Genomic DNA, 72,089 nt, shown 5'->3' with positions numbered 1-72,089 from the left:
ATATGGGGTGTATCTAGATACACCCATATTACACCTATCCTCCGCGAGCTGCACTGGCTTCCTATTGGTCTCCAGACGCGCTTCAAGGTGCTAATCATTACTTTTAAAGCCCTACATGGTTAAGGACCTGGCTACCTGAGAAACCGCCTCCTGCCACTTACCTCCCAACAACCAATAAGATCGCACAGGTTGGGCCTCCTCCGGGTGCCGTCAACCGGACAATGCCGGTTGGTGGCCCCCCGGGGGAGGGCCTTCTCTGTTGCTGCGCCGGCCCTGTGGAATGATCTACCTGCAGAGATCCGGACCCTTACCACTCTCCCGGCCTTCCGTAAAGCCGTCAAGACCTGGCTGTTCTGGGAGGCCTGGGGCTGTTGATTGATATCCAGCCCTGCTTAGATGGAATGGGTGATGTGAATTTTAATACTGTATTTTTTTATTTCAATTTTTTTTAATTTTAAATGTTTCTCTGTTTGTTGTGAGCCGCCCAGAGTCCCAATGGGAGTGGGCGGCATACAAATTCTATTAAACTTGGAAACTTGGAAACTGGATGCAATGCAATCTGTAAATGAAGGGTTACAGGGTTAATCTGTCCCATGTGTACTAGTCCATTTAGCCACCTCTTTAGCTACCATACTTCTCCATGTTTCAAATTCTAGACCAGGAGTCAGAACTCTTTGGAGATCTGTTCCATTATTCATGTAGTTTTGCATTTCAAAACCCACAATTCACATTTTGCAAGATCTCACAATCTCATGCAGGAACCATAAGATCTTATGTCTGCTCTTGCTGGATTCCAGCATTTTCCTACAAAATTGCTGAAGTCTTCTGAGATTTAACCATCTCATGAGATATCCGCCTTTTGCATTTTAAAATTATTTTATTTTAAATAAGTCTTGGAGAGCCGTAGGCATGTTTCAGCAATGCAACAGATACTTTGCTGCTTACAGCTGAAAAATCTGGCTCCATTAAACTTTTCGTAGAATGAAACTATTTCTGTGGGGAGGCGGATTATGATTTCAGGCTTATCAGCTCAAAGACTTGGCACACAAAAAAGGGATGGGGAAGACATCGCATTAAGATATCAGTTCTTATGAAAATAGTACAGACAGTATGGTGTAAGGACTGCCGCCAGGTGACAATCAACAAAGGCCTGAGGCATTTGGTTTCTCAGTAGATCTTTGATTTCTCTTCTCCTTCAGCTGCACAGCATGTGGAAAGAAACCAGCAGTTCTGTGTTAGGAAATAGTTTCTAAAACAATCTCGGTGGTAACTCTGCTCTTATCATTAGTCACTGCTTAGCTTGTAAATGCAACTAGTATCTAGGTTGCCTTTTTTTTACTATTTACTATTCCTTTTGGAATAAAGGGACGTGGTGTCTCGGTGGCTAAGACACTGAGCTTGTCGATCAGAAAGATCGGCAGTTTAGTGGTTCAAATCTCTAGCGTCATGTAACAGAGTGGGGTCCCATTACTTGTCCCAGCTTTTGCCAACCTAGCAGTTCAAAAGCATGTAAAAATGCAATTAAAAAAATATGAACCACCTTTGGTGGGAAGGTAACAGCGTTCGGTGTGCCTTCGGTGTTTAATCATGCCAGCCATATAACCACAGAGACATCTTTGGACAGCGCTGGCTCTTCGGCTTTGAAACAGAGAGGAGCACCACCCCCTAGAGTTGGGAACGACTAGTACATATGTTCGAGGGGAACCTTTACCTTTATTCCTTTTGGATTAATAAGAATTAGACTGGGCCATCTGTCCATTAACTGTTGGACAAAGTTGACTTTACTTTTCAAATATAAATCAAACAAATTCTCAAATTCTTCTTGTTGCTATTCTGCACCTCCATGTCACAGCGTAGCACATAATAGTTCACAGAAAAATGCACTTCCAGTCATCCACACCTGTACAACAAAACATCCTGACAGATGCATCATATCAGAAATTATTGTAGGGGGAAAATGTTATTATACAGGATATAGTCAAATAAAGGAGGGATAAGAATAACAACATATGTGTGTATGTATGTATGTATGTATGTATGTATGTATGTATGTATGTATATATTTGGTTATTCGGGTTTTCTCCCGCGTAAAATTGGAAATGTCTTGGCAACGTTTCAACGAAGTCTCATTCGTCATCTTCAGGCTTCGTGCTTCCACGAGCAATGTGAGATCTCGGCTGTTTCTTCCTTTTAACTGCCAGTGGGGGTTTGAGCTGATTGGGTGGGAGCTTGGCTGTGTTCTGATTGGGTGGAGGTGTGTTCTGATTGGTTGGGGGTTTGTGTTTCATGTAAGGATAGGAGAGGTTTAAAGTAGCTACTGGTGCAGGCCTGGTGTCATTCCTCATGCTAGGAACTCATTTATCAATAAGGGCAGGCTTCCAAATGGCTGGCAGGCGGGAGGTATCGTCCCGCCTGTTCATGCTGTGTGGGCGTTTTTCTATCTCGATGGCTCCTCTGATTATTCTGTTGTTAAAATGTTCAGCCTTGGCAATAGTTCTGGTCTTTTAAAGTCAATTTTAAGTCCTGTGGCTTTAAGGTGTTGGACCAGGGAAGAAGTTGGTTCCTCTTTTCTGACTGCGTTTTTGTGTTCTTCAATGCGTGCACTTATTCTTCTGTTGGTTTGTCCGATGTATGTGGTGGTGCAGGTGGTGCATGGGATTTCATATACTCCTTGATTTTCTAATTCAATTTTGTCTTTGGGGTATATTGGGTCAAGGAGTATATTTTGGTATATTTTATGATGAAGGACGCTTAAACAATTATAGTCAAATGAAAATGGAGATATGATGGTGACATGTATAAATATTTGAGTTAAAATGCTTGAGTTAATATGAATTATGTTTGTTGACTGTGGAAGAGATGCATGAAAGTCTTTTTGTAACCAACTGATATACTTTCTACAGCATGTAAAGAAGGATGTTGTGTTTGTTTTAAATTAAAAATAAAAACAATATTTAAAAAAAAAGAAATTATTGTTCAAGGACAACAAAACCCTACCATTTTTTCCTGATATACTCATCAATCAATATATTCCAAGAGTTTCCAGATTGCAATGATTCCCTAAATGTGGATCAATGAATACTTTCTAATAGTTAATTTGTGCCACTTTCAATGCTACCAAAAGATTTTGAATAGCAATTCTACTAGATATTGCAGCATGAAGAGTGCAGCCTCCTAACATGATCCAGCCAATTTCCTCCATTCCATACTTATTACACCTTCAATTTTCTAATTCCAACAAACAGAAACAAACAGCAAACCTAGGCCTTAAAAATTTGTCCTGGATTCATTCATTCATCACATTTCTACACAACCTACCTCACCTTTCCATCCCACCAAAAATGTTTTGAACTTCTGAAAATAAGATTCCTATTCTCACTTCACTGCATTGGAAGTTGCCACACACTAAATAAGTTGGGAGTGAATAGCATTATAATCGCTAGAAAATGATTCCTGCTTAGACAAGGATTGGGTTTAGATATTCTGTCACTAAGCCATTATATGGCCTCCCACCGCCGCCACTACCGGTTAACCCGATCTGGCAGAAACCCACCTCTGCAGTTGACATCAAAGAGAAAGCAAAAGGGGGAAGACAATCTTGACATGTGGATGGATTGAGGCCTGTAAAATCTTGAACCTGCAGTTGCTTCCCTGGGCCATATCGAAGTGCCTAGTTCCAGAAACAAATTATTACTAAAATTTGATAAAAACAATTTAAAATGGAATTTGATAAAATACAATTTAAAATGAATTTGGAATAAAATACAATTTAAAATGGAATTGGAATAAAATACAGTCTAAAATGAATTTGGAATACAATGCAATAATGTAAGATATAGTTAAAATGTGACAAAATTATATTTCAGTGTCACCCCTGCAATCTACCCAAATCAGTTCCACATATGCAGATCTCAATCGAACCATTTTGCTTAAGTCCTGTGCTGTGTTAAATGTTATTTTCAGGTTCTGGCCACACATAAGGTAACTTATTTTGATATGGGCATCCCAATGGGTCATTTGTTTGTTATATGGACCAAGGTACCTGTCTCCCTTATACAAGCAACAATCAAATAGGCTTTGAGCCAGGTCTCACACCGCAAATGCAGAGATGCTCATTGTAGGGTATAGAATGGAACAGTGGTGGGTTCCGGATCCCGTTGCAACCAATACGGTTGTAATTTTATTTGCTCTAGTAGACATAACTTGGGGAGTATAACAGTCTCCATTTCATTGATTTTGCACCAATAGGTATATGCTCTAATTTTGGATAGTGAATGAATTGTATGAATTCCCAATTCAGCTCTAACTGCTGCAGCAGATGTTCTTGGATCTACACCCAAAATACAACTCAGGTGCTGGGATTATGTTTGTTCTAGGATTGTGGTTGAGTATAGACCCCAAACCTCTGCTCCATACAAAAGCATAGTGGTAACCTTAACTTTATAAACCTTAATTAATGGGGCTAGGGAGCCTGGGTAATTATGATTATTTAGTTTAAGCAGTGAATTCAAATGGGCTTTTTGCTCTAAATGTACTCCACTGATGATGGCAAGCCCAAGATCCAGTCTGGAAAAAAGTAACACCTAAATATACAAAGTTGTTAACCTGTTCAATTGGTTCACCATCTAATTGCCACCTATGTCTCTGATGGTGTTTTCCAAACGCCATTATTTTTTTATTAAGATTTACTGATGATTAGGAAGTTTTCCTGGCAATAAGACCTGAATCTTCTTTTTTTTTCCCAATCTATTTTTTATTTTTAAACATAAAAATAAAAAAACAATATTAAAAAATATGATCTCATCCATTACATACAGCATGTCGTTTGGTTACAAGTGTTTTTGCATCCATATTCTCAAATACATTTACAATCACAGATTTTTCATCTAGTATAACTAAATACCTCAATTTCATTGTACAATGTATATTCAATTACAATTAATATTATTTTTTTCCAATAAACCTAATTCCCTTACATTCTTGATTGTCTATTTAATAACAGTATACCTTTATATAATCACAGATCCCAATATGAGATTTACCAACCATTTATATTTTTATATCACTGTTTTCAATTATGTATAATTCCACCAATCAACTGTCGAGTATGCTTATGTTCATTATTGTCCTTGTACATCATACATTCAAACAAAGATGTTATTCCTTCATTTTTCAACAAGGTATTCTAAATAGTCACTTCATATATATACCAATTTTTAATTACTTCCTTTTTAAAATTATTTATCAACAACAAGATATCTTTGTAATATATTCTTAGGGTTATACATTATATCACCAATCCTCTATCAAGTCTACATAAATTCATTGTTATCCTTATCCATTTTAAAACAAAAAGTTCTAAAGTATTCAATTCATATATCTATCAGTTTTTCATTTTCCCAAGATCCAGTCTGGGAAAAAGTAACACCTAAATATACAAAGGTGTTAACCTGTTCAATTGGTTCACCATCTAATTGCCACCTATGTCTCTCATGGTGTTTTCCAAATGCCATTCGTTTTTATTAAGATTTACTGATGATTAGGAAGTTATCCTGGCAATAAGACCTGAATCTTCTTAACAGCCTACATAATCCTTCGTGTGAAAATGATAATAAAATCACATCATGAGCATAAAACAAGCTGTTACAGTAAGTCTTTAGGATCATCAGCATGTGTACCATAGGATCCTTCATTAACCCTGGCAAGTCGTTGATATATAAAGTAAATAATAATGGGACCAGAATACACCCTTAGCTTACCCCTTTATTTGTGTTAATCCTGTTAGTCAGAGCCCCCTTAACCCCATACCATACCCTTAAACAGGAACTTGTGTAAAGGGCTTTAATCAAAGCCAGGAGTCTAGGTTCTATTTTAAGAGATGTCAATTTACCCCATAGTACTTCTCTTTTTACCATATCATAGGCTGTAAGGCCTATGAAACCGGCAAAGAGGGGTCTCCTCTTATATGCATATTTGGCAATTAGATGGTTCAAGACAACGCAGTTATCAATAGTAGATCGGCTTTGTCTAAAAACTGCTTGTTCTTCTGTGAGGATACTGTTTTCCTCTACCCCATGGGTCCTCAAACTACAGCCTTTGGGCCACATGTGTCCCGTCAAGCAGGACATCTGGTCACCTTACTTTATGAGTGTTCATATTTTTGGAAGGAAGACAAGGCCCTTCTCTAGTTTCATTTTCTGTATTAGCCTTCCTGTCAGCCTCTGCTTTGCTGCTGCTTCGGCTGACATTGAAACGGGGAGGGGGGGGCATGGTATTTGGGAGAGGAATCATTATGAGCTGGAGGAAGATTCTAGATGCTGGCCTGACCATCTCATTGTGCATGTGGAGGAAGGGAGTTTCCTGCCAAGGTTAACTGTCCAGCATTCCACCCTGGTGATGTTTTTTGAAGATATCTCCCACCTGACAGTTGGGTGAATTATAATTGGACTATGGACTGGGGTGCCAAGGGGAGGGGACTGATATTCTTTGCTTTCACGCCTAATTAACCAGATTCAGCTTAGCTTTGCTACTATTCGTTTGTAATTAGTAAAAGTACACTTAATTTCAAACAAATGGAGTTGAGTGGTTTCTTTCCTGATTATTAAATGAAGCAGCACCTGACAATTCCGATATCTACCTGTGGTTGTCCTCCCAAGACCTTCTGCAATATTTGGGTGGCTCCTAACAAACTTTGCAAAAGATTATTTCAGGCAGTCAACCTTATTTATGACAGTTGGTAAAAGTTCATAGATTGAGTTTACAGTTTGAGTTGTAAGCGAACATTGACTAGAGAAGAAATCTGTCACATTTCCCCCCTTTAAATTTATTATACATCTCCCTCCTGTGCAAGGAAGGCTGCTGCTGAGTTTCAAGGAGGGGAACTATTCTCTGAGCGGGAGGAGGAGAGTTCTACATGCTGTTTGCTTTCAAGTTTGGTTTGAAAGTCCCATTCCAATGAGTCATATAAATTAAATTTATCTGATAAGGTGACTGCAGATGAGTTACTTACTGGAACAGACTGTCTGTTTGCAGTATAATCTTCCATTTTCTGCTGCTTCAATCGCTTAGATGTATAATGTATTAATACAGATTCGGAAACAGAATTAGTTAAAGATTGTATGATAAAATGGGCTCAAAATATTGAGGAACCAATAATGTTGGATACATGGGAAAGAATTTGGGTAAGAAATGTGAAATTTACACAAGCTCAAAATCTGAGAGAAAATTTTTACAAGATGTTCTATAGATGGCATTTAGATCCTAAAAAGTTGGCTTCTATGTATCCGAATGTACAGCCTAAATGTTGGAGGTGTGGTTCTCTCGATGCTACATATTATCATATATGGTGGACCTGCCAAAAGGTTAAGGCATTTTGGATAAAAATATGGTGGGTCATGCAAAATGTTTTTAAAAGAAGGATAAAGTTTAGTCCTCAGTTATTTTTACTAGGTATATGTACTGACTTTACAGTGGTAGAGACCAATTTGATTCTGCACCTGATAACTGCAGCAAGACTGTTGGTGGCGCAATATTGGAAGAAGGAAGACTTGCCTACAATCCAAGAATGGACATTGAAAGTAACAAACTTAGCTGAAATGGCTAAAATATCGGCATATCTCAAAGATCATTCAAATGAGAGATATAAACGAGACTGGAAAAAATGGATTGACTATATACAAAATAAATACGGGACTAAGAAATTCCAGTTAGCCTATGCTTAAGATCAGAAATGATTTAAACTGTTAAAAGTCAGTTCAGTAAGAAGAAGCTAAGGTCAATCTAGAATGTCATTAATTTCTTTATTTCTTTTTTCTCAATAGATTTTAGACTGTGTTAGTTAAAAATCCATACCGGGTACGGGTTCTGGGAAGTCGGGGGGGGGGAGGAGGAAGGGGGGTGGGGGGGTGGAGGGAGGGAGGGGTACACACAACAAAAAAAAATTGTACTTCAATGTCTTAATGATTGACAAATGATGACATATTTGTGTTTTTTTTTTAAAGAAAAATAAAAAAGTTCTGTTTTAAAAAAATGGCTTAGATGAATTCTCTGCTGCAGAGTGCTGTCTCTTTCTCCTTTTCCCCATTCTTAAAAATCCTGGCTGGTAGTATTGTTAAAATGTATCTGAAACAAATGGTAGCCATACTATGTGTGCTTTTGTAAAAGTCCGCTATAGATTAAAATAGATTAAAAATGAGTTAAAAATATAAAAATACTTATAACTAGATTCAAAATAGATTCAAAATTAGAAAAAGAAACAGACATTGTGATCTCTGGAACTTTAAGATTTATTTCTCACTTAGCTTTTTTTTAATGAGAATTTTAAAAAACAAACTTTTACAAATATTTACTTCCCTCCCCCCCAACCCCCCCCAAACTCCCCCCCCCCGACTTCCCAGAACCAATATAAGGTATAAATCTTTAACAAAAACATTCTAAAATAAGCTTAAAAAGAAAAAAAGTTAATAACACTTTCACTTGAGCTTTAACTCCTCCTTGCTAGGCTAACTCTAAACAATTTATATCATTCCTGGTTTCTTTAGTCATAAGCTATCTGAAATTTCTTAGTCCCATATTTATTTTGAGTGTAATCAGTCCATCTTTTCCACTCCAGTTTATATCTCTCGTTTGAATGGTCCTTAAGATATGCAGATATTTTAGCCATCTCAGCTAGGTTTGTTACTTTCAATGTCCATTCTTGAATAGTAGGCAAATCTTCCTTCTTCCAGTATTGCACCACAAACAATCTAGCTGCAGTTATTAAATGCAAAATCAAATTTATCTCTACAAATGTACAATCAGTAATTATACCTAACAAAAATAACTGAGGGGTAAACTTTATCCTTTTTTAAAGAACATTTTGCATAATCCACCATATTTTTATCCAAAATGCTTTAACCTTTTTGCAAGTCCACCATATGTGAAAATATGTAGCATCCACACAATCACATCTCCAGCATTTAGGTTGTAAATTCTGATACATAGAAGCCAATTTTTTAGGATCTAAATGCCATCTATAAAACATCTTATAAAAGTTTTCTCTCAAATTTTGGGCTTGTGTAAATTTTACATTTCTTCCCCAAATCTTTTCCCATGTATCCAACATTATTAGTTCTTCAAAATTTTGAGCCCACTTTATCATACAGTCTTTAACTAATTCTGTTTCCAAGTCCATTTCTATTAGTACATTATATAATCTCTTTATATGCATTGGACTTTGATCTCTAATTTGTTTGAGTAAATTATCCTCGACTTGCATAAAACCAATTTTTTGATCTATTTTCCATCTGGCCTGTAACTGCCCATATTGAAACCATGTTTGAATTGCCTTTTCCTCTTTTAATACATCCAAGGGTTTTAATTGTAGTACAACTCTTTCTAAGGTAAGAAGCTGTCTGTAAGTAATTACATCGTTTTTGTACTATGTTCATATTTTCTATTGCGTGTCTAGGAATTGCTCACATGGATATTTGTCATTTAATTTGTATTGATATTTTTTCCAGGCCCGCAGTAGAGCATTCCTTAAAATATGACTTTTGAAATTCTTATCCACCTTTTTGTTGTATAGCAGATAAGCATGCCAACCATATACCAAATCATGCCCTTCAATATTAAGTATTCTATCATCTGTTAAATTAATCCAGTCACTAATTACAGATAAAACTACTGCTTCATAATATAGTTTTAAATTGGGTAATTTCAAGCCTCCTCTCTCACGCACATCTTGCATTATTTTTAGTTTTACTCTCGGCTTCTTCCCTGCCCATACAAATTTATTAATGCCCTTCTGCCATTCTAGCAAACTCACATCTTTTTTTGAGTATTGGTAATGTTTGAAAAAGAAATAAAAATTTAGGTAGAATATTCATTTTTACTGCTGCTATTCTTCCCAGCAAAGATAACTGTAATTTCTCCCATTTTTTCATCTCTGTCTGTATGCTATGCCATAGTGGTTCATGATTATACTTGTATAACTTCCCATTTGGGGTTGAGATATAAACTCCTAAATATTTGACCTTTTAAACTATTTCACATCCTGTCATTCCTTCTAGTTCTTCCCTTTGTTTAGTGTTCATATTTGTAACTAGTATCTTTGTTTTCCCTAAATTTATTTTAAATCCTGACACTTGGCCATATTGGATTAATCATATTCATTAAAACTTTACTAGATTCCTATGGTTGGGTTAATGTTATAACCAAGTCATCTGCAAAAGCATGTACTCTATATTCTTGTTGCCTAATCTTGATTCCCTGTAAGTCCTCTGAACCCCGTATTTTATTCAACAATAGTTCCAAAGTTATGATAAACAATAATGGGGATAAGGGACAACCCTGCTTTGTACCTTTCTCAATTTTAAATGAATCTGTTAGATTTCCATTAACTATGATTTGGGCTGTTTGTTCCTGATATATTGCTTTAATTGATTGTAAAAAGTGGTCTCCTATTTGCATTTTTTGCAATATTTTCAGCAGGAATTGCTAATTCATTAATCAAAGGTTTTCTCAGCATCTAAAAATATAAGCACAGCAGGGATTTGGTTATTCTTTCCCAAGTATTCTAATGTATTAACAATTAGTCTTACATTACTTCTCATTTGTCTCCCTTGAATAAAACCTGTTTGGTCATTATGAATCAATTGCTGAATAACCAACATTAACCTATTCACTAGTATTTTAGTAAAAATTTTATAATCTATATTGAGTAATGATATAGGTCTATAATTTTTTGGTTGAGTAAGATCTTGATCTTCTTTAAGTATCAGGGATATGAAGTCTTCCAAGATGTGGGGGTACCTTCCCTTCCACTTGGATCTTATTAAATAATTCCTTAAGAGGTTCTACCATTTCTAATTGTAAATTTTTGTAATAAGCCGCCATCAAGCCATCTGTACCCGGTGCTTTCCCTGCGTTTAGCTGTTTAATTACCTGGAGAATTTCCCCCAAAGTTATTGGTTGATTCAGTCTTTCCCCCTGCTCGTCTTTAACTATGGGTATTTTTTTCTTTGTCCAGGTATCTATCTATATCTAAGCATTGAATTTTATCATTCGTGTACAATCCTATAAAGAATTCATGAAAGACCTTTTGAATCTCATCCTGTTGGTGCACTTCCTTCCCTTTATAATGTAATTTTGATATATTACGAGATTTGTTTTTTCCTAATCAAATATGCTAACCATCTACCAAATTTATTTGCATTACAGAAGGTGTTATGTTTTGCATATAGCAAATTGGTAGCTACCTGGTCTGACATCAGCATATTAAATTGCTCTCTTAATAAGGTAATTGCTTCTTTAATCTTTTTGTCTCCTGTTTTTAAAATTAACTCCTGTTCTCTCTTCCTAATTTCATCTTCAAGTTCAATTCTCTTTTCCCCCTGTTTGTGTCTATGTAGTCTATTTAAATTTATCAAAACTCCTCTCATATATGCTTTACTTGCATCCCATACCATTTCCATAGATGTACCCTTATTCATATTGAAAACAAAGTATTCTCTTAACAATTTTTTACATTCATTATATTTTTCTCATATCTAAATAAATTTTCATTCAGTCTCCAAGTCCTTCTTGCTTGCATCCCAACTCCGAACTCCATCCAAACCAGGTTATGATCTGATAAGACTCTGGAACATATCTTCGTCTTTTTTACCCTAGAAAGCAAATCATTGGTTGTTAGTATAAAGTCAATCCTAGAAAAGGATTGGTGTCTATCAGAAAAAAAAAGTGAAGTCGTATTCTTCTGCATTCCTTTCTCGCCAGATATCTCTCAATTCAAAATCATCTATCATGTCGAAAAAGGTAGTTTCGCTCGCATTTGGATATTTTGCCGGAAAGCCTTCTTATCTTTCTTGGTATCCATAACACCATTCCAATCACCCAGTAATATGCAGGATCTATAGTCCCAATGTACTAACTTAGCATGAAGTATTTTATAAAATTTGTCTTGTTGTTGATTGGGAGCATATATTCCCAATAGCAGTATCCTTTTCCCTTCTAATACTAGATCTATTGCAATGTATCTTCCTTGGGAATCTGCTTCAATTAATTCAGCTTTCATGTCCTTTCTTAAGTAGATAACTATACCATTTTTCTTCTCTGGAGCAGAAGCTATAAAGTGTTGTCCAAGTCTTGTATTAATCAAGTATTTTTTATCAGTTGAGCTAATATGAGTCTCTTGCAAGCAAATTATGTCATTCTTGAATTGTTTAAGATAGTGATTTATTTTCTTCCTTTTCTGTGGGGAATTTAAACCATTAACATTCCATGTTAGGAACTTAGTTGTCATCTTTATCTCCCTGAAGCTTTTTAAGAGCCATCTGGACATCCTGAAATTTAATCTTCAGCCTAGCTTCTTCCACTGCTGAGACCTATAGCTTCTTGAACGATGGCATGTGTTTGTTGTGATTGTTGCTTTTTTAATTCTTGTTCCATTTATCTGGTAATCACATGGGTTTGTCTTTGTTCCTTGGCTCCTTGTACCTCTGAGAGAGGAAGTTGATCCAACCTTGTTGATACTTGAGTGGTTTGCTGTCTAGCCTGTCCTTCTTGTTCTCTTTCTCTGGGTCCAGGAGGGGGGGGATGTCCAGCCTTCAATATGTTATTGTAGAAATCTCGAGCCTTCCATACTGAATTAAGACGGTATCTTTGTCCCTGATAGGTGAGTGCAAGTCCGGATAGCGCCTCCCATCTGAACTGTAACTGACGATTTTTAAGCTCTTCAACTAAAAAAGCATAGTCTTTTCTTGATCTCAACATTTTAGGTGATATCTCCTTCAAAACAGTCACCTCCTGACCCCCAATTTGAAGCTTAGTTTTGTAAGACTCTTGCAGTATCGTGTTCCTCATGTCTCTAGTAGCAAAGTACACCACAATGTCTCTTGGTAGTTGCTTTTGTCTGGCAAGCCAGGAGTTGACATGATAAACCTTTTCAATTTGCCATTCATAATTCCCTCTTGGCCTTCCCATCAATTGATCAAAGGCTTCTGAGAGGATCTGCTTCAAATTTTCTTGATTTTTCTCTTGAAGGCCTCTTATCCTTAAGGCAAATTCCATTTGTCTATACTGTAACATTAGAATTTCATTTTCTACATCGCCAATGTTTTGTTGAACCACATCCATTTTCGTTGCCAGATTAATATTAGAGTCACTAAGATCTTCTAATCTGTCTTTAATTCCCAAGACGTAGCCCGAAAGGCAGTTAAAAGCCACCAGAATATCGTCTCTAATTCCCTGGTTCCGAGTCATAAGCTCTTCAGACAGTTCTTTGTGAGCAGCAGATATCTCTTCCTTAATTTTAACTTCCATCGCATCTGCATGATTTTTTAAAGCTTCAACTAATTCTTTTTGCAAAATTTCACTGGTCAGGGGCTTCCCTGCAGAAGTAGGGGGGGGAGTAGTGACTGTAATTTAGTAGTGGGTGCAGGTGAACTTCCTGCACTTTTGGACGTGTTAGGGGTGGGGGAACTTTGCTTAGAAGCCATTCCAGGTTTAATCTTCTTTAGCCAATTAGTAAGTCCAGGCAAGCCGATTATACAGCAATTGCTATTTAGTTTGATAATAAATCACTTCCTGGTCTTTAAATGTTCTGAGCTCCGTGAAAATGTTGTCAAAGCCCGACCCCTCCTACAAAGTTGCTCGGCACCATTTTGTGTGTCTTTCTAGCAAGTAATTGTCAGAAGGAATTCTTTAAAAATGAAGCTAAAGATTTATACAGACAATTAGGAGTTCACAAGTATTAGTTCTGTCCGTTTTGGAATCAGCAATAAATCAATCTTTGTGCTGCGGGTGGCAAAGTCCTTCATTCTGCAGGAAAAAGCAGGAGAAATTCTTGACGCGGAGATTTACTATGCTGCCGGGTGGCCCCCCCCTCCCGTCCCAGATTTATAGTCTGGTGGGGTTAGTTGGAGCGCTGCCCAAACATAGTTTACTCACCTTCTTCTTCTAAGCCCGAAGAAGAGGTAATCAAACTGCCAAACAGTTGATGGATGCTGTTTAGACAGTTTAACGCAGTCAAGATTCCAGAGCTGTTAAAAACAACAAACTCCCAGAGGCCCCACCCAACTGGAAGTCCAACTGCTAACATCGTCAGAGTGTTAACGTCTTTAAAGAGATATGAGCCTTATACAATGTTAATCAATTTGGCCATTATGTGCATGCTAGGCTCATCCAACTGCCTCCCAACTGTAATTAAGGATTAAGGGAGGAAGGAATGTTAATTACAGTATATATAATATATACCGTAGTAATATATACATATAGATAGATAGATAGATATTAAAAAAAAGAAAAACCTAATTTACTTTTGGAAGAGCTCTTAACAGCCATTGCTGCCTGTCCTCCATCTTAGCTCCCCCCAATCCACTTGATGAATTCTAGGACCTTAATAGATAATCATATGGCCCTTCAACACAAAGAGGGATTCAAAATGGCAACCACATGGCAGTAGCCATACAGGGGTCTGCCTTTGGACAATTCAGAAGATTTTTTTTTCATTTAACATAGTGCCTGTGCTGCCTAAATAGGGGGTGTACTAGGCATGATAGATGATAGATAGATGATAGATAGATGATAGATAGATAGATAGATAGATAGATAGATAGATAGATAGATAGATAGATAGATAGATAGATAGACAGACAGACAACAGACAGACATTCAAATGCATGCGCGCACATACATACACACATATGATCTTTTTTTAAAAAAATGTGGTTTGAATTGCTCACAAGCTGGTTCAATAATAAAGGGATAACTGAAGTTGGTTAGGAATAATTGTTATAATGTATATCTAGGCTGTTTTTAGCTAGGAGGCCAGAGCAAAATCTTTAAGGAATGGGAAACAAGATTTTAGCTGTTGTACCATCCCGATCTTGCAACCTTCAGACACCCCAGCAGTGAACTATGAGGTTCACCTTGTGGTATGTGTCTGAGATATTGCTTGCATAAACCAGTTCAATCATCAATCACCTTTGTGCAATTTTGAAAGCTGCATATTGCAACTCAGACAAATCAAGTTTCCCTTTTTCCTCTGCTCCTATACCAGACATGTTCTTGACAATCTGCCCATTATAAAATTTCATTTCCAAATTGCCCAGTGAGAAAATAAAGGAGAAGAATTCTAAGCAGATTAATGTTAAGAGGAATAAAGGCATGCCCATCAAAAAGTCTGTAATTTGCAGTTTCCCTGAAAAAAAAACTACCCATTCCCTGCCTAGGGACTGGAGCTGCCATGTAGGTTTCTTTATCAGTTTGTTTAATTAAAATAGATCAATGCCTTTTTAGTGTGAATGATCCTTTGAGTGATCCCAGCCAGTTGTGTTAATTCGGTAAAATAGTGGGAAGCAACCAGTGGTGGGTTTCCATTTATTTTACTATCAGTTCACTTGTGCATGCGCAGAAGCGTCCAGGTGGGAGGGCTGAGCCTCCAGCCACCGCCACTACCGGTTCGCCCAATCCAGGGTGAACCAGCAGAAACCCACTTCTGGAAGCAACTAACTGCATTTGTCAAAATAAGCAAACTGATTCCCATCGTGGCTTCTTTAACTACACATGGCTTTTAGAAAAGCAAAACTTTTTCTGAACCAGGAATTTTGGGTAACATCTAGTCTGCAAGTATTCAAAATGAATGGACATCTCATACCAAGAAAATTCTCTTAAGGTGTGTAAATTGTTGGGTGAAGATTGGTGATTAGCATTTTAAAGAAATTTATCTTGTAAATAGGCATACAGGAAGTCCACAGCTTACTACAGTGTAATCATGATGATCATTGTTAAATATTCAGAGCAAAGCAGTAGGCTTCCCTCAGGTCCACCATTCTGGTGGGAAACTAGTTCGAATGTGATTGGTCGAGCCACCTGGCAGCTCCCTATAAAAGGGCGAGCTGTCAGATAGGCCAGTTACTGGGTTGTTCATAGTTATCTAATAAAGAGCTGTTTGTTGCTGATCATCGAGTTCTGCCTCTTCCGTTTGCCCTATCAAACAGTCATTAAGCAAATCATTATGTGATCACACCCAATTTTATGATCTTTTTAGTGGTGGTCATTAAGTGAACCTTTTTTTGCTATGAGGTGGTTGTTTTTTTTGTGAGAAACCAGAAGCAAATACCAGTTTCCAGCAAAAATGTCACAAAATGCGTTCATGTGCCTACAGGATATTAAAAATGATTGTAAATGCAGGCTGGTTATCCAGTGCTCAAAATTCAGTCACATGACCACAGGGAGGGGGATCATCAGAACTTCAAATTGGGGTAATAAGTGCTTTCGGGAGGGTCCATCGTGACTTCAAATGATTGCTCAGTGACCAGTCATACAACGAGAAATACCTGTAATCAGAATACAGGTAGTCTCGACTTACAACAGTTCATTTGGTCACTGTTAATAGTTACAATGGCATTGAAAAAAGTGACTTGTGACCGTTTTTTCACATTACAACCGTTGCAGCATCTTCGTGGTTACCTTGTCAAAATTCAGATACTTAACAACTGACTCGTATTTATGACAGTTGCAGTTTCCTGGGATCATGAGATTACCTTTTGTGACCTTCTGACAAGCTAAGTGAATGGGGCAGCCCGATTCACTTAACAACCATGTAACCTAACAACTTAACAACTGCAGTGATTCACTTAACAACTGTGGTAAGAAATGTCATAACATGGGGCAATACTCACTTAACAAATGTCTCACTTAACAACAGAAATGTTGGCCTCAGCTGTGGTCATAAGTCGAGGACTACCTATACAGAACCAGTGAATACCTACATTTTCTCCCTCTTTTATGCAGTGAATAACTACAGTTCTTATATTATGAGCAGATACCTATAAATCCAAATACTGAAGTGTCTCCACTGCAGATTGATGCAATTCAGAACTGAAATGGAATGAAATTGCAACCATTGGATTTCTGAGAGCTTTAATTTTTTTTTTAGTTCAAATTTTACATTTATATCAGAGTTATTAGTTAGTTGTAAGCTTTTTTTTTTAAATAGCCCTCAAGGGATTTTGTTTTTTGACTGAATAAATAAAACTTCTCTAATTTGATTTACGTGCCAGATTCTGACTGCTGCTACCTGTTAGTTCAGTTCCCATGATCACGTCCAAATAACTTTCTTGGCAACAATAACAATGTAGCTTGTCCTTGCCTTTTGAGAAACTTTAAAAAATGTCTATATCCAAGACCAAGCCATAGCCTGATTATTTACTAATAGCCTCTCATTCAAATACTGTTGGACCTTGCGGGTCAAGTGGGCTTGTTGTTAATGTACCTGCCTCCCAACAGCGTGACAGCCCTCCCCTCGCTTCTTGAGTCAGTAGCTGAGCTGGCAGTTGAGTTCCCCAGACTTATGATCCTGGGGGACTTCAATCTGCCTTCTCTCGGTGAGCACTCTGATGGAGCGCAGGAGTTCATAGCTTCCATGACAGCCATGGGCTTGACTCAAGTAATTCAGGGCCCGACTCACTCAGCAGGTCATACGCTCGACCTCGTATTTCTCTCGGAGCAGTGGAGTTGTGATCTTGGTTTGAGGGGTAGTGAGATCTTGCCCCTGTCATGGTCAGACCACTTCCTATTGAGGCTCGACTTTCGGAGACCAATCCCCCACTGTAGGGAGGAGGAGCCGATTAGGTGGTTCCACCCCAGGCGTCTTATGGATCCTCAGGGTTTCCAGACGGCGCTTGGTGTTGTGCCTGATACTCTCGCCCACAGTCCGGTGGAGACCTTAGTTGCTGCTTGGAACTCAGCAGCGTCTGAGGCTCTCTACCAGATTGCGCCTTTACGGCCGATCTGAGGCAGTGGATCCAGGAGGGCTCCTTGGTTCACCGAGGACCTTCGGGAGATGAAGCGCCAAAAGAGATGCCTAGAGCACCGCTGGAGGTCCAGTAAATCCGAGTCAGACCAAGCACTATTAAAAGCTTGCATCGGAGCATACCTTCTGGCAATCCGGACAGCTAAGAACACCTATATTGCCGCTCTGATTGTGTTCGCTGAGTCGCGCCCAGCTGCCTTGTTTAGGGTAACCCGCTCCCTCCTGAATGGGAGGGTTGCGGATAATCCCTTACGAGGTAGAGCGAAGGAGTTTGTCCAGTTCCTCGCAGACAAAGTTGCTCGGCTTTGGACAGACCTGGACTCCAATTGCGCAGAGCCAGCCGAGGTACCGGGGGAGGGTCTTAAGCAACATCTCTGGATTGATTTTCAACTTGTTACTCTTGATGAAGTGGACAAGGCCATGGGAGCGGTGAGTGCCGCCACGTGTGCACTGGACCCGTGCCCCTCCTGGCTGGTCGCGAACAGCAAGGAGGTGACACGGGGCTGGATCCAGGCAATGGTGAATGCCTCTCTTCAGGAGGGCTTCTTCCCACCAGCATTGAAGATAGCGGTGGTGAGACCCCTCCTGAAGAAATCATCTTTGGATCCAGCCGTTCTAAACAACTATCGTCCAGTCTCCAACCTCCCCTTTGTGGGGAAGGTTGTTGAGAAGGTGGTGGCCTTTCAGCTCCAGCGGTCCTTGGAGGAAACCAGTTATCTAGATCCCTTCCAGTTGGGCTTCAGGCCTGGCTACAGCACGGAAACTGCTTTTGTCGCACTGATCGATGATCTCTGGAGAGCCAGGGACGGAGGTCATGCCTCCGTCCTAGTGCTTCTTGACCTCTCAGCGGCCTTCGATACCATCGACCATGGTATCCTTCTGCGGCGGTTACGGGAGGTGGGGGTGGGAGGCACCGTCCTTCGGTGGTTCTCCTCCTACCTCTCGGACAGGTCGCAGTCAGTGTTGGTTGGGGGGCAGAGGTTGATCCCTAGGCCCCTGAAATATGGGGTTCTGCAGGGTTCAGTCCTATCCCCCCTCCTGTTTAACATCTACATGAAGCCGTTGGGCGAGATCATTCAGCAGCACGGGATAAAATACCACCAGTATGCGGACGATACCCAGTTGTATCTGTCTGCCCCATGCCAACTCAGTGAAGCGGTTGACATGATGTGCCAGTGCCTGGAGGCTGTCAGGGTCTGGATGGGGGTAAACAAGCTTGCGCTCAATCCAGACAAGACCGGGTGCCTGCTGTGTTTCCCTCCCAAAAATTGGCTAAGCATTCCATCACTCAGGCTGGGGGGTGAAATTTTATGCCCATGCGCAAAGAACAATTTACATTGAACAGCGCACGCATGCACGAGTTGTAAAACCAGCAGCAACCCACCCCTGCTAAATATAACAATATAAATATTTTTCAGATGCTTTCATGTACACACATATACACACACTCAGATGCTTTCATGTACACACATATACAAACACACAGAAGCAAATACACACCACGGAATTCAGTGGAATGTACACAGAGCAGTGGTGGGTACGGCTGGTACACCCCGGTACAGGCGTACTGGTACCTGTTGGGAGCACCAAGTACCGTTCTAGTACGGTGCTCCGGAGGGCCTGCCCACCCTCCTTACCTGTATTTGATCCAACCTGGCCATTTGCACATGTGCATGGAGTGTACGGTGTCTGCGCAATGCTCTGCTGAGCAGCTGGAGCATCGCGGGTGGTGGGTGCGCATGCACATGCAGTGCACATGGTGGATACCCAGCCCCTTTGCAGCGTATCAGTTGCAATGGGATCCGGAACCCACCACTGACTCAGAGGTAAATATTTATCTGAAATCCCACCATGTAGTCTACTGCATTGTTACTCAGAAATAAGTGTTGAATGAAAACTAATCCCAAGTAAGAGAGTCAGTGTGATAAATGGTTACGGTGATGGACTGAGAACAGCCAGGCCTAGTTAGGCATAGAGACCAGTTGGGTGGCTTTGCACCAGTCACTCTTTCAACCTTGGACTGGGAAGTAGAAAAAATAAATCTCCAAGATAATGGTAACCAACTTCTGGAGAGTTGCCCAGGAAATGGCATGGAGCTCTCCATAAAGATGCCAGGTGTTGGGTTTGACTTGCAGCACACACACAGACACACAGACACACACACACACACACACACACACACACACACACACACACACACTATTCCCAGTACACACAGAGATGATTGCAGTGGGAATTTTTTGTTTTTGTTTTGGATTGTTGAATTGCTTCACATGATGCAAGAGTGGGATGATATTAGGCCACTTCCAACACAATTTCTGCTGTGGAGTGGGTTTTTAAAAATGATCTCATAAGTGCTGGATGTTTGACAACCTTATTAAGGTTGCCAGAATGTTATTGAAATTATTAATATTTTATTGATCTCTGTCTCTGGAGTGTGGATTAATTTAGTGGGTTATTTAAGGGGCTCCATATTCACTCTGGACAGCTTAAAAAACAACAATAATAGCAATAGCACTTAGACTTATATATCACTTTACAGTGCTTTTCAGCCCTCTCTAAGCAGTTTACAGAGTCAGCATATTGTCCACAACAATCTGGGTCCTCATTTTACCCACCTCGGAAGGATGGAAGGCTGAGTCTGGGGAGATTCGAACTGCCAAATTACAGGCAGCTGGAAGGCAGCAGAAGTAGCCTGCAGTACTGCAATCTAACCACTGTGCCTCCATGGCTTATAAAAAGGAATGAGAGTGACTGCTTAATAATATCCCACCCACAAAACACCCAGACCCGGGGAAACAACCATGTTATTAAAGACCTCCATAACCTCAATTGGGTAGAAACCAATAACAATTTCTGGTGTGATACTGTTCAGACACTGTGAAAGAGAAGGCATGCTTTCGATGTCTTCATTGGTGGCATTGATTGATAGAAGGGACCTGAAGCAAACCAACTCCACCTGATCTTACTGGAGAGGCAGAAAGCGTATGAAATTGAGTGTCTGCAACAGATGCCTACAATGCCTGCAATGGGACACAGCAGTTCCCTGGGGTGGGAGGTGGTCAGAGGCCCACCTGCCCACCCCATGGCCAGTTTGGGCCCCACTTGAAGGGACCACTGCCTAAAAGCCCTGGTAGACCCAGGCTGAGCCTCTTGTGGGAGCAGCGGGTCAGGTTTCCCAGAAGGGGAGACTTCCCACAGCTCTGGGATGGCTCAGTGAAGCCTCCTGAGGCCCTTCTCAGGAAAGCGGCGAGCGAGCGAGCGGGCAGGCAGGCAGTAGCGAGTGGTAAGCGATCCCCAGGTTGGTATCCCTGCCTCCTTCCTCCGAGAGCCATCCTCCTCCTCCACTGCACCCTTCCCTCACCATCCATGTGGAGCCTCTGCCTTGTTTGCAAAGCAGCTCTCAAAGAGAACGAAGTGGGCATGGCAAACCCAGAGCTGCCGCTTCTTCGCAACAACTGAAGACCTCTTCCGCTTGGAGCTCCAAGCTGTGGGGAGGGGGCCCTGCAATGGTGGCAGCTTCATGGGGGCTCCTTCCCTCAGTAGTTTGTTTTCTTACCTCTAGGCGGCTATGCCGACTTTGTCCTTAAAAGCTCTTCCATACCTTTTGATCTTTCTCGGGCACAGAGAAAAGGGACTGAGTCTGATGCTGAACTTGAAAGCCGAGAGACTTCTTTTCCACTCAGACACTGCTGCAGGGTGCCAAAAAGACTTCCGGTCGCTGCAATCATCTTCATTCATACACAGATTTCTTCTCACCAGCTGGAGGACTTTTCGGCACCCTGCAGTGGAAAAGAAGCCTCCGATCCTCCAGCACTCAAAGAGGCAGCTGGGAGGCTTCTTTGCCAGCAGCAGCTTCCCAGCTCTGGTCAGCTTGCCATCCGATGGACGTGAGCAGCGACAGGGAACTGGTTCAGGGGCATGGCCAGCCTGCTGGTCCTACCGATTCGGAGAGCCAGGCCTGAACCAGTAGGAACCCACCTCTAATGGAGTTATAAGAGCATGCCCAACAATGCCTATACCACTGAATTTTGGGCCAGCTTTTACTTCCAAATGGTCTTCAAGGACATATAGAGGAGATTGCAAGAATCCAATGTGTAGTGATTACAGCATGAGTGATTGTCTAAAGGGCCTCGCAATTGAACAATAGGTGCAATTAGTACACAGGATGAAGATAGGCCCTATTGGCCACATGGTCTTCAAGCAGGAGTTGCAAATCCAAGTTTACCCTCCGATCATCTTCCTCACAAGCTAGAGCAACTTATATAGAACAAGATTTCCCACTAGGTTTTTTTCTTCTTGTTGTGGTTCCTCCTTGGATACATTTCTCTGGCTCATTTCCATTATTTAGTGCTTAACTTGAAGGAAGTATTCATTATTCCCAAATGACAAACAAGCATGTCTTAGCTGATTGCACTTCCATTTAGCCTTTACTTGAGGTGTGTATGGCAGGACAGACTGATGTCAAAATTCAAAATGCCTTAAGGCACACCCAGCAATATTATTCAGAAAGATGATCCACTGCAATCACAACCAATCCCACTTCCTTGGCAATCTATATAAGAGAAGAAACCTTAAAACCTAGAGCTCACAACTACACCTGCCTCTGCTTCACAGACTGTGTCTCCTCTTTCTCCCTGTAACTCTTTCTGCATCTTTGTTCTTCAGCTCATCACGAACTACAATGTCTCACCGAGCCAACGTCAGAATTCAGAGAAGAGGCTTCAGCAACTCATCTGCCATTTTACCTAACTTGGGTCGCAACAACTGGAGCTCACAAAGTGTGGGCAGAGGTGGAAGCTGTGGTGCTGGAAGTGCTGGCTGGGGCCAAGCCGGTGGGGCTGGTTGTGGCAGCCGAAGCCTTTACAATCTTGGTGGACCCAGGAGAATCGCAGTTGGAGGCAGTTATGGCAGTGGCTTCGGTGGAGGCTACGGGTATGGTGGTGGAGTTTATAATGGCTATGCTGTTGGTGGTGGTATTGGTGGAGGCTATGGGCTAGGTGGAGCTGGTTTTGGCGGAGGAAGGGGGGATGCTGGCTTCCCAGTTTGCCCACCAGGTGGAATCCAAAAAGTAACTATCAATTCCCACCTGTTGGCGCCTCTGAAACTGGAGTTTGACCCCATCATAGAGAAGGTCCGCAAAGAAGAAAGAGAGCAGATGAAGACACTCAACAACAAGTTTGCCTCCTTCATAGATAAGGTGAGAATAATTAAATGCTTTCTTTTATTATTTCAGGTTGCCATGATTTGGGGAAAGAACTCAAGAGCCTTCCTCCAGCTCCTCTTTCAATTTTCACTGATTTATCACTGGCTGGCACCAGCCAGATGAGATTACAGTGCTGCACATTTTTTTCCCTAGTCTTTCTGCTGCACTTGCAGTAGCAACCTAATTGGAGTTATGCTTATAGGGATTTCTTTGCCTGTTGCAGAAAGAGAGACTGGAAACATTTCTAAAGTTAAGATTATATTTTCTTGGACACAAATCTCAGTAGGTCAATAGAGGTTTTCACTATACATTAATAATGGGGAAATGAGGTCTAATCAGACAAAATTTATTTGTTTATTTATTTATTGGTCTCATTTGGCCATCTATCTCTAACAGTGAAAAGAAAAAGTACTCTCCCCCCAGTGCCAGACAATCATCCTCACTGCTCCACACACACCCATCCCAGTCCAATGAGTGGGGAAAGAGCCAGGTCTTCATGACCTTCCAGAAGGTCAAAATGGGTAGGGATCAGTGGTGGGATTCAAAAAAATTTACTACCTGTTTTGTGCGTTTGGCTTGGTGGGCGTGGTGGGGCGTGGTGGGCGTGGCAGGGGAAGGATACCGTAAAATCTCCATTCCCTCCCAATCAGCTGGACCTCAGGAGGCAGAGAATAGATGGGGACAAAGAGGTGGTATATTTACCGATTCTCCGAACTAGTCAAAATTTCCACTACCGGTTCTCCAGAACTGGTCAGAACCTGCTGAATACCACCTCTGGTAGGGATCCCTCAGATCTCAGTTGGGAGCCTGTTCCAAAAGGTTGGGGTGGCCATTGAGAAGGCACAACCCTGAGGTGGAATTTGGAGCCACATAATCTTTTTTTCTTGACTAGTAACCATGAATCAAACTGCTTTGAAACACATGACTGTGACCCTTTAGCCTAGAAATATAAAACATGCAAATATGATGTAGTTCTTGCTCAGAAAAAAAAAGGCTTTTGCAGAGTTGAAGAAAGAATTAAGTCATGATGAGTAATGTGAGATATGGTAGAGGCAAATGTCACACTCAAAGAGTGTGCAAGATGATGCCTGAGTAGGCTTAGAATTCATTCATTCATTCCTGCATTGACTCATTTATCTACAATTGCAATTTGCCTCCTTTCAAAGTGTTTATTAGAAATATTTATGCAATAATGGGGTAGTTTTTGAGAGGAGTATTGCAGCATTGGTGAGGTACAGCATTGCACTGGTAGCTACACTCCCATACACAAACTAGCCTAGAGGAATATTTACTTATTTGTATACCGTCTTTATTATTTTTATAACTCAAATAACTCAAGACAGCGAACATATCCTACACATCTTTCTCCTTCTATTTTCTCAAGAAAACCCTGTGAGATGAGTTGGACTGGGAGACAGAGACTGACCCAAGGTTATGCAGTGAACTCATAGCTAGGGGGCACTAGATACAGGAAGGCTAACTATTGGGGAAGGAAGGAAGGGAGGGAAGGGAAGGGAAGGGAAGGGAAGGGAAGGGAAGGAAGGAAGGAAGGAAGGAAGGAAGGAAGGAAGGAAGGAAGGAAGGAAGGAAATTAAAGCAAGAAAAAAGTAGGTGTTTTGTCTGCTCAAAAATACATCAAAACAATTTGAGAACTATGGCAGGAATTACAAAAGGATTTGCCTCTTTAATCCTCCAACCCCCAAATCCGTGTCTTTCTGCCTCCAGGTGCGTTTCCTTGAGCAAGAGAATAAAGTGCTGGAAACAAAATGGGCTCTGCTGCAGGAACATGACCAGAAAACTGTGAAGAGTAACATTGAGCCACTTTTTAACGCTTACATCAACAATCTTAGGACACAGCTGAATGATCTGGAGAAGGAGAGAGTAAGGCTGGATGGAGAGCTACGTAACACCCAAAACCTTGTGGAGGACTACAAGAGCAAGTAAGACTTTTAAACCTTTAGCTTCAGCTTGGTCCAAGGTTCATCTTACTCCCACTTTTATGCATGTGTATTCCAGCAAGTCAGGCTTTTTTTTTTAATGCCAGGCGATGGCCTGCGATGGCCCCTGTGGTTTTCTTGGCAAGGTTTTCCACAAGTGGTTTGCCATTTCCTACTTCCTAGAGCTGAGAGTAACTGGCCCAAAGTCACTGAGCTGTGTTTGTACCTAAGATGGGACTTAAAAGTCACACTCTCTCAGTTACGAGTCTGGTGCTTTAACTACTACCCCAAAGTGGCTCTTAAATTTTTGCTCGCTCATTTACACTTTTGCTGATATTGCATCTAAGGATCTCACAATAGGTTCTGTTAAAAACAAAAGTGCCAAAGTAGTTTACCAGCTAGGTGTGAGGGAATAAAAGAACCACAGATTGGTTCTTGGCCATCAGGTGTTCTTCATGTACTTGGATTTCAACTCCCTGGGGTCTCAGTATAGTTAATATTCCCGGGTTGCACAAATTCAGATAACCATCAGATTGCAAAGAGAATACAGGATTGCTAACTCTTTGCTGTCGAAGCATGATTGTTCAGCCTTGTCTAGTCCAGGTATGACGGACCTAAGCCATCCTCAACTGCTGTTGTCAGGGAATGAAATTGTGTAGAAATGCTCAAAACTTTGTCCATCTTTCTATCTGTCTGTCCTTCAGGCCTTGTAAGTCTACAGTTGAGTAACAAAGCAAATTTTCTCAGACTGTTTTGTGATAATTAACCAGCCACATCTGAGAATCATCTTTGGGATATTGTCAGGACCCTTTTAAAAACGTTTAAGAATGGCAGCAGCTTTACTAGATTTCTTTAAGTAGGTGTTATTTTTTTCTCCTCCCCAAATAGGTATGAATATGAGATCAATAAGCGTACAGAAGCAGAGAATGACTTTGTAATCCTCAAGAAGGTGAGAGTCTGTTGGCAGGGTAGCTACTTTGCAAAAAGGCAGCCCTTGCTGTGATGTTAAAAGGTGGGACTATTCCAGAAACAAGTACAATTAATATATATGTATGTGTGTTTGTATTTTAATGCCAAATAATAATCAGGAAATAATAATCCATTAATAAACAGTCCTTTAACTTTTCACCATTAAATTCAGTGTTTCCTTTTAAGGAAGTGGGACTATCCCAGAAACAAGTACATTTACATACATGCATACATACATACTGTACATATAGCTATACATATTTTAATATTGAATAATACGCAGGAAATAATAATGGATTAATAACTCTGTAGTTCTTCAACTTCTTGCCCTTAAATCCAGTGTTTTCTTTTTAGGAAGTGGATGTTGCCTACATGATCAAACCAGAACTAGAAACTAAATTACAATTTTTAGTTGAGGAGATTGATTTCCTCAGAGTCCTGCATGAAATGGTAAGCCTCAATAGTATTTTCTTTGAACTGTGCTCTATTATGCAATAATACATCCTGCCAAAGAGATAGCTACTGTATTCATTTACTTTCCAGAAATAGTTTCACAGTGAGAAGTTGTCCCTCCCTCACCCCTCAATAAACAAGAAATTTAAACTCTAAATTTTGAATTAGGTACTTGCCAAGGCCTAATCTTTTTGTGTATATTTTCTGAGTGAACTATTTCTATCACACGTACAGGAACTGGAAGAGCTACAGAGGACAATCTCTGACACTTCTGTGATTTTGTCCATGGACAACAATCGCTATCTGGACCTCGACAGCATCATTGCTGAAGTCAAAGCCCAGTATGAAGACATTGCAAAGAAAAGCAGGGCGGAGGCTGAAGCTTGGTACCAAAGCAAGGTAAATAATCAGCCAGAAAGTTGGGTGGTGAACTGTTGCTGCCTTACAATGAATAAGCTGTGGGGAGAGGCCAAATGTTTTCTTCCAAAATTGGAATTAGCAAAGCCAAGCCAGTTGGAGGGACGTTGCCTCTTCTTCTTTCTCATTGTCCCACCAACCACTTCTTGTAAATCTATTAGCAGTCAGAGAAACTGCATGCCACTTTGGCCTCTCGTAGAGTACAAGGGTTGAAAATCTAATTCCTCCCTATTTCCTTTTGAATTTGCTCCAGTTGCACTTTTAGAAAGATACTTTCTCCAAAGGAGATTGTGATAGATGTGTATACTGCAGCTTTCCCAGCCAGGTGTCTTCAGGTACAATCTTCCTACTTCTCAGCTAGAATTCCCAGTTTGGGAAATGTAATAATCCAACTTTAATACCATTTTAGGATTTTTTGCCCTTTGATGATTAATTGTCATCTCTCTATATATAAAAGTGAAATACCACTCATACATCATCATGAAATCTCCAGAATCATAAAGCCTACAAACTTGAAATTTGCCACGTATGTTCCTCTTGGCTTCTAAGTGCTTGCTAAGAAAGGATTTTTCAAAATGACCATCAGATCATTAGTATTTCTTATACAGTATTTATATTTCAATTTGTGTGTGTGTGTGTGTGTGTGTGTGTGTGTGTGTGTGTGTGTGTGTAGAGAAATAGAAAAACACCCCCACAACATGAATAAACATGATGATACCTCCCACCTGGAAACCAGCCCTAGTCAATAAATGAGCCCCACCCACCACCCAGGCCGTTACAACACAAAACAACAACGGACACACAGCCAGCACTAATCAGCACCAATCTACCAATCATGATACAACCACACAGCCAATCAATCCACTTATTGAAACAAAACCAAGATTTATAGAAAGACAGCACCTCCGACCACTCTCTAAGCCGAAAACACCAGTCTGAAGATGGCGAGTGAGACCTCGCCAAAACGATACATATGCTCTGATGCTAAGGAGGCAGACATTCTATTCCCACCTGAAAAGAACTCTGTTCCAACTGCCAATTACCTCACATTCCATTATCTCAGTTCAAACTGGCACTCCTTCCCTCAGGAGCAGCCTGTGGCCTTACAGTACTAAATGTACTAAACCTCACCAAAATGTCTACACCTTCCACCTATGGAAATGCTTCCAGACTCAAGGCAGCAGGAACAATATTCCCTTATGTGTTTAAATTATCAATCACCACTGAGACAACGGATTGTGAACTGAATTTCTCCTGCATAGCCCAATCACATAGTTTCATCGCAAAGCACATCTAGTTGTTCTATAATTTTAAAATGTTTGACCCTAATTTAGTTTTTAAATTTAGTGTTAATTAATGTTGTATTTATTGGTTATATTATATTGTACACCACCAGAGCCCATCTTTGAGGGAGATGGGTAGTTTAGACTTATGAACTATAAATAAACAAATAAATAAATGTAAGATTTGCGATGCAAAATACCCTGAGGCACCAGATAGCAGGAGGTCACTAGACAAAGAGATATACACACTCTCACAAATGAATCAATCTGACTCACTCAATTTAATAAACTACAGTAGCTGCCTTCCACCTTTTTTTTAGTACGAGGAACTCCAAGATACTGCTGGAAGGCACACTGATGATCTTCGCAACGCCAAGCATGAGATTTCAGAACTTACCCGACATGTCCAGAGACTGAAGGCTGAAATCGAAGGTGTGAAAAAGCAGGTAGGTTACTGCCTTCTCCCAGAGTTGTGATCATACAGTGATTCTGCTCAGCCACATTTCTGGCTTGAAAGAACATCATAATATGTCATCATATTACTTCCCTAATCAATTATTCCCAGGTTGAAATGCTTTCTTTTTTTATCTTAATATAGTGCTACATTTTTGCACATATTTAACTTCAAAATTAGCAATATTTGTGCATGAAATACAGAGGAAGTGCTCACGGACAATTACTACTTTACTATGATGTCCATCCTCATAACTTTCACAAAAGCAATTATTCTTTTATAAATAGCTAGAAGTCTAATTCATTCATTAATAATTATTAATTGTTAAAATTATTAATCATTAGGGCTGTTATTTGGAACCCTGACATAATTGTCACTTAATTGGTATTGTAAATGACTAAACTCACCTGGCCAGCATACAAAGGCAAGTATCCATCTTCTCCCTGGATGTCTTTTTTTCTTCCAACTTTCCATTTATACTACACTCCATCCTGCCTAAGCAAAAAGCAACCACAACATGGTTGATCCTATTAGTGCACTAACTAGAAAAGGTTGGTGGGGAAAAGGAAATCCTATCCCTTGTTACAATGCAACAGACCAATTGCTGCTTACAGGATGCTGGAAATGTCCCATTTCATTGCAAGCTTACGTACTCCCTTCCCAGAAGTATTTGTGGGTGCTTGATTACTGGAGGTTTTCAAGAAAAGATCAGACAACCATTTGTCCAAGATGGTATAAGGACTCCTGACTTGGGCAGGAGATTCGACTAGAAGACTTCCAAGGTCCCTTCCAGCCCTATCATTGTATGATTCTATACTCAAAAGGGCTCTTCCAAAGTTGGAATACTTTGCACATAGTCATATTATTTTATTAGTACCATGCATGCTTGCAATGTCTGGAGCAGGAATCCCTCGACATTTTGGAGCGTCCTTGGAGATCCTACAAAAGCCCAAGGATGGGTCTTGGGCCAATATAGGTTTACCATATCTGTTTATGGGATAACATAACTTAAGATATTTTACTCTGTTCTGAAGAGATGATCTTCTATGCTAATTTCTCTTTCCTCCCTTCCTTAAGTGTGCTAACCTAAAGGCAAAGATTGCTGAAGCAGAAGACCGAGGTGAACTGGCACTCAAAGACGCAAGGCAGAAATTGGCTGAACTGGAGGATGCCCTTCAGAAAGCCAAGCAAGAGATGGCCAGGCAACTCAAGGAATACCAAGAGCTACTGACTGTGAAGATCGCCCTGGATATTGAGATTGCTACCTACAGGGCGCTCCTGGAAGGAGAAGAATATCGGTCAGTGATAGTCCATCTAAGTAGAATCTTTACAGATCTGTACAAACCTTTGTACTAAAAGTCTACTTTTTTATTATTATTACTTGAATAACAAAATAACATGTAAGACTTGGGTTCAGTCCACAATCTCCCCTCCCTCAATTCCATTCCTATTAGCATCTAGTTGTGTGGGTTCAGTGACCCTCTTTCTCTTTAAATTCATTCTTCAGTGTCCTTAAGGACTTGATGACTTTGCAACAATAGTCATACAACATTGGTTTTCTTTCAGTTAATTATATATGCTCAGAATACATTTGAATTATTTTATTTTATTTATTTATTTATTTTGTCAAGTATGTATAAGGTAACAGATATAAGTATAAACATGATTATGAACACAGGAAATGTGTTAATTGGGGACAATAGGATAGGGACAGTAGGCACATTGGTGCGGTTATGCATGCCCCTTACAGACCTCTTAGGAATGGGGTGAGGTCAACAGTAGACAGTTAAAGTTGTGGAGGTTTGGGGATGAAACCACAGAGTCAGGCAGTGCATTCCAGGCATTGACCACTCTGTTTCTGAAGTTGTATTTTCTGCAATCGAGTTTGAAGTGGTTTACCTTAAATTTGTATCTATTATGTGCTCATGTGGTTGAAGCTGAAGTAATCATTGACAGGTAGGACATTGTAGCAGATAATTTTGTGTATTATGGTCAGGTCAGACTGAAGGTGACGTAGTTCTAAATTGTCTAAACCCAATATTTCAAGCCTGGTGGTGTAAAGTATTCTGTTGTGAGCAGAGGAATAGAGGATCTTCTCGTGAAATATCTTTGGACTTGTTCAATTTTATTAATGTGTGATATGCACTGTGGGTTCCAGACAGATGAGTTGTATTCGAGAATAGGTCTAGCAAAGGTTTTACATGCCCTAGTTTGCAATACAGTGTTACCAGAGAAGAAGCTTTGCAAAATTAAGTTAACAACTCTTAATGCCTTTTTGGCATTCTTATGAATTCTTACCTATGCTTCCCTTCTGTTTTGTTTCCTACAGATTGGCAAACGATTCCACAGATGCAGTGAACATCTGTAAGTATGCTGAAGAATATTCACATTATAAAACTTTTGCTGCACAGTGGTGATTAAGAGGCTCATTGCCTCTATTTAGATAGAGAGAACTGTACTTTGTGCTGTCCCTCAGCCCTCCTGTCCTGCCTCTTCCTCTGCAATTGGTTTTGCTATTACAACTGCAACAATTACACTAGCAGCAACACAGCAAAGTTCTTGGTGTGTTATGCCAATATAGTACCAATATAGTGGGCTGAAAATCTGCATTTATCTACATTTTAAACACCCTGTAGATAGGACAAATTTTTCAGGCCTCTCAAAGCAAGAAGCAAATTTGCAGGAACTCTGATCACCACCAAATCTCGCAATGTATTAGTAATTTCATCCTCAGATCTCATATGAGCTTGGAATTCCTGCATTTGATCTCAAGTGAGATCATCATACTCTTTCATTTGATCTTCGGAACCATTGAAAAATAAAATAAAATAAAGAGGTTTCAAAATCATTTCATTTTGGGGAAATATTTGAAAGTCCCATTTTAGGAAGGATGGACTTGACAGAGTCCATAGTGATGACCTTTCATATTATTTCTACAAGGTAGCTGCCTTTCTAAGAACAGAAAATGCTCAGAGTCTTCTCTGTCTCTTCTTTTCGCAGCTGTTACCACTTCACGTGTTTTAGGAGGATCTGCTGCTGGCAGCGGTCTTGGCTATGGATGTGGGCACAGCCTAGGTGGAGGTAGTTGCTTTGTAGGAGGAGGAGGAGGCGGTGGCAGCAATATTGTAGACCTTGGAAATGGCAGCTGTTCTAGCATGAAATTTGTTTCCTGTCCTCCGACAAGTTACATAAGCTAAAGGTCCAATTCCTTGTACCTTTAAAAATGAAACATGTGGACCCTGTCTTCCCTGGACCACTCCATGGGGTATTCATACATGTGTTCTTTGCTCCATGTTCACATTTTGTAAGACATGCCACTTCTTTGATTGTATGTAGGCAGCACTCTGCTTTTCAAATGAGTCAAACTGCATAGAGGAGAGGCTTGTTATTTTCCTCCTTTCATCCAAGTCAGATTTCTACATTTTTCAAGGTTTGTGTAAACTAGATAATTTTCTGTGTTGTTTTTTATGCTTGAAATCTGTACTTTGAAATATGGCTTTACTTTTCGGTGTGCATATCCAATAAAAACGTGATTGTGAGGCGATTCATTTAAAATTAGTCTCAGCATCGTTGTAGTAAGCCAGAATCGTGATACTGCAAATGGGCGATTTGGACACCTATGATCTTCAAGGGAATTTGTTTTGGGAAGATCTGAACAAAGGTCAACCCAATTCTTGCACGTTAAACTTTTCCTTTTTTTATTTTATTTCAAGTCCATGGCAACTGGCAACTGCCTGGAGGCATCCCTGCCCTTTTTTTGTGGTAAGATTTGAGAAGAGATTTGCCAGTGCCCACTTCCTAGGGCTGAGAAAAGGTGACTGGCACAACATGATCACAAAATTGGATTTATATCTAAGGCATGACTAGAACTCACAAACTGGTGTCTTAACACAACACCAAAGTGGCTTTTAGAAGACCGAAGTTGCTGGTTTTTCATCAGAAAAATTTAGTGCAGTTGTTTATCTAGAACAGGGGTGTCAAACTCAAGGTCCATAGGCCCAATCTGGTCCACAGGGTGCTCTGGAAACAGCGGATTGACACACGGTGCCTCTGCCAGCAAAAACGGAGCTTGGGAGGGCCGTGCATGGCCCTCCCAAGCTCCATTTTCAGCTGCAATTGCCTCCTGCAGCCCTGCAATCTTCTGCAACCCTTTGCTAGCAAAAACAGAGCTCAGGAGGGCTCCATGTGGCCCTCCCGAGCTCCATTTTTCCTGGTAGAGTGCTCGGGCCACCATAGGTGCCCCCAACATGAGTGATATTGAGCTGGCCAACCCTAGACACGCCCACTAGCCCCCCCCCCCCCCGAGGTCAAACAGAACTCAATAAAATCGAGTTTGACACCCCTGATCTAGAATAAATTAGTTTGTATTATATAATAGATATATGACTTACTGAAACCACATAAGAAACCGAAGGAAGCAAGTTTCTCCCCATAATAAACCACTTACACTCTAAGAAGCTTCTGCTACTTCTTGCAAATCTATCAGAAGACATATATCATTCTGCAGCATGAAATAAATACGTCAGATAAGTGAATGTACTATGTTCTCTGTTGGAAGAATGCATATGTTGGTGATATATTAAGTTGTTTTTTGTACACTGGGTAACCTTGTTAGACAAACTCTTCCAGATTCTCCATGGAGGAAACTTATAAATAAGGTTTTAAATAGTGTAATGTCAATATTGGTTATAATAAGCATAATATGTGTTCTGACCCCCCTCGTTCCACACCAAAGCACACTCCGAGCCAGAGATAAATTACGGCATTTAATTAACAGACAAACAGGTCCTTGGCAGCAACCCAGCATAGACAAGCTTGGGCAGCAATAAACACAGATAAGGCTTGGCAGCAATCCAGCCTGCCAAGCTCATACAAAGTTCTCCGGCATTCGATTCTGTGTTGACTTCTGCAAAGAGGGGCGCGTGCACAAGTAGCTTTTTATAGTCTGGAGAGGAGCCTAATGACCACCAGCTGAGTGCAATCACCTCCTGCAATTGCGTAATTGTTCCTGAGGCCTATTAGCTCTTTGATGGCGTGCATCCAGGAACAACTCACTACTAGCTTCCAGCTCACTCTCCCTTGTCTCCTTCCCACTGGTCCAAGGCTCGGGTGCCTCCTGGTGGCCAACCAGCCTCTCTGCGCCCTGCTCGGAGTCAGAACCCTGTCCAGGGTCCTCCACATCCTCCAGAGCCGACTCATAGGGCCTCTCGCTGTCAGAGTCTGGTGGCAGCTCCAACGGCTCCTGCTGGGCCACAACAATATGTGATATGGATTCAGCTTTCTTTTCTCACACTAGCTGATCAACTTCCTCTGGGAAGCCTGCAGAGCATAAATATTTTCCAGCAAAAATGAATTGGCTCTAATTTGGAACTAATTTACCACTACTAATAACAACCAATACCTTTGTCCTATATGTACAAAATATGTTCCACTTTTAAAAGTCCAGGAATATCAAACTTGATTTCATTGAAGGCTGCATCAGGGTGTGTTTGACCTTGGAGGGGCCAGGGGGCATGGCCAACTCAACATCATGTAAGGGGCTCCTGTAGTGGCCTGAGTGCTCTGCCAGTGAAAATGGGCTCCCGAGCTCCGTTTTCGGCTATGACAGCCCCCTATGTCCCCCCGAGCTCTGTTTTCTCTGGCAGAGGCACTGCAAGCCAGTCCTTTGTTGTTTCCAGAGGGACTCCATGAGCCAGATCTAAGCATCCCATGGGGTGGATCAGCCCACAGGCCTTGAGTTTGACACCCCTGGTATAAAGGATTTTATGACATACTTTTATTCTGTTTGAAAAAATTCCAGAATGAGTGATTTTTTTTTCTTTCTCATCTGTTTACTCCACATAACACATAAGTAGATAACTTTCTTGCCTTCAAAGTAGAAAACTTCCACAAGTCAATAAAATATCTCACATTGCTCTAGAGACCTTTGATAATTGTGATTGTTGTTTTTTCTATCTCGTCCATCACTACCACATCTCTCTTGATGTTTTGTAGGCAATCATTTATAATCTATACTTTTGTGAGGAACAATAGCAATAGCAATAGCAGTTAGACTTATATACCGCTTCATAGGGCTTTCAGCCCTCTCTAAGCGGTTTACAGAGTCAGCATATTGCCCCCAACAACAATCCGGGTTCTCATTTTACCCACCTCGAAAGGATGGAAGGCTGAGTCAACCCTGAGCCGGTGAAATTTGAACAGCCGAACTGCAGAACTGCAGTCAGCTGAAGTAGCCTGCAGTGCTGCATTTAACCACGACGCCACCTCGGAACAAATGATACAAGAAAAGAAAAGTATTGTAGGGCAACCATTTGTAACAACTCTATGCAAGACTGTCAGTGGTGGGATTCAAATAATTTAACAACCGGTTCTCTACCCTAATGACCATCTGGGTAGGTGGAGCTCGGTGGTCATGTGACTGGGTGGGCATGGCCAACTCAAGGTCACTCAGGTTGACGGGTGCTTCGCCTTAGTTGTTACAATGTAATAAGGGTTAACCGGAGAGGCAGTTTCTGTAAGCAGCTCAATAAAGATTAGGCTAGAAACAACACTAGAATGTTTCCTTCCTGCCTTCCTTACAGGATTAGCCCTGTAAAGTGGGAAAAAAAACAAAAGGAGATTTCCTCCAACAATCGGTTCTCTGAACTACTTAGAAAGTTACCAACCGGTTCTCCCGAATAGGTGCGAACTGGCTGAATCCCACCACTGAAGACTGTTAAAGATGGTAGTTTTTTACACCTTTTCTTCCCCTGATTCCATTCCGTTGTTCAACATCATAAGCATTGATGAGAGAGATGAAAGCACCATTATCTATTAAAGGTAACCCTCAACTTAACAGTTTGCTTAGCAACCGTTCGAAGTTAACAACAGCACTGAACAAAGTGACTCATGACCATTTTCCACACTTACGACATTGCAGCATCCCCATGGTCACGTGATTTAAGTTCGGATGGTTGGCAAGTGGTTCACATTTATGATAGTTGCAATGTCCCAGGGTCACATGATCATCTTTTGCAACCTTCTGAGAAGCAAAGTCCATGGGGAAACCAGTTTCATTTAACAACCGTGTCACTAATCTAACAACTGTGGTGATTCGCTTAACAAATGTGGCAAGAAAAGTCATAAAATGGGGCAAAACTCATTTAACAAACGTCTTTCTTAGCAACATAAATTTTGAGCTCAATTGTGGTCATAAATTGAGAACTACCTGTACTAAAGTTTTGGGCCCTAATAGACTGGTAAGAAAAGAATTGGGCTCTAATGGACTCTGGTAGAAAAATTATTCTAGTCTTATTTTTGCATGAAAAGCCATAGTTTGAGAAGTGAATGAGCTGGGGACTGAGAATTATGCACTATTGTCCTGGAAGCAATACACATCTAAATGTTGTATCCTCACCAATCCATAGCCTAAGGCAGTGATGGCAAACCTTTTAGACACCGAGTGCCCAAACTGTGAGCATGCATGCCCAAACTGAAAGGTGTGCGCGTGCACAGAGATGTGCAAACATGAGAGAACATGTGCATGCATGGACATGCGAGAACATGTGCATGCACCGACATGCGCACATGTGCAGCAGAGACCTGAAGACCAGCTGGCCGGCAGGAGGCAGGGCATCCCAACACCAGCAGTGTAGCAAGATCTTTTTCCTTTGGGTGCATCTGTTTGCAGGGAAACAGACGCTCACGAAAGAAACGTCACAGAGATCTGACCTGGGGCGACGGTGCATGTGCCAGCAGAGAGGGCTCTGCATGCCACCTCTGGCACGCATGCCAAAGTTTCTCCATCACGGGCCTAAGGGGAGCTTCTTCATAACAGACAGGATTTTCATCCTAAAGAATAAGAATACAAACCATCAATTTAATCAAATGGGTACACCTATCTAATTTATCTCAGTTCCATCAATTCTAAAACTGTTTTTTAAAAACATTCTAACATAATGAGAAAGTCCTCAGGGCGGCAGATAAGAAAACATGTAAGATGATGTTACCCCACAAATGCTGTAATTTACATACTTGCATCAGGTGTTTGGATGAAAATGCATAATCGTGGCATTTATGCAATTACGGTATATTATTACAGTAATTAATATATAATTATTGAGATGTAATTACGATCTACTGTGGCTATCTCAAATTTCAAAAATGTACATCCTGATCTTCTGTTAAACCTAAGCTCAGAGTAGGCATATAATACAAATAATAATTAGCTGTAATATCATTGAAATGCTGAAAATTGGACAATATAAGGAAGATGGAGGACAGCCAATATAGAAGTACGTAGACTTCTATATAGAGAACAAAAGTTCAGCTATTCTTTGTGGATGTCCTTGTCCTATCTGGGATGGAAATAGTAAAGATAAAGGTTCCCCTCGCACATATGTGCTAGTCGTTCCCAACTCTAAGGGGCGGTGCTCATCTCTATTTCAAAGCCGAAGAGTCAGCGTTGTCCGAAGCCATCTCCATGGCCATGTGGCTGGCATGACTAAATCTCAAAGGCACATGGAACGCTGCTACCTTCCCACCAAAGGTGGTTCCTATTTTTCTACTTGCATTTTTACATTCTATCGAACAGCTAGGTTGGCAGAAGCTGGGACACGTAACGGGAGCTCACTCCGTTATGCAGTACTAGGGATTCAAACCACTGAACTGCCGACCTTTCTGATTGACAAACTCAGCGTCTTAGCCACCACATCCCTATAGAATGGATGGAAATACCTGCCACCAAATCTGAAGTTCTTGAGCTACCCTAGGTCCAACCTTGAGTGACTGGCACTGGGTCCCCTTGGATATAAGAGTCTTGTGGGTCTTCTTGACTTGGAAAGAGGAATCATTTTGAAGGACCACTTGATGACCTTCCTCCTCCATTAGGTCTCCCTTCAATCCATTTAAAGATCTGGGGGGAAAGAGAGAGAGCCATGGGATAAACAGTGCCCAAGAAACCCGTTCTTTGTTTCCCATAGATGTCTTTTCCCATTACACATAATTAACAGAATGAGCAATCCAGTCTAACTGTAAAAATGAAGATCCAAGGACACAGGTGTGTCAGCATTTTCATTGGAGGAAGTCCCTCATACAGAATGAGCATGGACGTCTTCATAAAAGAAGCCATTGTGTTCTTGATAAGATAGCTAATTTCCATGGGGTAAAGAGTAACCTTTCAGGGCCCCAGTTGCTTAAAGAAGCTCTGGGATGAGGGAAAGAGCTTATGAAGAATGTTTGTCTTATCCATTACAAAGAAAATGATTCCATGAGTCACTGGGGAAAAGGAAAACAAATCTTCTAACCTTCTGCTTCATCTCCTTCAAGCCAGTAGTTGTTGGTCCCAAAAGCAGGAGGGATGATTTGATTACCTCTGCAGAAGGGGTACAGTGAATCTGCTTCTTCCTGAGTTCAGCATTGAACAGATCTCTCCAGTTGAACTTCCTGGGGAAAGCCCATGCTCAATGGTCAGAGACCATAAATGGCCTAGCCTAGTCAGCCTACTCAATCTCCTAATGTGTGCAGGTACAAAGAAGGACTTCTTAGACCTTAGAGACCACAATATTTCCCATAATGATGGATGGTTTGCTAAAAGGAAGGATCAAACAAGTAGGATGCTGATCTCTATTTGGGGGGACCTAACCCTTCTTCAACACCTCCCGGGGGTGCACATCCATTGTAAAATCCATCGGGTCGTCCAAAGTAGCGGGGTTCAGCAGGACCTTGGCTGAATGCGGTGCAAACGCTCAAGTCCGCTGCTTGCCGCTCCTCAACTAGTTGCAAAGTTCTCTCCAGAGATTCTGGCAGGCGGAGGCAGCGCTTGCCTCTCGAGCTTCGGCGAAGGGGATTTTTTCTGTGGGACGGAGCCTGGGCAGCAGGGAATTTCCCCACCGAAGTAGAAGGCGAGGCTTTCAAACTAGTCTGATCCTACTTGAAAAGGTTGCTGTGGTGGAGCAAAGGGTACCCTGGCTGAGGATCCCCTCCTTTAGTCAGTCTCTGGAATCCCCCCCTTTTTTTTTCTACAGAAGGAAAAGGTTTTTTGACTGGGCAGCTCGACATGATTAAGGCCGTTCTGCTCCTCCTTTGCGCTTCTTGCCCACGGGCACGCGCTGCCCTCTTCTCTCTGATAGCCGCCTGGTTAAAAAGGAGGAGGAGCCCATCCAGGAAGACGAGGAATGCGAGGGGGATCCCTGCCCCCGCGGATAGGCTCCAGACTAGTGGAGCCTCCTCTACCTCCTTTTTAACCAGGTGATCTTTTTAACCAGGCGATCTTCGGCTGCTGCATAAGCCCATGGGCACGCACTGCCCTCTTCTCTCTGATAGCCGTCTGGTTAAAAAGGAGAAGGAGGCTCCGTTGGTCCAGAGCCCATCTGCGGGGGGAGGGATCCCCCTTGCATTCCTCGTCTTCCTGGATGGGCTCCAGACCAGGCGGCAATTCTGTGCATGTGCACACTGGGAACAGGCTCCAGCTGTTCATCTGCCTCACTGATGTCTGACTCTGAAGGCAGTGATAACTGGCATACGGCCCTGGCCCAGTGGTGGGTTGCCAATTTTTTTACTACTGGTTCGCTCGTGTGTGCACACTCGTGTGCACGTACGACATTTCTGCTCATGCGCAGAAGCGTCTAGGTGGATGGGCAGGGCATCCCACCACCGCTACTACCGGTTTGCCCGATCCAATTGAAATTGCACACGCACCATACCAGCAGTAATGCTGGCATCAAACACACACACACACACACACACACACACACACACACACACACGGTATCACATATACTTCACCTATGTATTTTGTTTTGCTTATGACACAATAAGCTTTAAGCAAACTCCAGGCAGCCACCCATTCTAACAATCTTGCTCAAGGAGTGAAAACAGTGGCAGTATGTAGAGAGGCTTATCACGTAAACTGATTGAAAACTGAAACACCTCTTACAGAATGGATATTGATGTTGGAAACAAGTGATTAAAAACAATCCCATCTTTTAAGCTACAGGATCTTCCGATTCCTTGGGAAATGAAACCAGAGATCCAATTCCCATCTTTATTTCCAGCCTCACAATCCCTACTCAGGAACAGGGTAGATTTGTTGTGGCCCGCCAGTGGAGCTGGCAGCAGAGTCGGACAGTGAAGAGGTTGGGGAGGAGCATAGGCCAATCCTGGAGGCTGGGGAAGGTTTGGGTGAGGGTTCTGCATCAGAGGCAGAGACGGGGCCAAGGCCATCTGGCAGTGATCAGGTGCCTACGGAACTAGACAGCAGTGAGGCAGAGGAACAGCTGGAGCCTGTTTCCAGTGTGCGCAAGCACAGAGCTCCCAGAAGAAAAGAACAACTCAGTAATCAGGGTAGACATGGAGTAAAGTTACAAGTGGAAGATGATTGGCCCCTCCCATAGGAAATAAAAGAGGACGAAAGGAGAGTGGGCTTTTGCAGGAAACAATTCGTTCATTCGGTCATTAGATTCATTTCAGGAATGTGAAGATCTGTCCATGAATCCCAGAGACTCTGTGCCCAGTCTTTCCTTGCACAGCACCTAATTTGGAAAACATTTACATGGCAGCTTTCCAAGATAGATAAGGTCTGTTGTCATAAATATTCCTTTGAAAGACTGTTTGCCAGGCCTTGCTGAATGTGAATGAGAGGAATTCACATTCATTTAATACAAAGGGTTTTGTCGGGACTCTGCCTCATGCTTTTTGGGGAAGCCTAGGTCAGAACAAGATTACTAGACACTCTGGGCTCAGGATCATGCTACTGAATGCCAGGATGATTGTAATAAAACCAGCCACACCAGAGAATTAGCATGTATTACAATAAAGGGCCACATTGAAGACCTTGGAAAAGGTATCCGGAGACATTAAAAGCCAGAGACAGGGGGGGAGGGAGAGAGAGGGAGGGGGGGAGAGAGGGAGGGAGGGAGAGAGAGAGAGAGAAGTAGAGAGGGAGGGAGGGAGAGAAAGAGAGAGAGAGAAAGAGAGAGAGAGAGAGAGAGAGAGAGAGAGAGAAGGAAAAGCACATACACAAACAAAAATCCCTCACACACACCCCAAGGCAGCCGCATCCCTTCACCCCCAGGAGCGTAACAAATTAAAGTTTAAATTGTGTCTATTGTTTAATGGACTGCTAAATTGGCCACATCCACCAGTAACATGACCACCTAGCCACGCCCAGCCAGCCAGTCCCACTCACCCCCCCCCCCCAACTGTCTGAGGAACCATGAATTGGCCCTCTGTTTAAAAAGTTTGAGGACCCCTGGTTTAAGGTGTCTGGAAACCTTTTGGGAAAGGATCAGCCTGAAAATCCAGTCAGTGTAAATTGAGATGGCCTGGTAGATTATTTCATGGATAAAATCACATTTTCTCCAAATGTACAAAGGCGACTGAGATGATAACGGTGCTGTTCAGTGGTGCTACTTGGAGGCCTTTTGAGCCTGCAATTCTGAAGACGTGCACAGAATTACTGTGTTAGTTTAATTCCATCAACTTGTGGTTTGGTCTTCTACCCCACTTAGCTAATTAAAGCAGACAGCAGTAGTGCGAGTGTAGTAGAGGTGTAGTTGCAGAGCACTCACAAGCATCCAGGTTATCTGGACCCTTGTCAGTCTGATTTGAGCACAGGATGGAAAGTACATGGGTTGTGTTTATGGGTGACCAATGGCAGAGCACTAAACTGTTGGTGAAATTGCTAGGAGTCGAGACTGACCCACTCCCTTTAAATTCCAATAAACATACGTGATTGCAATGCTGATTTTTTATTATTATTGAATTGCTTCACATGCTGCAAGAGTGATGGCAGCAGGCCACTGCCAACACAATTTCTGCTGAGGAGTTGCTTTTTTAATGATTTCATAAATGCCTAGGTGTGTGGTAACCTTATGCAGGGTTGCCAGGATTCTATCAACATTATTTATTTTTTAATTGATTCTCTAGGACTGGGATTTCGAGAATCAGTTGATTAAAAAGACAGGCTAGAAGCAATTTAAATGGGTAAAACAGAACATCCATTTCTGACTAGATTCACAAATGGTATTATTTAAGGCTTGCTTGAGCATACTTTACTCAATAAATGTTGGGTTCAAGAATATTCTCTTTAATTCAGATTTAGAAATTTATAAGTATTTGCTGATATTGGATATTGTAAACTGTAGTACTGAGATGATATAATTGATTAGTTTGTAAACAATTCGTTGCTTTTCTCTTGCTGGCTTTTGTTTTTTATCTTGTTTTTTCCTTCTCGTTTTTTTGTATATTTTTTAAACTTGTTATAATAAATTTAAAAGCAACAACTGATAGGTTTACCATGATGATAAGTCCTTACTCATGGTATGCAACTCACAGGGATGGGATTATACTATGTAAAGGTAAAGGTTCCCCTCACACATATATGCTAGTCGTTCCTGACTCTAGGGGGAGGTGCTCAAAGCCAAACAGCCAGCACTGTCCGAAGATGTTCTCCGTGGTCATGTGGCCGGCATGACTGAATGCCAAAGGCACATGGAAGTCTGTTACCTTTCCGCCATTTTTTCTACTTGCATTTTTACATGCTTTCGAACTGCTAGGTTGGCAGAAACTGGGACGAGTAACAGGAGCTCACTCCATTATGCGGTGCTAGGGATTCAAACTGCCGAACTGCCAACGTTTCTGATCAACAAGCTCAGCATCTTAGCTACTGAGCCACCATGTCTCTTATACTATGTACTAAGCCATAAATCATGGTTTACAAATATTCACAAATTCTCGATTAAACAAAGCATGATAGGCTCAAAATAAACAAGTAAAATAATGGCTGAATGGGTTGCAGGAACCCAGGTTGCATCTACAGTATAGAGAACAGACTGTAGAACAGTTTTGGCATCTGGGAGGGTTCAAGAACCCGAATCTCTCCCCCAACCCTCAACTTACTATACAAGTGAAAGATACAGGATACAGTCAACTCCAGTGGTGGGATTAAAAAATCTTTACTGCCGGTTCTGTGGGCGTGGCTTGGTGGGCATGGAAGAGAAAGGATACTGTAAAATCTACATTCCCTCCTCACTCCAGGGGAAAGTTACTACAAAATCCCCATTTCCTCCTGATCAGCTGGGACTCAGGAGGCAGAGAATAAATGGCGGCGGGGCCATTCAGAGGTGGTATTTATCGGTTCTCCGAACTACTCAAAATTTCTGCTACCGGTTCTCCAGAACTGGTCAGAACCTGCTGAATACCACCTCTGGTCAACTCTCCCTTAAGGACAATGGCTGACTTGTCTAGCATTACAAGCCTTGGATAAGACTGTAATTCAATTCTGCAAAACATCCCCAAGTTGGGGAAGATACTATTCGAGAGCCATTTCTTTTTCTCCCAATGTTCTGAAATTTTATTCTGCTTTGCAGGTAGACAATAAAGGCAGAGTGTCTCCATGCCTGTTGTGAATTTTTTTTCCTTGAAGGAAAGTGACAAAAGAAAAGACCATCACCCTCAGAGACACGAGTAACTGATTTGGAGCATAATCTTTTATCACTTCTTGTTCTTTAGCTTGATCACAAATTGGACTCATTTCCCTGGCCCATCTTCATCATCTAGGGCAGGGGTATCAAACTTGATTTCATTGAGGGCCACATCAGGGTGGTGTTTGGCCTTGGGGGGCCAGGGGGCGTGGCCAGATCAATGTGATTCATGTTGGGTGTGCCCGAGCACTCTGCCAGAAAAAACGGGCTCCTGAGCTCTGGTTTTGGCTGCAACAGCCTCCTGGACCCTCTACCAGTGAAAACGGAGCTTGGGAATGACACTTGCGGCCCGTTCGAGCTCCGTTTTCAGCTGCGATGGCCTCCTGCAACCATCTGCCAGTGAAAACAGAGCTCAGGAGGGCCTCATACAGCCCTCCCAAACTCTCTTTTTGCTGGCAGAGACACCATGGGTTGATACTCCACTATTTCCATGGCCGCCCCATGGACAAGATCTAAGCACCCTGTGGGCCTGATCTGGTCCCTGGGTCTTGAGTTTGACGCCCTTGATCTAGGGCAAAACCTGAGGAAATTATTAATCCAAAATGACAACTAACAATGGCTTAGATAGGTGGTGAACTATATTTCTAAGGGATCACAGTAGGTTTCTGAGACGACCACACAAATTTATCTGCTAGGCAGATAATCAATAGGTCGTTATTCTCACATTTCACTATCTGTGCTAATCTCAGCAGCATAAATATTGAAAATTACTCATTTATAATAAATAAAAGCAGATATGGGAGGGAGCCAGAGATAAATGAGTCACAGAAGGGGCCACGAGCAAGAAAACATTGAGAACCCTGGACTTAGCTGGTTGCGCCACCATTTAGCCTTAGTGTGGAGTGTGTATGGCAAAACAATGATGTCACAATTCAAAAAGCCTTAGGGCATGCCCAGCAATATTTAATCAGAAAGATGATCGACTGCAATCACAACCGATCCCACTTCCTTGACAATATAAATAAAAGAAGAAAATTTAAAACCTAGAGCTCACAACTGCACCTGCCTCTGCTTCACAGACTGTTTCCTCTCTCCCTGTACCTCTTTCTGCATCTTTGTTCTTCAGCTCATCACCAACTACAATGTCTCACCGAGCCAACATCAGAATTCAGAGAAGAGGCTTCAGCAACTCATCTGCCATTTTACCTAACTTGTGTCGCACCAACTGGAGCTCACACAGTGTGGGCAGAGGTGGAAGCTGTGGTGCTGGAAGTGCTGGCTGGGGCCAAGCCGGTGGGGCTGGTTTTGGCAGCCGAAGCCTTTACAATCTTGGTGGACCCAGCAGAATCGCGATTGGAGGCAGTTATGGCAGTGGCATTGGTGGATGCTATGGGTACAGTGGTGGAGTTAATAGTGGTTCTGCTGTTGGTGGTGGTATTGGTGGAGGCTATGGGCTAGGTGGAGCTGGTTTTGGCGGAGGGAGAGGCAATGCTGGCTTCCCAGTTTGCCCACCAGGCGGAATTCAAAAAGTAACTATCAATTCCCACCTGTTGGCGCCTCTGAAACTGGAGGTTGACCCCAACATAGAGAAGGTCCGCAAAGAAGAAAGAGAGCAGATGAAGACACTCAACAACAAGTTTGCCTCCTTCATAGATAAGGTGAGAATAAATAAATGCTTTATTTTATTATTTCAGGTTGTCATGGATCGGGCAAAAAAATCAAGAGCCTTCCTCCAGCTCCTCTTTCAATTTTTGCTCATGTCATTGCAGCTGTTATTTATCATTGGCTGGCATCAGCTAAATGAAATTACATTGCTGCCAATTTTGTCTGGTTTTGCTGCTGTGCTTGCAACAGCAACTTGACTGGAGGAATGCCATGGGGATTTTTTCCTGTTGCAGAAAGGGAGATTGGAAAAGTTAAGATCATATTTTCTCTAACATGCATCTCAGTAGGTCAATAAATTTTCTCACTATATAATAGTGACAGAGGAAATGAGAGCTAATCAGAATGGTTTCATCCTTACCCTTTATGAACAGATTGTATTTTAAAGAAGTGGGATTTGAAGAGCATCAAACCATTTTGGCAGGCATGATTATTCTAGAGAAATTCAGCACATAATATGAGAGGGAGAACTGGGTTTTGATGAGTAATATGGGATATGGAAGAGGTGGGTATCCCATTCAAAGTGCATACAAGATAAGGCTTGAGAGTTGAACACCATAAGCAGTGTTGATTCTTAGCAACACTACATTCATAGATTTTCTCCAGGTTGATCTGTCCCTAACCGGATCCTCAGATCTTCCAATAGGTGTACTCATTACTTCTGTAAATGTATCTACTCACATTTCTGCTGGTCTTCTTCCACCTTTCTCAATATTTACAACCTTTTCTGGTAGTTAGATATTTACGTAATGTATCCCAAGTAAGATAAATTAAGCCTGGTTATTTGTCTCTTGGGTGAAAACCTTTGGTTGATTTGTTTGATGAAGTCACTTTTTTTTCTTTGCCATTCTCAGTTTTCTCCAGCACAAAATTTCTAAAAATGGCACTACTCTTTTTCTACCTTACTTCTTCAAAATCCAACTTCTGTTATTATAGTGTGACATGAAATGTATTAAGTTGACCTTTCTTACAAGATCTTGTGATCCTTTGCATTTTCAACTATGAGCATAAGCATAGCATGTTATTGATGGTTCTTCTTCCAGTCTTATGGACAACCAATTAAATATGAGCCAACAGCCAAAAAAGCCAATGCAACCCTAAGTTGCATTAACATAGGGATTCAATCAAGATCAAGTGAGGTGCTAATACCACTCTATAAAGCCTTAGTAAGACCACACCTAGAATACTGCATCCAGTTTTGGTCACCACACTATAAAAAAGATGTTGAGAGTCTAGAAAGAGTACAGAGAAGAGTAACCAAGATGATTAGGGGACTGGTGACTAAAACATACGATGAATGGTTGCAGGAACTGGGCATGGCTAGTCTAGTGAAGAGAAGGACCAGGGGAGACATGATAGCAGTGGTCCAATATTTGAGAGGATGTCACAGAGAGGGTCAAACTATTTTCCAAAGCACCCGAAGGCTAGACAAGGAATAATGGATGGAAACTGAACAAGGAGAGATTCAACCTGGAAATAAGGAGAAATTTTCTGACAGAGCAATCAACCAATGGAATAGCTTGCCTTTGGAAGTTGTGGGAGCTTTATCACTGGAAGCTTTCAAGAAGAGACTGGACTGCCATCTGTCAGAAATGGTGTAGGGTCTCCTGCTTGGGTGGGGGGTTGGACTAGATGATCTGCAAGGTCCCTTCCAACTCTGTTAATTTGAAGCAGTTTTAAAATAATGCTCACCTTTTTCCAATCCACATTCCCTTAATATATTCTGCATATATCCAGAGTATCAAAAGGAGAAAAAGTAATATTTGCAGTCTGCTCAAAAGCAAATCAAGATAACATTGTAGAGGATTGATCATTTAATTCTCCTACCCCACCAAAAAAATAATAATCCGTGTCTTTCTGCCTCCAGGTGCGTTTTCTTGAGCAACAGAATAAAGTGCTGGAAACAAAATGGGCTCTGCTGCAGGAACATGACCAGAAAACTGTGAAGAGTAACATTGAGCCACTTTTTGACGCTTACATCAACAATCTTAGGACACAGCTGAATGATCTGGAGAAGGATAAAGTAAGGCTGGATGGAGAGCTACGTAACACCCAAAACCTTGTGGAGGACTACAGAAGCAAGTAAGACTTTCAGGCCTTCAGCTTCAGTTTAGTCCAAGTTTCATCTTACTCCCTCTTTTATGCATGTGTATTCGGGCAAGTCAAGCTTCTTTTTTAATGCCAGGCGGTGGCTTGCGATGGCCCCTGTGGTTTTCTTGGCAAGGTTTTCCACAAGTGGTTTGCCATTTCCTGCTTCCTAGAGCTGAGAGCAACTGGCCCAAAGTCACTGAGCTGTGTTTGTACCTAAGGCAGTACCAGAAGTCACAATCTCTCGCTTTCGAACCTGGTTTCTTAACCTCTATGCCAAACTGGCTCTCACAATTTTCAGCTGCCTTTTATATCCTTTGCTTATATTGCAACTAAGGATCTCATACAGCTCATTGCACCTAAAGCTCTTGCAGCAGGGTCTGTTAAAGACAAATGTGCAGAGGTGCTTTACCAAGTGGTGCTCTGCACATATGTGGATTTCAACTCCCTAGGATCTCCACATAGTTGATATTCCCGGGTTGCACAAAAAATAGATAACCATCAGATTGCAAAGAGAATACAGGACTGCTAACTCTTTGCTGTCAAAGCATGATTGTTCAACCTTTGCCCTGTATGGCAGACTTAAGCCATCCTGAACTGCAGAATGCTGGCAGGGAATGAAATTGTGTAGAAATGCTCAAAACTTTGTCCATCTTTCTGTCTGTCCTCCTTCAGGCCTTGTAAGTCCACAGTTAAGTAGCAAAGCAAATTTTCTCAGACTGTTTTGTGATAATTAACCAGCCACATCTGAGAATCATCTCTGGGATATTGTCAGGACCCTTTTAAAAATGTTTAAGAATGGCAGCAGCTTTACTAGATTTCTTTAAGTAGGTGTTATTTTTTTTCTCCTCCCCAAATAGGTATGAAGATGAGATCAATAAGCGTACAGAAGCAGAGAATGACTTTGTAATCCTCAAGAAGGTGAGAGTCTGTTGGCAGGGTAGCTACTTTGCAGAAAGGCAGCCCTTGCTGTGATGTTAAAAGGTGGGACTATTCCAGAAACAAGTACAATTAATATATATGTATGCGTGTTTGTATTTTAATGCCAAATAATAATCAGGAAATAATAATCCATTAATAAACAGTCCTTTAACTTTTCATCATTAAATTCAGTTTTTCCTTTTAAGGAAGTGGGACTATCCCAGAAACAAGTACATTTACCTCAATTAGGACATACATACATACATACATACATACATACATACATACATACATACATGTATACATACATACATACATACATACTGTATGAGCCGAGGTGGCACAGTGGTTAAATTCAGCACTGCAGTTCAGCAGTTTGGCTGTTCAAATCCCACCAGGCTCAAGGTTGACTCAGCCTTCCATCCTTCCGAGGTGGGTAAAATGAGGACCCAGATTGTTGTTGGGGGCAATATGCTGACTCTGTAAACCGCTTAGAGAGGGCTGAAAGCTCTATGAAGCGGTATATAAGCCTAACTATTGCTGTACATATAGCTATACATATTTTAATATTGAATAATATGCAGGAAGTAATAATGGATTAATAACTCTGTAGTTCTTCAACTTCTTTCCCTTAAATGTTTTCTTTTTAGGAAGTGGATGTTGCCTACATGATCAAACCAGAACTAGAAACTAAATTACAAACTTTAATTGAGGAGATCGATTTCCTCAGAGTCCTGCATGAAATGGTAAGCCTCAATAGTATTTTCTTTGAACTGTGCTCTGTTACGCAATGATACTTCCTGCCAAAGGGATAGCTTATTCATTTACTTTCCAGAAATAGTTTCACAGTGAGAAGTCGTCCCTCCCTCACCCCTCAATAAGCAAGATTGCTAAAAAAAAGAAGTTTGTAGTATATTTTGTTAGAGGGAGGGAAGGGAGGAAGGAAAGAAGGAAGGAAGGAAAGTGGTGACTCTGCCAGCGAAAACAGAGCTCAGTAGGGCCACGCACAGCCCTCTTGCAGCCTCTGCCAGCGAAAATGGAACTTTGTTTTCGCTAGCAGAGTGCTCAGGCACTGATACGAGTGATGTCGAGCTGACCACGCCCACCCTAGTCATGCCCATCCCAGATGAAATACAATCCTGATGTGGCCCTCAATGAAATCGAGTTTGACACCCTGGGTTAAATTAAAATCAAAAGATGTTGAAAATCCCTCAAGTAATTTAAAGAACACAAAGAATTACAAAATAGGTTCAGAATTAATTAAGAGTTATGTAAGAATTCTTGCAGTTCCAGAATCTCAAGATATAAAGATAAATGCTTTCATTAAACAAAAACATTGATCAGGCATTTGGTAACCCCAAAATTGTCTTGTACAAGTTACAAATAACTGATTTGAATTAGGCAATGGATACTTAAATTTAACAAGTTGGAGGACAAAGATGATTTTTTGAGGAAGGGAGTGTTGGGAATTCTGTGCCCTGTGCAGTTCTTTAGATTTTTCATAGATATTTTTAAACAGCTTTCATCCCAACCTGTCCTTTCAGGTCAACTGTATTTTCCATCAATGAACATGACCATTAGTAAAAAGTTGAAAGTAATTTGGGAAACAAAAGAAATTATGCAAAACGAACATCCCTTCCAATTTCGCTTGCTCTAAATTTTGAATTAGGTACTTGCCAATGCCTAATCTTTGTGTGCATATTTTTTGAGTGAACTGTTTCTATCACACGTGCAGGAACTGGAAGAGCTACAGAGGACAATCTCTGACACTTCTGTGATTTTGTCCATGGACAACAATCGCTACCTGGACCTCAACAGCATCATTGCTGAAGTCAAAGCCCAGTATGAAGACATTGCAAAGAAAAGCAGGGCGGAGGCTGAAGCTTGGTACCAAAGCAAGGTAAATTGTCATCCAGAAAGTCGGGTGGTGAACTGTTGCTGCCTTACAGTGAATAAGCTGTGAAGGGAGGCCCAATGTTTTCTTCCAAAAGTGGAATTAGCAAAGCCAAGCCAGTTGGAGGGATGTTGCCTCTTCTTCTTTTTCATTGTCCCACCAACCACTTCTTGTAAACCTATTAGCAGTCAGGGAAACAGCAGGCAACTCTGGCCTTATAAAATACAAGGGAGGAAAATCTGATTCCCCCTATTTGTTTTTCAATTTTCTGCAGTGTTTACATATCTGCTTTTCCAATCTAGTGTCCTCAAGAGCAGCTTCCCTACTTCTCAGCTAGCATTGCCAATGACTTTTGACTGGGAAATGTAAGATTTACATTCCAAAGCACGTTGAAGCATCAGATTGGGCAAGGCAGGTAGACAAATAGATATATACACTCTCACCAATGAATAAAACTGACTCAATTAAATAATAACTAAAACTACAGTGGATGCTTTCTACTTTTTTTAGTACGAGGAACTCCAAGATACTGCTGGAAGGCACACTGATGATCTTCGTAACGCCAAGCATGAGATTTCAGAACTTACCCGACATGTCCAGAGACTGAAGGCTGAAATTGAAGCTGTGAAAAAGCAGGTAGGTTACTGCCTTCTCCCAGAGTTATGATCATACAGTGATACTGCTCAGCCTTTCTGGCCTGAGAGAATATCAGTGCCACGATTTTCCCATTCGTTTCTGAAGTGCAGATTATTCCCCATCATATTAAGGATTATTTTCATCCTTAATATGATGCTACCTTTAACATGTATTTAACCTCAAAATTAGCAACATTTGTATAGTGGTACTGTGGTATTCGATGTCAATTGGTTCTAAGATGCCCAATGGATACTAAAAACTATGAGTGCCAAACAAACCAGGTGACTTACCACATGTTTTGGCCAGAAAAAACTTTCTGTCTGTCCTTTTTCCTGTCAGTGACCTTCCTAGCATGGCCCATTTCTTGTCCACTCTCTGTGCTCACCCCCCCTCTTCCTTTTGCAATGTGCCGAATACCAAAGAAACTATGAGTACCAGGACAACATTTTTGCATCAAAATGCATTCAGAACCAAAATTAACAAGTTTAGTAGTTGTCGAATACCGAGCTACCACTGTATGAAACACAATAGGACAATCCATCTATTTACATTACCTGCCTGAAAAAGAAAGTATAACACAGCATCTACAGTATGATGCTTATCCACATAATTTCCCCATGCCAATTATTTTTTTTCAAACAGCTGTAAATTTCCTGGCTAGCATGTAATTGCAAAGCGTCCCTTGTCTGCACACTTCTTTCAACTTTCCGTTTACTGGTAGCCCTTGACACATGACAGTAATGAAGCCTGCCTGTTATTGTTGCAAGTTGTTATAGTTATTAGGCAAGGTGATGTAATCGCCTCACTTAACAATTTTGTGATTGCCTTCAGTGGTGAAATTCAAATATTTTTACTGCCGGTTCTGTGGGCGTGGCTTGGTTGGCATGTTATGTTTATGTTTATTTAATTTGTATGGCTTGGTGGGTGTGGCTTGGTAGGCATGGCAGGGGAAGGATACTGCAAAATCTCCATTCCCACCCCACTCTGGGGTCAGCCAAAAGTGGCAGTTGCCGGTTCTCTGAACTACTCAAAATTTCCACTACTGGTTCTCCAGAACCTGTCCGAACCTGATGGATTTCACCTCTGATTGCCTTGGTTTATGAACCACCCCAGCTTTCCCACTGCTGTCATTAAGCAGAGCATGGGGTGCCTCAGGTGTGGGAGGCCTAGCACATGCCCAGGACTGCCTGTCCGGTTCTCTCAAGACTCCCTGAGGCACCCTCCCTCCAGATCCCCACATATCTTATGTCTGTTTCCCACCCCACCAGGCCCCATACCCTTCGCCTCACACCAATCAAACACTTTAGAAAAACCATGGAGCATCGGGGCAGAAGGGCCAGCCATTTTGCCCCACAGCATCCCTTGGTTGTGTGACTTCATCCCATAAAGGGGCACCATTTTCAGAAGAACCACAATTCATAAGGGGTTTATGGGGCCTGGTGAGGTGGGAAACAGGCCCAGGTCATTATGCGGTGGGGGGTGGGGGGAGATAGGCAGTCAGTCATAAAGGCCATAAGTTCAACACTGGGTTGTAAGGGTCTGTCATAACTTCAAATAGTCATAATTCAAAGACTACACGTACACGGTACTTCATCCTGTCAAGCATAAAGCAGAAGCCACATGGCTGTCCCTACTACTGCTCTAACTGTCCTGGAAATTGTTGCAAAAGCAATCCTCTCACAAGTCATGAAACAACAGACCAATTGCTGCATATAGGATACTGAAAATGTCCCATTTCATTGCAAACCTAAATACTTCCTTCCCAGAAGTATTTGTGGGTGCTTGATCACTGGAGGTTTTCAAAAAAACATTGGAAAACCATTTGTCCAGGATGGTATAAGGACTCCTAACTTGGGCAGGAGATTTGACTAGAAGACTTCCAAGGTCCCTTCCAACCCTATTATTTATGATTCTATACTCAAAAGGGCTCTTCCAAAGTTGGAATACTTTGCACAGTCATATTATTTTATTAGTACCATGCATGCTTACAGTGTCTGAAGCAGAAATCCCTTGATATTTTGGGGTGTCCTTGGAGATTTGACCAAAGCCCAAGGATGGGTCTTGGGCCAATATAGGTTTACCATATCTGCTTATGGGATAACATAAGATATTTTACTCTGTTCTGAAAAGATGATCTTCTATGCTAATTTCTCTTTTCTCCCTCCCTTAAGTGTGCTAACCTAAAGGCAAAGATTGCTGAAGCAGAAGACCGAGGTGAACTGGCACTCAAAGACGCAAGACAGAAATTGGCCGAACTGGAGGATGCCCTTCAGAAAGCCAAGCAAGAGATGGCCAGGCAACTCAGGGAATACCAAGACCTACTGAATGTGAAGCTCTCCCTGGATGTTGAGATTGCTACCTACAGTAAACTTCTGGAAGGAGAAGAATATCGGTCAGTGACAGCCCATCTAAGTAGACCTTTACAGGGCTTGCTGTTTTTTCGGGGGAAACTCTCAAATTCCATCAACACAAAAAAATCCATCCCCATTAGCATTTAGTTCTGTGGACACAGTGAGTCTTTTCCCCTTGAAGTTCATCCTTCAGTGTCTCTAAGGATTTGATGACTTTGCAACAATAGTTATACAACATTGATTTTCTTTCAGTCAGCTGTTTATGTTCAGAATACATTTGAATTCTTACCCATGCTTGACTTCTGCTTTGTTCCCTGACAGATTGGCAAGTGATGCAGCAGATGCAGTGAACATCTGTAAGTAGTAACATCTGTAAGAATATTCACATTATAGGACCTTTGCTGTTCAGTGGTGATTAAGAGGCTCCTTGCCTCTATTTATATGGAGGGAACTGCATTTTGTGCTGTCCTTCTCCCCTTCTGCCGTCTCTTCCCCTACAATTGTAGATTTTGCAATCGCGACTGCGGCAATTAGACTAGTAGAAGCACAGCATAGTTCTTGGTGTGCTATGTCAACATAGCACCACAGGTATGGGGTGAAAATCTGCATCTGCTTCTATCTAGCTTTTTAAAATACCTGTAGAATGTCACAGGACAGAATTCAACCAATTTTTCAGGACTCAGAGAGCAACACACAAATCTATAGGAACTCTGATCCATCACCAAATTTCACAACTAATTTCATCCTGTGGTCTCATCCTGTATGGCTTTGGAATTCTCGCATTTGATCTCAACCAAGATCATCATATTCTTTCATCTGACATTTGGCATCATTGAGAAATAAAGAAGTTTTAAAATCATTTCATTTCGGGGGAACATTTGAAAGTCCCATTTTAGGTCAGAAGGATGGATTTGACAAGAGTCCATAATGATATCCTTAGGACAGAATTCAACCAATTTTTCAGGCCTCGGACAACAGCACACAAATCTGTAGGAACTCTGATCCATCCCCAAATCACACAACATGTTAGTAATTTCAGTCTTAGTTCTCATATGACACTGGAGTTCTTGCATTTGATCTCAAGCAAGTTCATCATAATCTTTCACCCGAGGTTTGGCACCGTTGAGAAATAAAATAAAGAGATTTCAAAATCATTTCGAGAGAATGTTTGAAGGTCCCATTTTAGGAAGGATAGACTTGACAAAGATCATAGTGATTACCCTTCCTGTTATTTCTACAAGGTAGCTGCCTTTCTAAAGAACAGAAAATGCTCAGTCTCTTCTCTGTCTCTTCTTTTTGCAGCTTTTATCTCTTCACGTGTTTCACGAGGTTCAGCTGCTGGTAGCGGTCTTGGCTACAGAAGTGGCCTTAGCCTGGGTGGAGGTAGTTCCTTTGTAGGAGGAGGAGGCAGTAGCAGCAACATCGAAAGTGTGAGCCATGGAAATGGCAGCAGCAACATCAAAAGTGCTAGCCATGGTGATGGTAGCAGCAACAACGAAAGTGCTAGCCATGGAGATGGTAGCAGCAACATCGAAAGTGCTAGCCATGGAGATGGTAGCAGCAACATCGAAAGTGCTAGCCATGGAGATGGTAGCACCAACATTGAAAGTGTGGACAATGGAGATGGCAGTCCTCTAGCATGAATTTAGCCTCTTCTCCTCCAGCAAGTCATAAAAGCTAAACTTCCAATCCCTTGCCCTTCTGAAAATGAAACATGTGAACAATGACTTCTCTGGACCTCTCTCTGTGCAGAATAAGTAGTCCTTGCCTTACTACTAGAATTGAGCCTGGGTTTATGGTTGTAATTGAGTCCACATGATTGCATCACTCAATGACCACCATGCAATCTCTCCATAGTGGTTATTAAGTGGAGCAATGGGTCCTTTAGAGACTGGTAAAGGCCCTGGGAGGCCAGACACAGGCCCACATTAGAACATCTCCCCAAATCACCCCTGTTCTGCATTGGGCCAGGGCCTCTCTCCTCTGAAAGGCCCACCGTTGAACAGCTTCCCACCACTCTTGGTCCCATACACTTAGAAATCTCCTCCTCTACTCTACTTACTTTTCTTCAAAGCCACTTTTCCCAAAGAGTTTCATTGTACAGTCATCCTACACGAAGCCACGGGATACCATCCTGAAAGTGAGTACCATTTTGGAAGCAAGAAGAATGAAAGAATTGCAGTAGCTTCCAATATGGCACCTGTTTCTAGGGTGGCATCAGGCGGCTTCTATGTAGGAAGACCACATGGCACACTGGCTGCTTCTCCTTGGGAAAAGTGATCATTGGAAAAGGTAAGTGGAACAAGCCATGTCTGTGGGGAAGGAGGGCCAAGGATGTGTGACCCAACAGGGCAGGAAGCAGGCCCAAGGGACCCAATGGGGCGGGATGAGAGGGAAGATAGGCAGGTAGGAGGAACGGCAATGTTCAGTCTTAAGGCGGCAGATTACAAAGCACCCAAATATTGTTCATGTGCCTTCCCTGCATACAGCAGCCATAACGTCAGGTATAGGTTGTCCTCTTTGTTCCTTGCCATTGTAATTTCAAACTTGAATGAATGAATGTAAATCAATTACTATCTGTATTCATACAAGTGCTTTCCCCCCCTTTGTATTCAGCTTTTGTATAAGACAGGCCATTTCTTTGATTGTATGTCAACAGCACTCTGATTTTCAAATGAGTCAAACTGTATAGAGGATAGGCTTGTGTTCTCTGATTTTTCCTTCTTTCATCCAACTCAGATTTTGAGGGTTGTATAAGCTACATGATCTTCTGAGGGTTTCTTTGTGCTTGAAATATGTACTTTGAAACATGGCTTTACTTGTTGGTGTGTATTGAATAAAGTACACATTGTAATTTATAAAAGTACCTAGCTATTTTAAATACCTCATATAAACATGATTATGAGGGAGGTCATTAAAAATAGTCTTAATACTACAGCAAGTTAGGAAGCAAGCCAGAATTATAATGATACTGCAGATGTGCGAGTTCAGACACCTATGATCTTCAGGGAGTTTTGAGACAATCTGAACAATGGTCTTCCCAGCCAACCCAATGCTTGGTCATTAGAGGACTTTTTGGAGGGGGAATGATTCTTTCAAGTCAGTGCTGGCTCCTAACCACTGCCTGGAGAAGTTCTTGTATTTTTCTTAATATTTCAATACGGTGTTTGCTCTTGCCTACTTCCTAGAACAGATAAAGAGTGACTGGCATATGGTCACCAAACTAGGCCTAAGGCAGGACTTGGAACCTGTCTTTTAGCCTGGTGCTTTAACCACTATGCCAGATTTGCTCTTAGAAGACTATAATTGCTGTTTTTTCACTTCAAGAGTTTCGTCCAATTATTTACCTAGAATTCCCTGGGACAACATAGGTTGCACTGTGTTGGATACATGACTTACCATAACCACATAAAAATCTGGAGAAAGCAAAGTTTCTTGTAATACCCCATAATAAGCATCTTACAATGTGAGAAGTTTCTGCTACTTCTTGCAAATCTACCAGAAAACATATATCAGAGCATGAAAACTTCAGATAAGTGGAAATGATCTGCTCTCTGATAGAAGAATGCATCAGTGATGTCCTAAGTTGTTTCTGTACACTCAGTGATCATCTTAGACAAACTCTTCCAGATTCTCCATGAAGGAAGATTATAAAATAATAATAATGTTTCAAACAGTGTAGTGTCAACATCGGTTATATAATAAACACAAGACGTTATATGGATTCAACTTTCTTTTCTCACAGTAATTGACCAATTTCCTATGGGATGCCAGCAGACCATAAATATTTCCTAGCAAAAATGTGGTGCCTTGATTTTGGAACTAATTTACAGCTTCCAATAACCATCAATACCTTTGTCGTCTATGAATTTGTCTATTCCTTTTAAAGATCCATTAAATAATGAATTGTCTAACAAAACTTTGTTCTGTTTTAAGAATTCAAAAAGAAGGAAAACTTCAAGGCAATCACATTTGGAAAGATCTGAATGAAGATCTTAGATTAGGCCAACGCTTTCTCATTAGAAGGCTAATATTACCAATGTTTAATTCAAAATATTTCATCCAATTATTTACCTAGACTCCTATGGAAAATATGGGGCACTGCATGTACACGTCCTCTCATGATAAGGCAGGTGATGGGAGTGGGTATATTTGGCCATGGAATCCAACATCTCAAATTTTGCCCTTCTTAAGAATTGTGACCAAAAAAAAAAAATGACAGGCATTTTTCAAATTGGAAAATAGTTCTATTTTTAGACAATCAATTTAAAGATCTATTTTTTGCCAATAACTTCATATCAGTTTGGGCACTGATATCTTAACTTTCTTTTAGGAATATAATCTAACGGTTGGGTTGGTAATATATAAATCATGTAATAATGTTGTATCTGTTTCTTTAAATCATACTGTAAAATGTGATTGGTTGCTGTTTTCCTCAATCGGCCATAAGAGGGAGCCAGAATTATTATTAGCTGTTTGTTAGATGCGGGGCTGATCTGGCTGTTAGAAAGTGCCGTGAGCTATTGTAAGTTTTGCAACTGCTAGCAAACTGAGTACCAGACTGTTTATATGATACTGGACTATGTTAGTTGGATTGTCCCTTAACTGAAAGACATTGATGACTGACTGTCTTATACGTGTATGACTTGGACTATTTGATGGACTCTGATACCTCTATTTCCACAAAAGTAAAAGCCTATTTAAACTGCAGTGTCTCTGTATGCTGGTGTGTGTTCTCCAACACAACTCTCACAACGCTTCTCTGAATGCACTCACTCTCCCAACGCGGAGCTTACCTAACACTTTCTATTTAAAAAATTGGCTGGGAGACAATTGAGAATATTAGGTAGAAAACCAAAGCTACGAAATAACTTTGATAAGTATGGTAGGGTTATGCAGGAACAAGTCTGAGCCATACTTGTCTGTTCTGTTAAGCATATTTGGGTAGCCCATTAGACTCTATTGAATGGATCCTCTGCCAATAAGCAAAAAAAAAAATTGATTGGCCATGTACAGAATGGATACCAGTGTCTGCTCTGACTGCAAGGGCTGACACTTTATCAGTTCCCAGAATGCATCTTAAAAAATGAGGCTATTTTTGCGCTGAATACCTTCAGTATAGGGATCAAGGTACTTGGGTAACTATAATTAATTAGTTTATATAATCTTTTAGTAGTTGCCTCAGCTCTTCCAGAACTTCTTTCAAAATCATTTATCCATGACCCTGTTGGTAAAAAAAACAATTCTTAAAGAAATTCACTTATACACAAGGTTCCCCAATTATTTGCCAATTATATTTCATGCTTTTGGAAATGTCATCACTTTCAATTTAGTTTTATTGATGTTTAAAAAATTAAGAACATGGTATTTATTTTTCACAACAGACGTCTCAGGCTTATTTGAGTGTGCCAATGGAACCATCTCATCAGCATATAAAATGATATTATTGAATTTATTATGGATCTTTGGCATATGAATGTCTGGAGCATACAGAAATCCTAGAATAGCATAGATATTTGGTTTAAAAAGCATTGCGGCTAGAATAGAACCCTAACAAACATATTTTTTGGGTCACCCTCACCTCCCTTTTTATATATAGGGACTATTATGGCAATGTCCAATTGGGATGAAATCTTTCTTATATATGGGAGAACAGCCCTGCTAACAATGGGGCTCGCCAATCACTATGTCTTGAAAAGTTCTGCAAGTAGAAAATCTTTTCGATACCTTATTAGATTTCAGATAATGAATTTGATTTCTGACACTAACATTGGGGGACAGAGAGTATCAGTACTTTCCTAACATGGGAGGCCCTGGTTAGGTTTAGTTTTGCATAAAAATTCTCCCAAACTGAAGCTGGAATCAGAGTATTGAATTGGAATATACCTGATACAATATTCCAGAAGAAAATTAAATTTGTTCCTTTCATTGAAAATTGCAGATCTGACTATTTTTTAGCCGTGTATGAAGCTTTTTTTAGAGGCATGCTATAATGGTAGGATGTCCCCGGGGCTGGTATTATGTACAAGATATATTACTTGCTGCAACCACATAAGAATCTAGAATTACTTTCCTTGTAACATCTCCTCACAATAAACATCCTAAAGTGTGAGAAACTAGAGCAGCTTTTGTAAATCAGAAGACGTGCATTGCTTCTAAGTCAATAGTATGTGAAACTCAATCCTCAAACCTATGTCTTATGAGGCAGAAAAAGACATTTTTTTTCTTATTGAAGATGAGTAAGCCCCATAATTAGGGACTAGCTATCATCTCGCTGACCTCTGTTTCTTATGCTGAGCTACAGCAGATATGTCAAAATGGCGGCCCACGAGCTGGATGTGTCATGTGGAGGCCACCCCCACCCCAGCTCTCTGAATGGGAAAAATGCCACAGAACATCATATGACAGCAATGTGACGCAGCAACTTTGACACCTGTGAGCTACAGAATGGAATCAGAATAGAAAGGCTTGGGAAGTCACCAACACACTGATACATACTTCCAACAGAGAGCAGATCATCACTTTCATTTCTGTGAAGAGATAAGAATACTATGGTGGCTAGGTTCTAATGACATATTAGAGAAGAGTATAATCAGAGAAATTGCTGACAGTTTAATCACAATTTACAGCATATATATAATTTACAATGATAAATAAACGATAGAAAACGTTCACATGCTTTTTACTACAGAACCAGTCCTTTGTAATGTAGTGATAAAAATAAAATTAAAATGGAACCAAGCTGTGAGTTACATTCAAGGCTCGCTATTAAATGTTTACATTATTGGTATGCACTTTAAAGCTTGGAATGTTGTTATTTATAACCTCAGAATAAACAAAATGTTCGTTACAAAATTTAAAGACTAATGTTGCAAGGGAAATGGACTAAATGACCAATGATCTATAATTAAACTGGGATATTGGAAACATTCCAAAGTAAGAATTGACACATTATGCTTCATGGGGAATAATAAATGCCAATTGCATGGTTTAATCACAAAATAATTGATATCAGTTAAATAGATCTAATATCCCAAGTCCAAATAAATAATTGATAAAAAATAAACAGTTGTAAACAAGTGTTTCCAAAAAGGAAGGAAAGAAGGAAATTCAAAAGCAATTAATACTGCCATTCTGTAGAAGAATAAAGATGGCGGTAGGTGAAGGAATTGGCAGTACTCTTCAATATAGACATATATTTTAGTGACAATGGTTCCACTGTCCACCTGCCATTAACTGTTCTGTACTGAAAAGTACTTAGGTAGGTGCAGCATTTTTGAACAAAGTTTCCATTTTACACTTTCTTCGCTCAAGAGCTTCTTGCTTTTTTCGTGCAATTTCTTCTTGAGAACACCTCGTACTTTTATATTCTGCAAAGAAAAGGCAAATGGTCTGATGTAGCCACATTTACTCGGAACCTTATGTTTCTATTAATCAGGAGTAAGAGGAACTTTATTAATATACCAGAATAACTCTTGCCCTCTAATTCTTGCAAAAACGTCTACCAAGTAAAAGGGGAAGGGGGGGAAATCACTTGTATCAAGGGCAGTTCAAAATCTTGCCCACTTCAAGAACAAACTTACAGAATCTAAGGAAGTGGAGTAAGAAGAACAATTATTAAAAATTCAACTATTAATTGTAAGCATCACTTACACTGTTTCATTTCTAAACATGGATTTTGGCAATCTTGTTAAATAATTGATATCATATTGGATTGATTTTTAAAAAAGCATGAAATGAAATTAGCTCTAGCTACATCCAAAGATCAGAATAGAAAGCATTAATGCCAGGCAGATGAATCATAAAAGAAAAATACACCATGGAGAAAACAAAGGAAGGAACTAGCTCATATAGCACAAATAAACTTGAACCCACATTGTTCTCCTATGGGATTTCTGCAGTTTGTCAAAAGTTTTATTTTACAATATAAAGCCCAAAAGATACCAAAGTGCCCTTCCCTTGTAGGAAATCTCTGCATTCAAGCCCCAGTAGTGGGTGTGCCAGGAAGTCTAACTGATCAACAGAAATTCATTATTGGTTGAAAAGCATCCTTAATCTCATCTAACAATGTCTTTATTCAGATATAGTACCTTATCTATGACAGAGCAGGTTTAACTAATGCTGCAGTGCCAGTGTGCATTCTATAAAGATCCAGGGATTCCCCACAGGATTTCATGAATGAAGAGGGTTTACCAGCTTACCAATAAGAACTGTGCTGAGAATGCAGCAACACCTACCTTTCTCAGATGGTGCAAAATCAATGCTCTTAACAACTGGCTTGCCATTCATGACTTTCTGAAATGGAATATTTGGCGCATTCTTGCTTTCCCATAGCCCCTTGTTAGTTCCAGAAAGACTGCCTACATTCACATTTTTATGGTCCAAAACAAGGGCTTGAATACTACTGGTCTTTTTGAACATATATTTGGATTTTTCAGAAGATAACTGATTGCCATTAGTTTTTATTTTGCCCACATCATGGCCATTCTGCCATTGTCTATTATTGTTTATCTGTACACTGGGCATAGTAGCTATGCCAATTCCAGATGCAAAGCTTCCTTCAAACACTGTAGACCTATTTGCAGAATTTTCATTCTTCCTTATTAGAATGGGCAGATCCAATGAAAAGGTCTTCCTGCCTGTACAATTCTTCTCAGTCTGCTGGCAAATGGAAAGCCCTTGACTGGTCCCTGGCTGACAAAGGCTCAGTGCCAAATTGGAAGTACTCTTTGCCATTGATTTCATTTTTCCAGTTTCCTTCACACCCATTTGACTCTGTGTTTTCCTTTCTACATCATCACAAACTTGATAAAGCAAGTCATCATCATCATCGTCACAGTGGGTGCCCCAAGAGGTATTAGATTCACAAAACAATTCTAGAACTTCATCTGAAAACTTGGGATCGCCCCAATCATCAAATGAAAACATGCTTTTCTTTGCCACAGATGTCTGTTGTGGACAATGAGAGATTCCCTGGTTGGCTGCTATCTTTCGATCATGATGGTTTTTATTGGCAGAAACAACTGAGGCATTGTAGCTTGTGCCATGCACCTGGCTTTTGAATTTCCCAGTCGATAATTTAGGAAGATCGGAATCTGAAATTGAAGATCTTTTTTCGGAAATAATATTTGTAGCACTTTTAAGATGGGAAGGGCCATGAGGCACATTCCTATGTTCAGATTTCACTGAAGTACAATTATAGACCAGAGTGTTGTTTTGCCTAGTTTTAGAAAATGAATCCACCTTGTTCGTTTTTAATGAGCTATCTTCATGAAAAGGAATAATCTTGACTTTTTCTGTCCGAAAATTTTGGTTTGACATGGTAACACATGATACTGGTATGGTATTGGAAGAATTATAAACTCCGTCCTGGGCGATAGATGGCTTGTTGGAATTTACAGTCCATTTTTTTGATTCCCCCTTTTCCTCAGAAATAAGAACATCTTCTGCACTCTTCATCAATTTGGGCTCCTGAGTAATTTGCATGAGAAGTGAATCATCAGTTAACAAATCAGCATCCCAGTCATAGTTGTCATCACTGAAAGTATTGGCACGATTTTTATTAGAAAGCTCTGAAAATGTTTCTGCAGAAGTTGTCCTAGCTTTTTGAGTTAGAAGGAATTCTGAATGCTGTTTAAGATGCATGGCACTTTGCCCTTGAGGTTCAACCGAAGGCTGCTCTGCCTCCAGCAAAGTACCCTTATCCTGCACAACAGTGATCAAGGAACTGTTTAATATACCTTGGCTCAAACGGCCACTACACTTTTGGGTAGAACAATCAAAAAGCTCATTTAGTGCCCCTTCAGCATCTAGATCAATGGATTTCTGGCTACTGCTCTTGGGACTCTTCGCTGTCTCAGCATTATCCTTAAGACTTCCATGGGACAAAGTAGAGTTAACTGCAGGATGTTCATTCAGCAATTGCCAACCATCTTCTCTCTGGACCTGGATATGATGGTCAGTTGATGGTTTTGCTGCTGATGAAACATGGATAGAATTTGGCAGCAAAACGTTTTGTTCCTGGACTGCATCAATCAGATTTTTATCAAACTGCTTTGCTAACTTCATAAGTTCCTCTTCTCCATGTTTTAACTGATGATCTCTACATGAACAAGCAATGGAAAAAAATGTTACCAACATAAGGTATTTGGAAATAGCTCATTTTATAATTATTGGAAGATGGATCAATCATATCACAACAAGATTCAACTCCTGTAAAAAATTAACTTTTTAAAAATAGTTCTGCATTTTTCAACACCTTTACCACTACGTCAAACTGTTCTCTGGTTTTCCTACATAGAGGTTTTGTGATTCCAAAAACCAAACAGCAAGTTTTCCAACATACCTTGCAGTATTTATTTTTGTTCTAGATCGTGCTTTTGTTACTCCAGGAGTACAAGGAATTGCATCTTTGCCAATCCATAGCCCAAGAAGAGATCCTTCATAACAGGCAGGTTTTTCATCCTAAATAGTAAGAATAAACATTATCAGTTTGATTAAATGGACATACAGTAAGTATCTATCTAATTTAGCTCAGTGTTATGAATTCTAAAAGTATTTTCTGAATTTTTCAATAGTGAGATTGTCCTCAGGAGGGCAAATGACAAACATGCATGATGACATTACAACACATATGCTTAATTTTACGTATCTGTATCAGATATTAGGATACATAATCATGCCATTTTTGCAAATATATCTTTGAACACATATAATTATTCTGGCATCATCATGTTCTGTTGTGGACACTGCTATTTTCAGACATTTATATCCCAATTTTCTGTCAAACCTAATCTCAAAGTAGCTAAGTGATTAGTTTTAATACAATTACATGGAATTAACTTATATTATTATACAGGATGGGCAATGTAAAAAATGGAGGATAGGCAGATTTCTATGTAGAGAACAAAATGTCAGGTTTTTTTTGGGGGGGGGGGTTGATCTTTTCCCATCTGGGATAGAAATCCTTTCCACCAAGCCTGACATTCATGGGAAATCTTGGATTAGCCTGGTTCCAACATGATGGACTGGAACTGGAACCCCTTGGAGACAAGGATCTTACAGGCCTTCTTGTCTTGGAAAGAGAAATCATTTTGAAGGACCACTTCATGATCTTCCTCCTCCATTGGCTCTCACTTTAAACTATTTAAAGGTCTGAGGGAAGGAGAGCCCTGGGATAAGCCAGTGCCCAGGAAACTTGTGCTTTGTGTCCAAGGAGATATCTCTTCCCACTGCACCTAAACAACTGAATGAGCAATCTACTCTGGCTATAAAAATGAAGATCCAAGGAGAAGTATCGTCTCAAAAGTCACGCATACAGACTGAACATATTTCCATCTCTTGAACCTCTCCATGATATAAACCAATGTGTTCTTTCCATCTGGATAGATTTCCTGGGGTACAGAGTCACCTTTCGGGGACCCAGGTGATTAAAGAAGTAACAGGATATGAGGGAGAGAGTGTAGCAAGAGCGTTTGCCTTATCCATCGAATAGAAAATAACCCATAAATCATTATTAGGAAAAAGGAAGAGAAATCTTCCATCCTTCTCCTTCATCTCCTCCAAGCCAGCAATCCTTGATCTCAAAGGCAGTAGGGCAGGGGTTTCAAACTCAAGGCCCACAGGCCAGATGTGCTGACAGAGTGCTTAGATCTGTCTCACGGGGCTGCCCTGGAAATAGCGAATGACTGGTCCGTGGTGCTTCTGCAAGTGAAAATGGAGCTCATGAGGGCCACACGACCTCTGTTTTCACTGGCAGAGGGCTGTAGGAGGTCATCCCAGCCAAAAATGGAAATCAGCAGCCTGTTTTCACTGGCAGAGTGCTTGGGCCACCACAGGCACCACCAACATGAGTAACATCAATCTGGCCACGTCCACCCCAGCCCCAGAGGTCAAATGCAACCCTGATGCAGTCCTCAATGAATTAAGTTTGACACCCCTGCAGTAGGGAATGATTTTACTACGTTTGCAGAAGCGGCACAGTCTGTTTCCCTTCCCTGAAATCAATCAGGATCAGAGCTCCCCAACTGTATTTCCTGGTGCTCATACTCAACCGGCAACTGTAAAATAGCAGACACATGCAGCCAAAGTCTCCTAATGTGTCCAGTTACAAAAAAGAACTTCTTAGGCCTTCAGAGACCATAGAGTTTCCCACAATGATCAACGGTTAGGTAAAAGGAAGTATAAACTGGGGTGCTGACCTCTACTCTCTTTGGAGAACATAAAAAACCCAAAATGGTTCTATCAATCACAACTATCCGGTTCTATGGCAGAAGCAATCCTCTAACCAGAGTTTCAATAAGCCCCCTTATATTTTGACATCTCATAATTCAGTGGTTGCTGAAAGCAGAATGTCAAAACGGGCAGGATTGGGGCACTGCTAAGATCCTTAGCGGCATGGAAAGTCCACTGCCAATCTGGAACTGCATCAGCTAACCAGCATTCTATTTTTTAATGTTAGCACTAACTGGGAGAAGGGGAACATCGCAAAGCACATTTGCACTACTACCCTGAATTCGTATGACTTATTTTCTGTATTCATATAATGAAAATTAAATTTCAATGTATTCAAACAAATGTTTTTTTTCTAAAGATTGTCATCTTAAGGAAAAGCCAAATACCTCACATTCAGAAGGATCAGGATGTGAATGTTATCTGATAATCTAAATCAGTAGTTTAAGCATATTCTTGGATAAAGGAAGCAATTTATAATTGTGAAAAAAAGGTTATTTAGACAAAGAATTTAACAAACACTGGTTAAATATCTATGGAGATTCTCAGTCATCCAGGTGACGATTTTCCCAAAGGTGCTTTTTAAAAAGGCAAATAGAGCTTGTTTTTTCTTGAAGATGTTTCGCTTCATCCAAGAAGCTCATTTATTTCTGACTGAATAGTGGGGAAGGATTTGCTGTCATGTGACTGTCAGTCATTGTCATACTCTGAGAGTAGCTAAGACCACTTAGTGGTTTGTGTCCTCAGGGCAAACTAAATCAGAGTGCAAATGGATGTGAATTGTGGAACCTTCTTCGAACTGCTGAAAGGACTGAGGTGTGAATAGGAGATAGGTGTTGTCATGTCCCTCCCCCTCAATATGTTCAATTTTAAAATAGATGGCCTCATTTATCGCTCTTTCAAATCAGTGATCTCTCTGTCCAGAATGTGGACTTTGCTGTCTTCAAGAGAGTGACCTTTGTCTTTCAAATGCAGGGGGACTGAAAAATGGACTGAAACAAAGCATTGCACAACATAGAGAACAAACCCATTAGGATGAGATTCAGCAGTCCATCTGCACTTGAAAGAGTTTTGAAAAAACACTTTTGGGACTATTTCCCCCCCCCCCCCCCCAAAGTAAGCTGTTTATTTTTTACTGGACACGTAGGCTGATCTAATCAGACATAAATGTATGTAAAAAAAGACCAAAATGCCAAATTTATAGAGTTGCATCTTAAGAAAATCATTACCTGAGGAGCAATTCTATTAACAATCTCTGAGATCTCGACTGTATGTCTACCAACTATCAGTTTCTTTTGACTGTTGCCTAAAAAAAAAAAAGAGAAATTGCTGAATTGGAATAAGACAGCTCTTCTACCTCAAAAGCAGGCTAAGATTGGCTAATGTATAAGCACAGTTTCTCAATTAAGAAATACATTAAACTCAAGAATGACAAAAATAGGACAAAAATTAAATATTAAAAATAGCCACACTAAGGACAACAGATACAACAATCAGAACTTACAATGAAGACATCACACTTTCTATCTTTTAGGATCTACAGACAACAATAAATCACCAAGCATTCAAGAAATATGTTACACACTAGCACAAGGTAGAATAGCCAATCTAGATGCCATGATGTGTTTATGCCTGCAAAGATGAAAATAGTGCAAGCAATGGTATTCCATGTGAAATTTTATAGAAGAAAAGTTTGAAAAAGTAGGATAGAAAAAATATTGATGTCTTTGAACTTTGGTGTTGAAGAGGACTTCTCATAAATGGTGAGCGGTCAAGGAAACAAAACAATGGATCATTGAACAAATCAAATAACATAATTTTTTTCGTTTTCTTATTTTAATTGTGGGTGCTACCAATATCAGGTGGGCAGCTACAAAACTTGAATTAGCATAAAACTCCCATTTAGCATTACAAACCCTTTAGAAAAAGGACAAATACAAAACAGCAAAAGGACAATAAAAATCCAAAAAGAAAGCAAGGACTGTTTCTATTTGGCAAACTTAACAAGCTCAGCTCCTGGCAGGACAAACTGGTGAGAATGCTTTGTAATAAGGTTCTACCACAAAGTTGACCCACTTCACATTGGAAGAGCCCAAGAATAGACTAGTAAAGTCTTTAAAAGGCTACACAAGCATATTTAATTGCAGATATTTTTTGACAGCCTGATCAAAGACAATAGCATGGACATTACTAAATTATATATATAGTTATACCATTTTGGAAATGTTTAATGGAAAATGGGCTCAAGTATTTATAAATAAATAAACTATCTTCTGAGCAGTTATTTTTAATAGATACAGGTTAGTATGGTTCAGCATCATATATACAGTTAGGATGTTCTAGGGTTTGTGAACACACATTTTGAAAGACAAATTAGTTAGAAAACATTTTAAATATGAATAACCATAATTACCTAGCTTATATGTTGTAGGTGACTGAGGATCCCAAAAGATTTCTTGCTGCATGTCAATTTCATTTGTAGGAGAATTGAAAGTAGGCAACCGTGACCTGTTCACGTGAGTTCTCTTTGGTGTCTTATACAAAGATCTTTCTATGGAAAAATATAAAACATCTACTCAAAATGGACATGAATACCCACTTTATGAGCTTTGGTAACAGGAAACTATGGAAGTTATGAGAAATTATCGAGGCAACTGGTGACCAAAATTGCTGCCAATGTTTTGAGTTCCATGCCAGATGACCAAGTTCTGATGAGAAAGGATTGCCTGGTTCCCTCGACTGTGTTACAGAGGACAGGACTGTGTGTGACATCAGCTTCCCCCAGTTGCAAATAGTGAAAGCTTGTACTACTAAGTATTTGTTCATGAAGCTGGGAAATGCATCATTAGAAGACCAGATTATGAATTCTGCCTTGTTTAAACCAGCAATTCTGATTAACCTGTGCCAAACATCCCTTTCTTGATAGTTTGTTAAAAATGTGGTGGGGCTGTAATTGCAGATAGTTCTAAAGGAGGATTATCTAAGCCCATTTCAGGCCTGGGCATGGCACCAAAATATTAATCTTGTTTATGGATAACATCTGGCAAAACCAAGGATGATGTGATTCTCTTGGAACTGCTTGATTTCTCAGAGATCTTTGATGCCATTTAGCACAATATCCTTTGATTGCCTTTGGAGGGTTGGGAACAGAGAGCACTGTTTTGTTATAGTATTTTTCCTCCTTACAGTGGGAGATACATCATTGGTAGTGGGAGGTACAGTTCAAGCTATGTTCTATAAGAATTGATGTTCCTGAAGAAGAAACTGGGAAAAAAAAACCTTCATTTTGTAGTTCATATAAAAATATATTGTTGGAGATCCTTGCAAACCCACAGGGTAAGAACTTTATTTTTCTTAAGTTGTAATAAATGTGTGCAATATCTTTAACTCCCTATTTAAAAGTCCTGCAGATCCAGTAGGAAAAAGTATAAAAATTCTGGAAATAATGAGAAACATGTATTATAAATTAGGAAAGGATCCTCAACAGGGAAGGGGAAAGGAAGTATGGATTTAAATGTGGTACCCAATCCACCAACCTTCCGGCTACGTCCAGATGCTTCTGATTACACTTCCCATTAGTCCCAGCTGGCCTGGGACGGTGGGAGCTGCGTTCCAAACCCGCTACCATTCCTTGGGAATAAACCACGGAACTCAGTGCAAAATTATACTTTTGCTCAGGATGACGCGCAGGCAGAGGAGCCACATTGCACAAAGGGGGGGAGGGGGGGGCCTCCGCAGGCTTCTCACCCTCCGCTCTGTTTTCGCTACAGGGACTCCCGCCAGGTTGGACACTCTCAACAGCAGCTCTTCGTCTATTGCTCCGCCTCGCCGGGCTCGTTACGATCAGCTTTTCCGTCCCAGTTACCGATGCCACTGGCCGCCTTTTGTTTGCCATGGAGGAGTCCGGCCGCTGCCTCCATGCCCCACTAAACCGTTCTCAAAGCCGCCGTCTTTCTCAGTCGCTGATTGGCCGAATCGGATCCTGCGGAAGCGATGGATTGGCCGCACTCGCTTTAATGAGAGGGGGAGAGAAAGAGGCGTGGCTTCCTAAACGCGCGCGGTTTAGTTTTAATTAAAGTTGCGGCTCTCTAGTTTTTTTCCACTTTGATTAAAGAGAGTGCTGCGAGTACAGTAATCAGGGGCTTTAAAAGACACTTGATTGTCAAATCAACTGCAAATGGGTCTGCTTGTCAGCCGCGAGAACTTTGCACTTAAACACGCACTCAGAATATCTTCCTTATATGAGAAAAATAACAGGAAGGCAACATCCTACATACTCCGACTGAGTGCCTGCTGCTGTAAAGCGCTAATCGTGTTTAAAAACTAGTCTGCTGGATTAGAAGGGCGCACACGAACTTGCATAAACTTGTCTAAACACTACATTTTCCAACGAATTTATTCCACTAGATTGGACCTCCCCCCCCCACCCCTGCCCTGTGTAGATGAGGATAGCTTTTAATTAATATTGAGAAATAAGGTGATTTTCTAAACGGAGAACAGCATATCCAATTTTCTCCTTGCTTAAATTATCTCTCTTAAAAATTAGAAGTACCCCCCCCATGCACACCCCAAACTGGCATAGTCCAATTGTCATTCCTAAAACTCACCTACAATCAAAAGTACAAAAAGGAAGTGGTTTTATGCCACAGTAATGCCAGTAAGAAATTCAGGAAAGAAGACAAATTTGTAAATGATCAAGTCCCAACAGTAGCTGTGTTGTTTCAGGATGGGGAATATTAATGCTCCAGGACATCTGAATGATATGTGAAGAAAGCACAAATGCTGCTGTAGGAGGAGCTTTTGCTGGATTGCAGATGCTGGGTTGTGATATTTGCTCTCTGAACATTATCCTGCCTGAAAAATATATGGAAGTATTCTTAAAAGTTGTCTTATTATTTTCATATAATTAAGGATACTATTTTGAAAATTCTTTGATAGATGTTAACTGTGAGAAGAGGCACTTAAGATTTACAGATTGTGCATACGTACACAGGTCGTCCTTGCTTAATGACTCCTCTGTTTAACAACCTTTCAAAGTTCTGATGATGCTAAAAAGTAAATTTCTGACTAATCCTTGCACTTATGACCATCATAGCATGTGGTCATATGACTGAGATTTAGGTGTTTTGCAACACCTGCGGTCACGTGATTACTATTTGCATACTTCATAGCCGGCTTTCGACAAGCAGAGTCAATGGAAAACCAGCAGTAAAATTACAATTCACAGTTTGGTGATATTTAGCTTAATGGCTGTGTCCTCAGTGACAGAGTTGCCAGTTCCAATTGTGTTTGTTAGACGAAGACTGTTGGTGTATCTTTCTGTCATAAAGACTACTATATCATGGCATGTAAAACATAACTGAAATGTCTGCACAAGATAAACAATACAGGAGGAAGAGACTTGGATAACCGCAACAGCCATAGCATATTTCTTTCTAGAATATGAGGCCATTTTAGCAATAGCAGTTAGACTTATATACCGCTTCATAGGGCTTTCAGCCCTCTCTAAGCGGTTTACAGAGTCAGCTTATTGCCCCCAACAACAATCCGGGTACTCATTTTACCCACCTCGGAAGGATGGAAGGCTGAGTCAACCCTGAGCCGGTGAGATTTGAGCAGCCAAACTGCAGAACTGCAGTCAGCTGAAGTAGCCTGCAGTGCTGCATTTAACCACTACACCACCTTGGCTCTGATTTTGATGTGAAACCATTTTAATTTGTCCCACAAACTCTTGAAGGAGTCCCTGACACATCTCATTTTCAATTGGAAGATTTAAACTCTGATGCTACTAGAATCATTTTGCTCTCTCCTTTTGGATTCTGAGAGGGTTAGGTGTACATATTAATCTAAAGCTCTCCTTTACTTTTTCTCAGTTGCAATATGCTATTTAGCTATTAAGGATAAATATGTATGCATCTATTTAAATGGAATTATTCCCATTCCACCTGCCCCGCCCAGCTCTGATGTAGAAATAACCCTGTTTTTATGAAATATATTTCTGAAGGGCTTATTAAGATTGTATTTTAAAGATAGTAGTTATAATTAGGTACCGGTAGTTGTAATGCTCCTATTGGACAGCAACAATGGGATTTTCCCCCCAATATTTTCTCAAGAAAAATAACATTTTGTGCACCTGAAATGAACTGTGATCCATGAATGCTTATTTTGTTTACCTGTCATATGTCTGCAAACCTTTCTTATGAGAGACAACTAGATTGCACTGATTGCACTGTCAACATAAAATTGTAGTAAAATGAAAATGATATTTACTATAGAAATTAATGCAATAGTATGCAAGACTGTTGAGGAATTCCTTTCATACTGGGGAGCCCCAGCTTGCTTGTAAACCCTTCTTGTTTCTGCTTTGCTGCTCATGACTCAATCTAATTGATTGAAATTGTGATTTATTTATTACATTTATATCCTGCTTTTTATACAAGATCTCAGGGATGCATATTTATTAGATTTTTATCCCACCTTTATTGCTAACTCAAGGTGGTGAACATACACAATACTCCTTCCTCCACCTCTTTCCCCACAACAATAACCCTGTGAAGTGGGTTGGGCTGAGAGAGAGTGACTGGCCCAAGATCATATATCTGGCTTTCATGCCAAAAGTGGGACTCACAGTTTTCTGATTTTTAGGCCAGCCTCTTAACCATATGCCAAACTGACTCTCCTGCCTCCATTTTTTCTCCTCAACAACCCTATCTAGTATGTTGGGCTGAGAAGAAATAACGTGTCCAAAGTCACTGAGATTCTATGCCCAATATCTTATTTATTTATTTATTTATTATTTAGTTATTAAATTTATATTGCCACCTATTCGCCTATGACAACTCAAGGCGGCTTACATCATTTAAAACCACATTGAAACTAATTAAAAATCAGATAAATTAGTATAACAAAATCACCCCCACTCCCACTTTATTATGATGTATGAACCCAAATTGTAATTAGTTTCTGAATTAGTGAAAAAAATAGTTATTTTGGAAGAAAAAAAGATACATAATTTTTATTAGGTAGTTATTTGCTTTCTGAGGTGAAATGGATGTGTGTAGGCTAATGCTAGAATCTGTATCTCACAAATTCTTTCATAGTATTGTCTCATATAAGTGGTTTTTTAGGATCAGAACAAATATATATGCTAACACTGTGATCAAATTGAACAAGATTTTAAAATATATGATATTTAGATATAAATTTAAGACATATTATGGTTCCCCCACCCAACATTTTAAAATTGGGGCCACAAAATGTTGGTTAAAAACTGCTGACATTTTGAATTTGTTACATAAATGTCTGATGGGGGAGGGGGGATTTTCAAGATTTCATACAGCAATGATTTTGAAGAAGATAAATTATATGACATGCTTACCTTTGTACATGTT

The 72,089-nt window shown here is 40.7% G+C and overlaps 3 protein-coding genes across 3 annotated transcripts; 2 read left to right on the top strand and 1 right to left on the bottom strand.

Moving 5' to 3' along the window:
• The first annotated feature begins 22,456 nt into the window (after positions 1 to 22,456).
• On the top strand, positions 22,457 to 32,068 carry LOC148048250 (keratin, type II cytoskeletal 6A-like). The gene is made up of 9 exons (XM_087707873.1): positions 22,457 to 22,994; positions 24,726 to 24,940; positions 25,826 to 25,886; positions 26,261 to 26,356; positions 26,594 to 26,758; positions 28,380 to 28,505; positions 29,591 to 29,811; positions 30,843 to 30,877; positions 31,514 to 32,068. Exons 1-9 carry the CDS (start codon positions 22,479 to 22,481, stop codon positions 31,708 to 31,710), a joined length of 1,632 nt encoding a protein of 543 aa, XP_087563999.1. The 5' UTR covers positions 22,457 to 22,478; the 3' UTR covers positions 31,711 to 32,068.
• An 11,989-nt stretch (positions 32,069 to 44,057) lies between these two features.
• Positions 44,058 to 54,499, top strand: LOC148048249 (keratin, type II cytoskeletal cochleal-like). Its single transcript, XM_087707871.1, has 10 exons — positions 44,058 to 44,573; positions 46,445 to 46,659; positions 47,526 to 47,586; positions 48,237 to 48,332; positions 49,322 to 49,486; positions 49,991 to 50,116; positions 52,288 to 52,508; positions 52,789 to 52,823; positions 53,770 to 54,026; positions 54,098 to 54,499. The coding sequence occupies exons 1-10, from the start codon at positions 44,058 to 44,060 to the stop codon at positions 54,146 to 54,148; spliced, it is 1,743 nt and encodes a 580-aa protein (XP_087563997.1). The 3' UTR covers positions 54,149 to 54,499.
• A 4,620-nt stretch (positions 54,500 to 59,119) lies between these two features.
• ETAA1 (ETAA1 activator of ATR kinase) lies at positions 59,120 to 68,613 on the bottom strand. The gene is made up of 6 exons (XM_087707870.1): positions 68,446 to 68,613; positions 67,112 to 67,249; positions 65,928 to 66,004; positions 62,813 to 62,931; positions 60,705 to 62,569; positions 59,120 to 59,837 (listed from the first exon to the last, which is right to left on the bottom strand). Exons 1-6 carry the CDS (start codon positions 68,591 to 68,593, stop codon positions 59,725 to 59,727), a joined length of 2,460 nt encoding a protein of 819 aa, XP_087563996.1. The 5' UTR covers positions 68,594 to 68,613; the 3' UTR covers positions 59,120 to 59,724.
• Between the last annotated feature and the right edge of the window lie 3,476 nt (positions 68,614 to 72,089).

The sequence above is a fragment of the Thamnophis sirtalis genome, unplaced genomic scaffold (assembly GCF_051295495.1).
Source record: "Thamnophis sirtalis isolate CommonGarterSnake01/CBP01778 unplaced genomic scaffold, rThaSir2_p1.2 scaffold_3, whole genome shotgun sequence".
Taxonomy (NCBI): Eukaryota; Metazoa; Chordata; class Lepidosauria; order Squamata; family Natricidae; genus Thamnophis; species Thamnophis sirtalis.
Note: the sequence above shows the minus strand (reverse complement) of the source record. Positions and strands in the feature narration are given on the sequence as shown.

Bases quoted from the DNA above. Each gene is read 5' to 3' on its own strand.
- ETAA1 (XM_087707870.1), bottom strand. From the start codon at position 68,593: ATGGCAAACAAAAGGCGGCCAGTGGCATCGGTAACTGGGACGGAAAAG. The intron at 67,250-68,445 runs GTGAGAAGCCTG...ATTTTTCCATAG, and splicing joins TAGCGAAAACAGAGCGGAGG to AAAGATCTTTGTATAAGACA. The intron at 59,838-60,704 runs GTAGGTGTTGCT...TTTTCTTTGCAG, and splicing joins TTTTGCACCATCTGAGAAAG to AATATAAAAGTACGAGGTGT.
- LOC148048250 (XM_087707873.1), top strand. From the start codon at position 22,479: ATGTCTCACCGAGCCAACGTCAGAATTCAGAGAAGAGGCTTCAGCAAC. The intron at 22,995-24,725 runs GTGAGAATAATT...TTCTGCCTCCAG, and splicing joins TTGCCTCCTTCATAGATAAG to GTGCGTTTCCTTGAGCAAGA. The intron at 29,812-30,842 runs GTCAGTGATAGT...TGTTTCCTACAG, and splicing joins CTGGAAGGAGAAGAATATCG to ATTGGCAAACGATTCCACAG.
- LOC148048249 (XM_087707871.1), top strand. From the start codon at position 44,058: ATGTCTCACCGAGCCAACATCAGAATTCAGAGAAGAGGCTTCAGCAAC. The intron at 44,574-46,444 runs GTGAGAATAAAT...TTCTGCCTCCAG, and splicing joins TTGCCTCCTTCATAGATAAG to GTGCGTTTTCTTGAGCAACA. The intron at 52,824-53,769 runs GTAAGTAGTAAC...TTCTTTTTGCAG, and splicing joins AGCAGATGCAGTGAACATCT to CTTTTATCTCTTCACGTGTT.